The sequence below is a fragment of the Protomyctophum parallelum genome (assembly GCF_964188405.1).
Source record: "Protomyctophum parallelum genome assembly, chromosome: 9".
Classification (NCBI taxonomy): domain Eukaryota; kingdom Metazoa; phylum Chordata; class Actinopteri; order Myctophiformes; family Myctophidae; genus Protomyctophum; species Protomyctophum parallelum.
This window is the reverse complement of record NC_139706.1, coordinates 33,870,158-33,942,246: the sequence shown is the minus strand read 5'-3', so window position 1 is coordinate 33,942,246 and position 72,089 is coordinate 33,870,158. Positions and strand designations below refer to the sequence as shown.

Here is a 72,089-nt window from a genome sequence, read left to right as displayed (position 1 = left end):
CCACCACTCTTGATACTTACTTTCAGGACCATCCCATACTGCTCAAAAAACGTCTTGAGCTCGGCCTCCTGCACGTCGTAAGGGATGTTTCCGACAAACAGTCGGTTGGCGTCCGGGTATCTGGCTCCCTCCACATGTGGCTCTCTTGTCTTCATTGGCTCCACGTTGAGGTACACGTCATCGCGAAGCTGTATTGGCTTCTTGCTGAGGATGTTCTGTACAGACGCTGAGTCATTAAAAGCCACAAAGCAAAAGTTAGGGACCTTGCCACCACTCTTCATTCTAAGCTTCAGGACTGTTCCATACTGCTCAAAGAACTCCTTGAGCTTGGCATCATCTACATCATGAGGAATGTTTCCCACAAACAGTTGGTGGGTGTCGGGGTACCAGACCCGTCGCGCTTGTGCCTCCTCCTTCTTGGGTTCCCGCAATGGCCTGGGGCCCCTAAGTACAGGTGGAGGGCCTTCAAATCTCTGTGCTAATGACCTCACTGCCCCGCTGGGCGGGAGATGCCTGGCAAGTAACACCGGGCTGTTTACCTTTGGAGCAAAGGGGACGCGAACAGCAGAGGCAGTGGAGGCGGACTCTGTGTTGGAAGCGGGCTCCTGGGGTTCTAGATGGTTGTCTGCTTTCATTTCCATGGCAGCAGGCTCTACTGCCTTGGGCGCCTCCGCCTCAGGTTCAAGGCTCGTTGCGGCCTTTTTGGAGCGAGAGCGGGTCATTTCCTCCACGTTGAGGCGCCAGTCACCTCGAATCTGTATGGGCCTTTTCCTGAGGGTGTTCCACACAGATGACGGGTCATTAAACGCCACAAAGCCAAAGTTAAGGACCTTCCCACCATTCTTGATACTGATCTTCATGACTGTCCCATACTGCTCAAAGACCTCCTTGAGCTCGGACTTGAGCACATCATGAGGGATGTTTCCCACAAACAGCTGGTGGGTGTCGGGATACCTGACTCCCCATGCCTGTGCCTCCTTCTTTCCTTCTCGCACTGGTCTAGGGCCTCTAAGTACAGGACGGAGGCTTCCAGGTCTCTGTGCTGCCGTTGGCTTCAGAGCCCCGCTGAGGGGGAGGTTCTTACTGGCGATTGTTGCCCATGGCACTGGGCCGTTTGCCTTTGGAGCAGAGAGGACCTGATTCTCCTCTTTGGGCTCGTCAGCTGGCTGGGGCTCCAGTAGGGTGTTTTCGTTCATCTCCACGAGAGCAGACTCAACCTCCTCCTCGGCCTCCTTAGCTTCTGACCTCAACACTGAGGGCCTGCTCTTTGCTTCATCCTCTTCCTCCTCACCTGGAAAGTCTTTCTCTAAACAGGTTGTCTGGCCATAGACATGAGCAACCCTCTCTTCATTCTGTTCTACCTCTGCCTCAGACCCTTCAGGGGATTCTGTGTCATAATCCTGGTAACGGGACAAATCGTTGTGAACATAGCACTTGAGCGCTACAGTATCCTTGGGTGCGAGCATGAATGACTGCTCAAACTTCCTCATTAGCTGTTCATTGTTAGAGACCTCAACCATCACCTGCACGACTTCACTTCTCTCTTCCCCTCTCCTATCTCTCTCCTTTCTCTCTCCTCTCCTGTCATCTCTCTCCTCTCCTCTCCTCTCTCTCTTCCAGGTCCAAAAGAAAAGAAAAAATGTAATTATTGCAACTAATCCACCAATAACAGGCGGGGTCGTGTTGTCCATCTCTATTTTCTCTCTCCTTTCTTTATTCTCTTTTGCCTCTCTTATCCCTTGTCTCTCAGTCTCTGTACTTGTGTCTATCCTCTTTCAAATGTTCTCTTCTCTCGTCTCTCTCCTCTCTGTGTTGTCTCTGTCTTCTCTATGTCTCTCTTTGTCACGTTCTTTCTCTTTCTCTCTTTCTCTTTCTCCCACTCTGTCTCAGCCTCTACACTTTCAGTCCTGCTCTGTCAGCTCCGAAAGCTGTATGGCTGCCTTTAAAAGAACCACATTCATCAACATGTGATGTCACCACCACCATACGTCACAAAGGGCAAGTCATGGCACATGTAACTTCCAAGTCCAAAAACGGTGGCTAAGATGGTAGCAGCATGGTAGATGCTTTTACGCACCTTTCTTAAAAACAGAAGTATCAGTTATTGTCTCCACCAGGCCGAAGGCATGGGGGTTAGAGTATGCTTTGCACTCTATCCGTCCGTATGTGTGTGTCCCACCGTCTGTGTACATAGTTAGGGAAATTTGTAAAATAAATACCACTAGCTTTATTCACAAAATGTGTTCATATTTGTTCCAACGAATCCAACCCAATTTGTTCCAACCCAACTCCCTTTGGAAACATTGTGACAGCTGCTGAAAGTTGGGGTACCATTAACAACTTGTATAAGGCAAAATATGTGACGTGTCAAACTAGGGTTTTTTGTCTCCACCTTCGGCCTGGGGAGAGAGTATGTTTTGCACTCTGTGTGTGTGTGTGTGTGTGTGTGTGTGTGTGTGTGTGTGTGTGTGTGTGTGTGTGTGTGTGTGTGTGTGTGTGTGTGCGTGCGTGCGTGCGTGCGTGCGTGGTGCGTGCGTGCGTGCGTCCGTCCGTCCGTCCGTTACCAGCTAATCTCCGGCACCGTTAACCTGTTGATGCCAAATTTTGCATACACACTCCCTGGATGCCAACGATGAAACTCTGCACTCGCCTGCATCAGGCCAGCAGAGAAGGCCTTGCTGGCCCTGATGGCACACCACTGCCCTAAACATAATAGTGAACAGCGACAAAGTGTAGTTTTCACATTCACAGAATTTACCCTAATGGCATCATACCCCAATGACTCCCAGTGACATCATACCAGTTGTACCAGTCTTTTATGAGAAATTGTCTAGCTGCCATAACTCAATGAGCTCTTTGTGGTCGGAGTAGAGGGGATCTAGCCTTTTACTATTTTGAAAAACATTTTAAAATAGTTCAAATAGACCAGAGGGTCCAGATCTTATGCCTTATGCCAAAACTATTTAGACATTTTTAGGGTAAAAAGGCCCCTATTGTTTTTCTCTTTTTTTGCAATTCTGTGCTGTCCCTGTAAAAGATGGACGGAGTCCTCTTTAAGCAATATGAACGTTTATTAGAAGACAAGGTTGATGATACAAGATAGTGGTTATACGTCTCTGTCTGTCTCAGTATAACTATGAATGAACGGACATCCTCTCTGCTTCGCGCCTGTCCTATATATACCGTAGTACTGCGCAGTGCTGCGCAGGTACAATTGTGCAGTCACAATGTTACCGTATATGACAGTCCCTTTCCACGAAATTCAGCAATATGGTAGAGGGTCATGGGAAACGGTCAAGAACTGAAGCTGACAGTCATTCGTCAAAGGACCTCTGACCTTTAGATCTCCCAATTATATGATTGTATGAATTATTATACGATCCACTCTATCCACTCCTGGGAATTTCGTAATCTGGTTAACCACTCCCCCTTGAAATTGCATTTATATTAATTTGTGCGTTAGAGTATTGACCCTGCTGATACATTGTTGGCTGCGGGAGTACAGCGTTGACAGACAACCCCTTCAGCCAATCAGCATAACAAAACATATCTTGTCATCTCCAGTCTCCAACCAGTGAATGACTTTCATAGCTTGGACCCCCATCTTATTGCTGCATGCAGCTATATTTTTAAGCGGTGCTAGCCCCTCCTATGTCCAGCTTTGAGGGTTTGTGTAAACACAAACATTGTCCTAACAGAAACATTGAATGCCATTGACAATGAATGGCCAGTTTTGAGTGTTTGTCCTAACAGAAACATTGAATGCCCACATTGACAATGAATGGCCAGTTTTGAGTGTTTGTCCTAACAGAAACATTAAATGCCCGCATTGACAATGAATGGCCAGTTTTGAGTGTTTGTGTAAACACAAACATTGAAGACAAAAGTGAGGACGCAAATTTTGATGATAAGATCGGCCCTCAATTAAAACAGGTGTGATTTTAATTTGCAATTTATATGCTGACATTTCATTGAAACACAGTGTACAGCAGTGTAATGCTGCAAGATAGATGCCGTGTCATTGTTCCAACGGTGCATTATTTCGACGGCACATTACTAACCCTGTCCCTATGCCTAACCGCATGCGAAGCCACGTAGACAAAGTAATATAATGGGTTGTAGGAGTTACAGGCAGTCCCTGCACGATATGTCATGAAGAGTGCTGCTTTCTGCGTCCTTATGCGTACATCTCCGTGATGACATTGCAAAGAAACCCTACTTCATTGACATGAGTCCCCCAGCGCTCTATACTATATTGTTGTTGTCGTGCAGAAACCTCTGATCTCCATATTTTAACTCTTTGTGCTTTTTCGTAAATGAATGCCCTACTTGATCATTGATTGGCATTGATCGAGTGGCACATTCAATGATTTGCTATATATGTCTTTAATCCTGAAAGGTAACAGTTTTGGACATGGGGTGTCCACCCGACCGCAACGATATACAGTACATGTAGGTCATCTCCTTTTACAGCAACTCTCAACATGTGCTGAAGGTAGCCGACCTACAAGCTCACCTGCAGCATATATGTTGTGAAGAATTGTGAGCTTTTTAAAGTGTTGTGAGCTTGTAGATTTAGAGAAGATTGGCGCATTCGCATCCTATGGGTACCAAATAAGAACGAATGGATAAGAACGTGGATATAGGAGAAAAAAAAATCTGAGGAAATTTGTTCGTACTACATGGCTTGGCAATGCAGCATTGCAGAGTAAAAAAACTAACAAAAACAAGTGGTTCAATATGAAGCACTTGTGAGCATATTGCAACCTTCCATACTTGGATGCATACAATGGGCATACTTGCAATTGACTGTTCAACTATTCTCCTGACTAGCCTATCCAGTGTCCTGCCAGCATCTTAAAACGAAAAGATGTTATCCAGATGGTAACTATAGATTGTATTCAGTCTCTTGAGGCTGAGTGCTGCATCAAAACAAAACAAGTTTTCTGAATGAAGCCCATTGTCTGATGTTAACAGCAGTAGATGTGGGTGGGGGGGGGGGGAATCCTGGCATGATGGAACTGGGTGGAACTGAACTGAGCTGGGCTTGGATGGGCCAGTCCACCCTTAAACCAAGCAAGATACAATTCTTCATCAATTCCATATGGAGGTCACATACGGGGGTAAGAGGCTTGGCAGTGGTGAAGATTCAAGGCGTTTTATTTGTCACTGATTTATACAGGTACAAGCAGCGTTGTTGTTAGTTGTTATTGTTGGGACTTGTCCCGCAGATGTGTTGGTGGTTAACGTGAAAGGGGTACATGTCAAATGTCAGGCTGGTGGTGATTAACTCAGAACTGGCCCATTCTTGACGGCAAAGCTGCACTGGGAGCACAACAGCCGAAGAGACATCGTCAAAGTAAGATACTTCAATGATGAACTGAAAGGTCACTGGAGGTCACTGGTCACTGGAAAGGTCACTGGGTGCCTATCATTCCACGGCATAGAAATCACTACCTTTCTAAGACTTTTCTGTGACATGACACCATCCACCAAGGCAGAGCAGTGAGGCCGCTCTTACAGCTTAGCAGTACCTGCTGTTGTCTCCCTTGGGATGAGTCAGTGAACTGCGGGATTTGCAAACAAGCTTGTAACTACTGTATATACTAGGGTTTTAGTGACTTGATTGAGCGGTTTCCAGTGCACACCACGTGAGCACTCGGTGAAACTCTTCTTTCCTTCACTCAGGTTGTAGGAAATTCTATTCTAGCTCTACTATGCTCCACCACAACCTCACCTTCTCCCTCTCTCCCTTCTTCATTCCCCATCATTTGTAGGAAATTCTCTTCTAGCTCTAATATGCTCTGCCACAACCTCACCTTCTCCCTCTCTCCCTTCTTCATTCCCCATCAGTTTATCATAGTCCCGCTCACACTGACGCAGCAGATCTAGGATTTCCTTTTCCTTAAACCATTTCAGAGGATTATGCATTGTCTTCTGAAGTGAGGGACCTTGCCCGAGGAAGGTCTGAAAGGTCTCAGACTGCAGTCTCTCATACTTCTCCAAAAGAAACTTGTCCTCTGGAGGGTAAATTCGTTTGTAGTTACCCAGATGTAGTTTTTCATGCTCCTCCCTGGAGATCTGCTTGTGAACCTGTGCCAAATGCTCATTTAGTTCTTTTCTCCTTTGTTCCAACATATGCTTCTGTTTCTCCAAGCCTGAGTAATTGGCAGAGAACTTCTTCATGTAACCCTGTCCATAGAGCCTTGTCTGAGCCTCCACCTTCTGCTGAACCAGATTACGCTTCCTGTCACTAGCCTTAATGTTGAGCAGTTTAAGGGCATTGAGAAGCATCCCCTTCTTCACGTCATAATCTACCTTCCATTTAGTCCCAAAGCTCGGAGTTCGATTAATCTCTAGCAACCAGGGTTTGAGGTTACGATCCAGGATGATATCAAAACCCAGCACCTCAAAGCAGACATTGTCACTCCCTGGTGGCTGACCAGGGCGACACATGCGGTAGGCGTGCAATACATGGGGCTCTGCCACAATCAGAGTCTTAACTACCAGTTCAGAGATGTCGACCCAGAACTTGGCCACGTCATAATTCTTGGCACGGAGAAACTCGGTGAACCAGCCAATGGATCTCTTGTAGCCTTTGTCTGCTGCATCGCCATGCTTGAATTTCTCATTGTGTCTGTTGACCGAGTAGTTTGTTAGGTGCATGTAAAGCTGGCTCAGGTTGCCGTCATGGGGTGCATGATACTTTTCAGTGCACATTCGCACCAAGCCGTCATTGTAGAGAAAGATGCGTAGTGGATCACAGGAAGTAACCAGGACGTACATGCGTAGGTCAAACTTGTAGCCCTCCAAAAGGAAGGGCTTTTCCAAGTATTCCTGGACAATTAAGTGCTTATGAGCAGGTATGTTAGCACAGTTACGGCTCAAATAGATCCCGCGACCCTCTGCTTCGTTGACAGGTTTGACAATTATTGTCTTCTTCTTGCCTTTCCTGCGCAAATCCATGATGTAGTTCTGGAAGTGATTGTACTCAGAGGGGAAGATCCACACCCTGGGGGTGAAGTTGTACTCATCAGGTTGACACTTGAGCATTTTGGCCATGTTTCTTGCCAGTAAGTCTTTCTGGCAGATCTCTCCCATGCCAGGATAGTGGTTAATTCTCTGGTAATCCTTGAGCTGAGCGATTGTATTCTTCTGCACCACTGTGTCTTTCCAGATGAGGTTGACCACCCTGTCCTTGTCCCAGATCTTGAGAAAATCCATTTCAGAGATAACTTTATGAACAATCTCGAACTTGGTGCCGCCCACATAAGCTGTGACAGTACACTTCTTCTTGGGGCTTCTCTGGTAGAACCCTGTAGATATCACATTCACGAGGGATGGGCCACCACATATGCCTCCTCCCTCTATGCTCTCCTCCCCTTCCATCTCCTCCTGTTCTTCAGGTGATGAGCAGGATATTTCACTTTCAGTGCTACTCCCACTGCTGAATTCATGGAGTTCCTCTGGTCTTTGTGTCCTGACTGTCAGTAAGGCAGCTTGCTCGGTTTGGAAAGTCTGAAAGGCAGCAGACAGCAGCCCATCATACTTCTTGAAAAGCTTCTTGTCATCTGGAGGGTAAACACATCGGTAGTTCCCCAGATTTTGCTGTTCATGGTTGTGGATGGCCGCCAGTTGCTCTGTCAATCTTTCTTTACTCTGTGTCAGCATGTGATTCTGTTTGGACCTCTCTGAGGAAGTGGCTGACAGCTTCTTCATGGGGTCATGCACATAGAGCCGTTTCTGAGCCTCCATCCTCTGCTGAACCATGTAACACTTCCTATCGCTGGCCTTAAGGTTAAGTAGTTTGAGGGTGCTGAGAAGCACCCCTTTCTTGATGTCATGATCTATCTTCTGATGAGTCCTAAAGCTTGGAGTTCGATTGATCTCCACTAGCCATGGTTTGAGCATATTATCCAGCAAGATATCAAAGCCCAGCACCTCGAAGCAGACGCTGCCACTCCCTGGTGGCTGACCAGGGCGACACCTGCGGTAGGCGTGCAATAGATGGGGTTCTGCCACAATCAAACTCTTCACTACGAGATCAGATATGTTTCCCCAGAATGTAGCCACATTGTAGTTGTTGGCACGGAGGAACTCAGCGAACCAGGCAATAGATCTCTTGCTGCCTTTGTCTACTGTCTCGCCATTCATGAAGTTCTCGTTATGCCTGTTGACTGAGTAGTTGGTTAGGTGCATGTAAAGCTGGCTCAGGTTGGCTTCGTTGGGTGGATGATACTTTTCAGTGCACATTCGCACCAAGCCATCATTGTAGAGGTAGATGCGTAGCGGATCACAGGAGGTAACCAGGACATAGAGGCGGAGGTCAAACTTGTAACCCTCTATCAGGAAGGGTTTCTCCAAATACTCCTGGACAATGGTGTGCTCTTGAGCAGGTAGCTTATACAATTTACGGACCAGATAGATTCCGCGGCCCTCTGCTCCGTAGGAAGGTTTGATGATGAACGTCTTCTGCTTGCCTTTCCTGTGTTGCTGTTTGACGTAGTTTTGAAACTGAGTGTACTCAGTGGTTAGATTCCACGTCTTAGGAAGGAAGTTGTACTCCTGAGGTTGGCACTTGACCATTTTGGCCATGTTTCTTGCCAGCAAGTCTTTCCGGCAGATCTCTGTCATGCCGGGGTAGTGGTTAATTCTCTGGTAGTTTCTGAGCTCTGTGATTTTCTCGTGCGGCACCAGTGAGTCAGTCCAAATGAGGTTGGCCTCATCCGCGCCCCAGGTTTTGCGGAAAGCCATTTCATTGATGACTGTATGAACAATCTCAAATTTGGCCCCAGCCACATTGGCGGTGATGAGATTTTTGTTTTTGCGGGAAACTTTCCTCTTCCCACTGCTCTGGTAGAAACTTGCAGGTGGCCCATTCTCGGATTCTCCTTGATCCTCTCCATAATCATTGGGATGAGAGGGTATGTCAGAGGCCAGCGGAGGTGGCCCATTCTCAGATTCATTGGGATGAGAGGGTATTTCAGAGGCCAGCGGAGGTGGCCCATTCTCAGATTCTCCTTGATCCTCTCCATAATCATTGGGATAAGAGGGTATTTCAGAGGCCAGCGGAAGATTGAAGTCGCAAGCCTCGCTCTCCCCCAGACTCAGCCGGTGAGTTGTCTGGTCCTCAGTGACTTGTTCAGGCATTAGCTGGCAGAGAGCATTCTAATGAATCGTACTTTATTCTGTGACTCTTGCACACATGCCTGTGCAAGTCAGCTGTATGGCTGTCACTTGCCATTGAAAAACTAGATATTTCGACACTGTTACATCACTGTTACATCACAATAGGCATGTTGTGACCATGTGCAACCAACATCAAACAAGCTGTACCAGAAGATTTGTAGGGCATTCCGGCAATATCTGAAGCTGATTTATTACAGTTTCTTGGACCCATGTACAGGTACCGTAAAAAACTAAGTATTTGCAACAAAACAAAGATATATGCTATTTAAAACTGAAAACTGAATAAAAAGAGCCTAAATATAACCAAAATAATGGTGTACTCTATTATACACAGTATATACCTCTCCCAATTACAGGGTGGGAGACCCGAAATACATGCATGTTATTACAGTATATTCAGTTAATTTCCCCAAAATATAAAGGTTCAGTTTGAGTGAACAAAATAATGGTCGGTTGTTTATGTAAATATAACTTTATTTAGAAAAGTACAACGTATTGACATTTACTACATAAACACCTATATGTCCACTGTCCATATGTCACCAACAATAGATTGCAAAAGCCTCTAATAGACAGATACATAGTTTGAGTAAATAGCTGCACTGAGATGTACTCCATAGCCTATACACATGGTTAAACACACTCTGAGCCAAGTGCACTTGGCATTAAACACTGCAAAGATCACTGCAAATGAACACTCATCATGAACACCACACAGTAAAAGGGTCAGGTCAGTAATCAATTAAGTGCAAATCTGCAGTATAACCATTAACCAAGTATATCTCTGTCTTTGGCGGTACGTAGCCTAATTAACCCTGTAGTTAAGACAGCAAATGAGGACCCATTTTAAAGCCACTGGGGCTATGTATGTTTGATCGGTCATAACACCGTCTGTGTAATACAAACATCATGAGGACTCATTCATTGCATTCATATATGTGCACACGTGTTCTCAGTCTCAGTGATTACATACATATGGGCTCCTAGGCACTGAACCGCCTAGATTCTATAGGCGTAGTCGGGTCTGAAAGACCCTCTTCTAGGCCCTAGAAGAGGGTCTTTCAGACCCAACTATGACTAGGCCATTTTCTAGACCCTTCTAGACCCTCTTGCATAAACTTTGACCCTCTTCTCTGTTTTCACATATTGTGTAGGCTTGTAGCGCTGGACGATGGAACCAGAAAATGCCCGCCACTGCTATGCCCTATTAAGATTAATTTTAAGGGTGCAACATTTCATGGAATTTATTGAGTTAACTGATTATAAAAAAAGATCACACTTGTGGAAAGTGAGGGGTGCTCTTATCATCATACATCACATTCCGTGCTCAGCCAATCAATCAACTGAGCACATTCGTGCTACAGACAGACATAGAAACAAAGCTGTTTTGAGGGGCTGGCGCCCTTCAAAAAATTATCAATAATTTAATAAAATTGTTTGAATTAATAATAGGGCATATTATTAGAACACAGCTTTGTGGGTTTGAACTTTGAACCCTGCCTGGTGTCGATGTCAGCAAGGACATATGTGGTCGCAACGGATTCAAAGTTCAAACGCTAAATGAAATGGGTTCAGATCTGAGCAAAGTCTCCTTGAGGTGGTGTGTCTGAAGCCTGTTCTGGACAGGAGTTTTGAGACAGATGAGGATTAGCTGAACATTTTCCAAATCATTTGGAAGTTATGAAAATAGAAGATTTGTAGTTGCAGCCCAAATAAATGGATTGTATGGAATGTCATGGGGTGGTGGTGCACTACGGTGTTGAAATCAGCCCTCAGCTATTCCTGGAAGAAAGCTACACACTACAACACACTACAATACAATACAATTTCAAACAAGGGGGCACCCTTTTACCAATTATTACAAACTTGAAGTACCTAGTACTTATGCATGAGTTAATTTTTAAATATAACTCTTTTGAAAATAGCAGATCTACAAGCTCATAATGCGTTGCATCGTGATGAATTGTGAGCAGTGAGCTTGTAGATCAGCTATTTTCAAATGGCTGAAATGAAGTGGTTAATGTATGTTTTGTAATAATACAAATCTGTAACTAAAGTTTGCAGTAAAAGTACAATATTTGGATCCAAGATGTAATGGAGTAGAAATAAAAGTATTGAACATTGAGAAAAACCTCCAGTAAAAGTGCCTAAAAATGTACAGTACTTGAGTCAAATGTATTTAGTTACTTTCCGCCACTGCTCAAGCTCCACTGCGGCAAGGTCACAGCAAGAGGAGAGGAGATGGCCCTTATAAGGTGGGACAGTTTGTTCACTCACGTGAGCCATCTATCTATAAGAGCGTGTGTGTGTGACTTTCACAAGCTGTCACTGGACCGATCGGTGCCAAAGCTCTTCTGCATGCTGCCAGTAAGACTGAAGGAATGCCTCCACATACTAGATTTATTTTCATCACACATCCTTTTAATTATTGAACTCAAGATTTTAATAGATTTCACTGCAGGTCATTATTGTATATATACATCCCACTGAGCATTCTTTGGTCTAATAGACGTCTAAAGGGCCATCTAACAATGCTAGGCTAAAAATGAAAAAAATGTAGACGTTTGTATCGCATTTTTAGACGCACGTCTAATAGCCATCTTTTGCTCAGTGGGATTGACATTGTTCCTGATGAAGTCAGGAACAATGGAAATAGGGAACACATGCCCACCCGGGCAATACACATTATACCTGCTGTCAACGTACCTGGTACGTACGTACGTGGTGGCTCAGGGGTAGAGTGCCTGGATGGTAACTGTAAGGTTGCCAGTTCGAACCCGAGCTCCCCCAGAGTTACTGTCGAAGTGTCCTTGAGCAAGACACTGAACCCCTAATTGCTCCCGATGTGCTAGTTGGTGCATTGCATGGTTTCCGCTGCCATCGGTGTATGAATGTGTGTGTGAATGGGTGAATGTAATGCACAATCTCTGTAAAGCGCATTGGATAAAGGCGCTATATAAATGCACCATTTACCTGTTGTACCCATCTGTCTGTGTCCCTTTCACATGTTCATACACAGAGAGGCCTCTCTGTCTGTGACTTTATTATGGATGGAGGCATCGATCTGTCTGTCCCTATCTCTTTCATGCCCATATATGGAGATATCTGATGTCATCAGTATATGGCCATATATGGGCACATCTTTGGATCGGCTGGATCTCCATGCCTATGGGCATATTGACATAAGACATTAGACCTGCTGGTCTTTTTGTTTGTTTCTTTAAAGGACTACTCAGGAAACAATCCAAATGGGGAAGCATGCCTGACCCGGTTATGCAATACCCGTTGTCTGAGTAGCCATTGTACATGCCTGCCTGTGTCCCTTTAGTGCCCATGGAGATCTCTGTATCTGTCAGTGTGCCTGTGTCCCTTTTATTACAATATATGGATATCTCTATGTATGCCCATGACCCTAGTATGCCCATAATGGAGATCCCTGATGCCACCAGTATGGCCATATCGGTTGGACAACCCTATCCGAATGGGATTCATGCATGTGATTCTCTATTGTTTTATTTTGTTCTTGTTCGCTAGCCATAGAGTTATATAAACTAGAGGACGGACTGCTGATGGAAATAATTTGATCAGTTATAAATTATATTTCTCCTCTTGTCATATTTGTTATTCTTATGTCTGGTTAGACTCTGATCTAGCCTCAGGGTGTGGTATGGACCCTTCTCATCCAATGAACAAACTACGAACAACAACAAACTGATGGTCCTATTTCTCTGTAATACTGAGCTATTAAGATCATTTCTTTGGGGTCATAATAACTAGTATAATTTTTTTTGGTTGTCATTATAGTTTCAAGCGTTTTGATCCAGACTTTCGGTCACGGATACAATCGGCCGAAATGAGTTGTCTTCGACGGGTGGCTGGCATCTCCCTTATAGATAAGGTGAGTCACATCTGGTTAGGTTGCCTCTTGGGCGTCTCCCGAGAGGGAGGCCCTTGATGAACATCCCACTGGGAGGAGACCCCGGGGCAGACCAAGACGCAGTTGGAGGAAACACATCGACTCACTGGCCTTGGAACATCTTGGGATCCCCCAGGTGGAGGTCACTAATGTTGCTCTGGAGGAGACGAAAGTCTGGAGCTCTCTGCCCCCGTGACCCGACTGCAGATAAGTGGTTGAAGATGGATGGATGGATGGATGATCCAGACTTACATTATTTAGTTATTGATCAAAAGTATTCCCACCAGGAAGAATGCTCTACTTGCACATTGTCTTGATTTGTCACAATTTGGTGACTGTGACATCATGTGTGTGGCCAAGGCTATGGACTTTTTATGCCGACTTTTCTTCCGTGCATTAAAGTCAATGGCAAATGACATAAGTGGGTGACTTCATTATCATACATCAGTGGTTCTCCAACAGTGATCCCGGGACCACCAGTGGTCCTTGAGGGGGTTCCAGGTGGTCCCTAGCTAAATGATGGAGAGTTGGTAACCAAATGGACCCCGAGTTAGATTATAGTTAAACATCTGCATACTAAAGTCTACACAATTAGGGAATGTAGAAGAATTGATATTTTGATCAACGTTTGCCCGTTATCTCTCCTATGGTATACCACATCAGTACAGCATGGTATTGTGGACAAAATATTATCCAACGATAACATATTCAAACATCTCATCAGTAAAAAAAATTATAAGATAAAGATTATTCATTTGAATCACCCCAAAAAGGTTATTTCTCTGCTCTTTATATATCCTTTCATTCTTCTTTCTCTTCATTTCTATTTTGTAGCAGTGCCAAGTGCCAACCGCTCCAACATGTAACTTTGTGTCTGTTCCTTATTATTACGCCCCCTGCGACGTCATTGGTCATACATCACCATCAGACATCGTCGTCATATGTCACCATCAAGGCACCGCTCACTTAACACTGGGTGTGATTTTTTATATTATCTTTTTGAGGGGTGCTAGCCCCTCCTGTATACAGCTTTTGTCCCCACACATCTCAAGATTTGCCATTGACAATGAACGGAGAAAATAGGTCAAAATTCCGCTAAATATGACGTGAAGTAAACATCAAAACATTAAATGCCATTGACATTATAGGGAAAATGTACATCATATGTAGACGAGCAAATCTACCAATCACAGGCAACAAGCATTCTGATTGGCCTATATGAGTTGATGCATGATGATGTAGAATGATAAGAGCGCCCCTCACTTCACACGGTGTGATTTTTATTTAATAATATATCCTTTCTCCTCTTTTTTCTGCATATATGTGCTTGTTTAACAACACTGACACAGCCCTCCCTTTATTTGATATTTTAAAGGCTTACATTGCGCCGTCACTGTTGAGGATTTCTAATTGCCTATAGTCATCAAGCAGGACAGGTACGCACATATCTGCCATGCTGTTGCCATGGGCCTGTGCAGTGTACATCTGCATGGAAGAGGGGCCGTGGGACAAAGCGTTGATCTGCTGCTGATCCGGCATGGGCTGCATGTAGCCAAACTGAGGGTACATAAAAATCTGCTGCTGGTCGTAGATGTTCTGCGGCTGCAGCATCTGGTAGTGCTGTTGGACGAGCTGCCCCTGTGTCTGGGTCAGGGCGTTGTGGATAGGCTGCCCCTGTGTCTGGTACTGCTGCTGCTGCTGCAGCAGCTGCAGCTGAGCCTGATTAATGGTGGGAGTGTCAGCTGGTAATATCAGCTGCATCCCTTGCATGGTGGTGGAGGTTTTGAGCACCATGGACTTGACACTGCTGCTGTTGGCGGTGGGAAGTAGACTGGATCTGTTATTAAAACTCAGGTTGAAACTATGCTTATTGTGTTGCTCCAGGAAGCTCTCTGACTCCGACATCTCCTTCCTGAAGACTGCGGTGCTCATGCGGTCCTCCGTGGATGGCTCATGCTGCGGTGGCAGGTCTGTGGAGCGGAGACACGTGTCGATGAGGGCTTTGCCCTCCTCGCCATTGACCACGGACTCGAGCTTGGGGGTGGCCCATGAGTAACGTTTTCCCGTCTCACTGACCAGCAGCACGACAACCTGGGTTCCTGTCAGGGTGGCGATCTGTTGGGCCTTCTTTATCAAACCATTTTTCCGCTTGCTGAAGACTGTACGTCGCCTTTGGTTGTCGTCAATGTATGCATTTTCTAACTTTACACGCCCGCGTGACCTCTTCTTGGGCTTTCTTGCCTGTGGGACTGCAGTCTCCTCCCCTCTTCCACGCATCTTCCTGGGCTGCTTCTTTGCCCGTTGGACTGCTGCTCCCTCCTCCCCTCCTCTCTCACGGTTCGCCGTCCCTCGCCTCCTGCTGGTATTCTTAGTTGAACCCATGGGGTTATCATTCTCTGCCATTGACTTGGATCCATTTCCTGGGCCACTATTTATGGACACGACTCCCTGCATAACAACTGCCGTGCTGTTTAAGTCAGTGTCGCTCCAAACAACTCCAGGAATGTTGCGACCTGTACTGTCCCTGTCTAAAACCGTCCCGTTTGCTGCTGATTGTGGCAACACAGTCTGACTCAACATCCTTTTATGGAACTGGGTCCTCGCGTGGTTCACTCTCACTGTTACTTGCACTTCCGAAACATTCAAATAAGTGTGACTGTGAAGTTGCCTTTTAAAGAGATAAACTCCGCGACGTCACCTTTTGTCACAATAAGGTCACAATTCGTGAACATCACCGTGACGTGTCTGCGCAACCTAGCAACAAACGCGCGATGCCAACGCGAACATAAACGAAACAAACAACTGAAACAAGCAGCATGGGGTTGGTTTCCCAGGAGGCATAAGGTTTACAATGAATTACAACAACGTATAATTATTAGCCGATCTACAAACTCACATCAACTAACTGCTTTTAGCCTTTTACACAAGTAGTCTATATGCCTACATTTCCGGACTTTTACTTGTAACACAGTATTTATAGTACTTAAGTTAGAAATCAGCATTAAACGTGTGAGTACTTTTTCCACCACTGACCACTAGATGTCACTGTAACCATCCACCAACCTCTCCACTCTCCAGAGAGAGAGAGAGAGAGAGAGAGAGAGAGAGAGAGCAGCATCCATTCTCCAGCAGCAGCATCCACCGTCGTTATTCTCTCGTATCTGGACCACGCTTCATTTACCAAGAGGAGAGACGTTAACAACAACCAACCAGAGGCTTGTTTTCAGGTAAAAAAAACATTCCTTTCTTAAACACCATGTCGGTATAAATGTCATTGTTTGGGAATTGTGTTGTTGTTGTCGCTGCGTCTCGTTAAGATGGAGATGCTGAGATTGCAGAGGCGCTGTTGTGTAAAAGAAAGGGAGATAGGCTATAATCACATCGTAGCCTATGGTTTTTTTCCCTCCTGGATCAGGCCTACATAATAATTATAATATTATAACGTGCGTGAGAATTAATGCAGTCATCGTTGGCTGTGATCATGCGGTCTTAATTTTGTCATTTCTACCAAAGAGCGTCTTTTTCATCATTGTTTGTCAACGGGGCGTTTTTTTCATTTATAAGTACGCACTTGGCACAAGTCACGAACGGATCACAGTTTGAGCCGCACAAAAATATAAAATAATACGTGAATTTTAAATTAATAAACGTGATAACATGACGTGCTATTGATTTCGCATTTCTTTGTATTTGAAACTGGATTGTTTTTGTAAGATGGAGGCTGTCTGCTGCTGCCCTAGTCATGGGCTGAGGAGGAGGCCTCCCACCTGCCTATAGGCTCAGTAGCTACTGTATACATTATTGAATGTAGACCAGGGGTCTCCAATGTCTCTCCAACGTTTTATCCCTTAAGGACCCCCTATAGCTCAGTGGTTCTCAACCTGTGTGGGTCGGGTGTGTGAGCATAGATATTATTGTGAGCTTGTAGATCTGCTATTTTCAAAATGGTTATCTTACCAAGTCTAATTTAATGCCCCAGGTCAAATATGGTTATTTTGGGGAGGTCACCGACTGAAATGGTTGAGAACCATAGCATGGGGGAAGAATTGTGCCAAAACGTATACCACTGCCCTAGCTGAGAAATAGATGAAGCAGGGACTACATGTATAAAATTGTGTTGCTGTTTCATAGATTTCATATCCTCAAAGACTTGTTTGACAGCATAATCAGTGTATGTTGGATTCATGATAATGTTTATGTTCAAGACATTTAACCCATTTAGATCTGAGGACGATTCTTTTATTTTCCTATATCAGTGGTTCTATTTCATGTCAAGGACCCCAAAAATGATATAGGCCTAATTGGCCGCTGGCCCCATCTGAAGCAAAGATTTGAGTTAAAAACATTTGTACTGAAAGAATATCTATTCAAAGATTTGTGCCGCGCTATTTTTGAATGAGGTCAGAATGGGGTGCTATAGGGTTTAAATGGCTTTCCTATATCAAATAAGATTTGGCAGCCCCCCTGTAACTCTGAGGACCTCCTAGGGGTCCCAGACCCCCTGTTGAAGACCCCCAAATGCATTAAACCAGTGATTCTCTTAGTGGGATCTGGGGACCCCCAGGGGTCATCCAGGGGGTCCCCTGCAGCAAACTTTGTTAATAGACGGTATGCATAAAGTGAATGGCAAATCGATTATAGTATAACCACTTTATCCTGCATACATTGGCTATTTGAAAGTAGCAGATCTACAAGCTCACAACACCTCACGATGTGACACATTGTGAGCTTGCTAGAGCTGCTATTGTCAAACGAATTACTTTTGAAAAATGTATTTCTTTATACACTCTATATATATATATATATATATATATTATACACTATTTTCTTCTACACTTAGTGTTGGTGTGTAGAAGAGTGATGAGGGAGCAGAAATGCAAACAATACTTTAGAGTAAGAGATTTCCTTGAGGTTGACTCGTCGATCATTCTGATTAAGTTAGTTTAGGTTTGTTTTTCACTAACCTTTGAAGAAGGACCCAGCCGTTATCGTTGTTCCATTTCACAAAAATCCACTTTAAAATGGTGTGATTGTTTGTAATGGTGTTGAAAAAATGCATTGCGCCTCAGTTTCCCAGAAGCCCTAGCAAGCCATGTGACAGATTTTTTCCGGTCACGTCATCAGAACACGTCACCTATCACTCTGTCCGATGGAAACCCTGAAGTCTTAAAACGTATTAAAAACGCAAATTAAAGAATGAAGACATAACTCGTGGAACTCGTGATTGTGATGGAAGCTGTTCTATATCAATTAACTCATGTAACTCGTGAATGGGAGGGAGAGTTTTTAAGTCAAATGCATGGCAACTAATGTTGTAGTACTTGAATCTGGTCTCGGTCTCAAGTCCACATTTTCATTTACTCTGTCTCGTCTCGGTCTCGCACATAATTTGACTCGGTCTCGGACCAAGGGACTCTGGACTCTCCATCCACCGAGTCCACTTGAGTCACGATTCACTACAGTGCAATGAAATAAATGTATTATACCCATATTATGAGGAGTTCATTAACATTATAAGAGAGCTGTCTGGCGCTTATAGCGAGCTATCTTGTTCAAGGGACAGGGGACAGGGGACAGGATTTAACAAAAAGAATTGTGCCCTTTGTGATAGGGAGCAATGATATAGTACTTCAACTCTTAACGAGATTACACTTAAGACGGAGGGCGGAGGTTGGAGGTGAGATTTATTGCGGATGAATTGATTACAGTATGGAGCTGGGATGAGTGAATGGACAGAGAAGTGACTGACAGTATGATAACAGAATGATAACGGAATGATGACAGTATGATGAGGAGGTGACAGTGGATGGGCTTTGGCGCAGGCCCCCTGGAGACGGGCCAGAGCCTCGGCTCGGATCCTGCCTGGCGGAGGCAGGGGGGCTCTTGAGCCTGCCCCCCAAAAGGAATTAAAGAGTGCACGCCTGGAGGAATGGTGCAAACTTCTGGAGGAAGGAGTAAATTAAGGTTTACCTGGAAGGGACTATACAAACGATGTTGGAGAGATTCCCTCGATGAGCCGGGGCCTTTAGCGAGAAGGGATCCGTGGGAGAGTGAGGAAGGCCCCGCGCCATTGGAGCCTCACGATGGCTGGTGCCGCCGACATGGGAGCCTTCGCGGAAGGGGCTCGTGGGAGAATGGTTAGTAGGTATGGTTGGTAGGCGAACAGCCCGATGGTTGGCCGGAAATCGTTTGCCCGCGGAGTCTGTTTGGGATGAGAGTAAGGTTGATTAGCATGGCATGAATGAAACGTGAAGGAATGATTATTTAGCAGGCGTCCTCTCGACAGAGGGCAGTGAGTGAGAATTTGATTCGCCTGGCGGGACAGGGAGACTCCCGACGGAGGAGGCCTGCGTGGCCGGAGGACGGGTCGACCGTCGTTTTGGAGGAAGTGAGTGGGCGTCCTGGAGAGGGAGAACATGTTTAGAAGTGGGCAGAGGAGGAGGTACCCGCCACCCGACACATCCACCAGTCAATGTAGGTAACGCGCTGGAAGACGTCATGGACTTCTGGGCATCAAGCACGGAGGCGGAGGAAGGTCTGACGTAGGAGGAGAAGGCGGAGGACGACCAGTGGCCCGAGGATTGCAGGGTCAGGACGGAGACGCCGCTGGCAGCAGCGGTGGTGGCGGCTCCGATTCTCAGGGAGTGGCTGGAGTATAGCGGTCAGGAGGGAGACCACATCTTAGGAGCAGCGAGCGGAGATGGGAGGCGAACTCTCTACGACGACCTCAGACGAGCCCTCCAACGACGACTCCGGTCATCTCGGTCCTTCGTACATCTGGCCAGCTCCTTTGTGCTTCCGCACCGGTATCTTTCTTTAGTGCGTCTGCCTAGGAAGGTGTGGGACGTCCTCTCGATCGACGCCCAGCGTTGGTTCCCGCGGTGCGGCCTTGGCCGGGAGTTCTCGATGGCGGCGGCAGTGACCAGCTAGTCTCATACTCCTCACTGCTATCTTCTCTGTTATACTTGGTAATGGCCCGTACGGATGCTCGTTGGTGATGTGCTCATCCTGGTTGATGTCAAGTACCACGGAGACATTCTGGTGCAGCACCCGTCCAGGGATTTCCGTGGGGCGGAAGTGTCCGGCATTCACGGCCGAGGAGGAGGACGGTCTCCGCAGTAGCAGGGAAGAAACTGGTCTTAACGTGGAGGGGGAGGAGCACGGAGGAGAGGTACCTGACCACGGGGTCGGGTGCCGGACTAGTAGACGCCATGGATCTCTGGGCATCGAGCGAAAACTGGGCGTCGTGTTGTTTGACGAACGCGGCAGACCCAAGGGGAATGGTTTGACGAACATAGGTTCTTGGGCTATGGCTGACGCAGTGGACGTGGAACCGAAATTATTGATAATGATAGACCGACTGCGGGAAACTATTCCGCTTGGAATTCCCCCCCAAAACTGAAGTGGGAGCGTAGCACGGTGGCCTGAGCTCTCCGAGCAACGGAGGCTATGAATAGGTTATGGCTTAATCCATTTAGGCCTAAGGCGGATTCTAAAAACGCCTCTGAATCCTGACCTAAGGTTTCTGAAAAACTTCAAATATTTATAAAGCAGCATCGAAATTTTACATTTTGAATACTGTACGTACTGTATGGGTTCCCGGCCTGAGGGGGTAAGATACCGATAGGGGTTCCCGCCCGGAAATGGGTTAAGTTGAGTGGTTGACGGGTGAGTAACAGAGAAAATCTTAATTAGGTACGGGCTCGGTGAGCACGGTCTCGCCATCGAGAAGGTCGACATAGGCGGACCTGAATCCTGAGAGAAGACAGACTATGCGCCCACTGCGCGTGAATGAAGTGGAAAGCGAGCTACGCTTTCTAACCATGTGTTGAACCGAGACATCAGAGACACGTACTTCCCACGGATTACAACTGGAGATTGAGAATGTGACGTGGCGAAAACTTCCATATCTGCTGGGCGAGGTACGACAATGTGCAAACGCGGCAGCAGATTTGAGATTTGCTGTGAAAGGAGAGGAATACCAGATGGAACACGACCGCCCTGAAGACAAGCCATTTGTATGTTTGCACTATACCTGCGTCGAGTTAGCGTGACTGTCGCGTTGAAAGCGGAAGCAGTCGGGGAGGGTGAGTGGAGTGATGCGTGCTGCGGTTTAGTCATGTCGTGACCATGAGAGATGACTGCCTGCGTGGCATTAACTGAAGCTGGGATGCGACGGACGAGTGAACGGCAAATCGAATCTCGCGTTTGACTTTCTTTTCCTTTTCTCTTTTTCCTCTTTTCCTCTTTCTTTCTTTTTCCTCTTTTTCTGTGAAACGTGACGAGTCCTAAGTGAGCGATTTAGGGAGACAGCGGGAAGCCGCTCCGCGCACTTGAGCCGATTCCTGAGTAAACGCAATGTGATGATCACACCCGTGAGAAATGAGGGGCGCTGGTGAAAAAGGGGCTAGCTCAAGTTAACTAGGTGGTGAAGGGACACTACGGAGCTACAAGCTCACGGCGTGAGGGTCTAACGTCGATCAGGGGGTTAGACATGGAATGAAAACCCGGAAATAAACCACAGCTAAATGTGACTTATTGAGCTGATAGTGGGAGCTCCGACCTGAGAAGCTCACGGCTTGTAGATCAGCTATTGGAACGTGTTCACACTGACACACGCACGCCTCTCTTTTTTCTCTCTTCTTCTCCTCTTTTTACTTTGTTTCTTTTCCTCCTTTTCTTTTCTTGTTTTCCTCTTCCTTCTTTCCTTCTCTTTTTTCTCTCTCTCTTTTCTCTTCTTTCTTTTTCTTTTTCCTACGATTACGATCAACATCTCATCACAATCCACATGATTGAAGCATGAATCTGAAGCACTAGTAGATTGCCGTGGCATAAATGAATGGGGCACTGAGTTGCCATGTTGGAGGAGACAAGCGCCAGGTCCGCGAAAACAAGCCACGAAAACTAACTTGAATCATTATGAAAACGATCCGACAGCGTCAGATAATTTACCGACATGTAACACTGAGGGTGCTTCGAATGAACCGTGGGTTTAAACAACGGCGTTTACCCGGCAAGTGATAAAATAAAACAAGCCTGAGACGCTTATAATGAGCGGACGTGGCAACATGCCTGACGCACCGGACATGCTCAGAGTAGTCTAGTAGTCTAGTGAAGTGGTGGCTCTAGTGTTGACTCCCGTGGCAACAAGGAACGCGGAAGTGCTCGTTCTATCTCAGGGGAGGGGATAGTTCCGCCAAGGAACAATGTGGAACTAGACGAAGCGTGTCGCCACTCTACACTGTGGACGGACTAAACGCTGTGTATGTTTTTAGACCTGCAGCCTTGATCTATGCTACGTTCACATGATGACCGGTAGCTTACTGCCGTGAGCGCAACGTTTAATGCATGATCGCCCGGACGCCACCTGAAGCAGTAGCGAGACTGGTGGCATGAGCATTAGCAGCAGTATACAGCATAAGCAGCCTTGTATACGGCAACGCGCGACATACAAAGCACTGAGCAGCAGCAAGCAAGCAGGGGAAAAAAGTGGCTATTGCGTGCGGAGGCGGCATCGGAACGGAATCGAAATTAGGCTGTTAGCAGTTACGTTTGTTTTGAAAGTTGAACCATTCAGGTGGATAAATAGCAGTGGCGAGCAATTAGAATGATACTGTATCTGATGGAGGCATGCAGGGCCTGGGACGCTGGCGAAACACCCGTCGGTGTGTCCTGGGATGAAAGCTGCGGCCGTGGAGAAATTTGTTGACTCTTGAACTTGGATGGAAATGACGGATGATGAAGGTGAGCTGCGAGCTCGATCGTGTCTGTGTGCTACCTGAACGGAAGCACAGATGAGTGACGGGGAATGAGAGGAGCGTTTATAAAGGGGCGCAGACAAGGTAACGTAGATCTGATTGGAGCAGACGAATGATGGCTCGTTACATCTCTAAGTTGAACTTTCGTCAACGACTAACATAACTTGCTCATAGGCTTCTGGTTTCAGAGCGTTCTGCTGTTTATGTAGCTATTTCTGTGTATATCTGCAGGTTTCTGGGTGGAAACAAATATTTGACGTCTGTACACTTACTGTAGCTACACTAGAGCGGTGCCCATTGGGCACTGACCTACATACTTGGAACGATGCAAGTTGGAAATGAATGCCCCTTCCAGTTATTATGTCTCTCAAATATGGAGACTATGCAGTAGGCAGATGTCAGAACACATTGTGATGTCAGAACAGGCCAGCTCCATAATCCATAATGAGATTTATTTTGTTGTAATAATCCTCCCTACTATAGAGTGTGCTGGCCATATAAGGAGTTCCTCCCTGTCCCCAGTTAACCCCTGGGGGTCAAAAAACCTTAGGTTTCGTTTTTGACTCTCTATCCTGATTGGACGAAAGGCTGGGTCCCACAGCCAAAAACGAAACCTAAGGTTTTTTGAGTGAAATCACTGAATATACCTTTAACCAGCACTGTGTATTTTGTCCATATGAACTTTCAACTTGGCATCCTTATTGTATGCATTTCATAGGCAAACATTTTCTTTATTAATTAAAAAAAAATAGTGAGCTTGTAGAGAGGTTGATTTCCCAACCCATCATTAGTGGTTATTGAAAAATAATGCATGATGCATAGGATAGGATTTTCAGTCAAAAGCCAGATTGAAGATTAAAGATTAAATATACGCCATAAAATGGAGAACTTGTTTTCTTTCTTTCTTTCTTTCTTTCTTTCTTTCTTTCTTTCTTTCTTTCTTTCTTTCTTTCTTTCTTTCTTTCTTTCTTTCTTTCTTTCTTTCTTTCTTTCTCTTCTTTCTCTGTGGATTTATTGTCACACTTGTGGCTGTGTGCCTTGTACATGTGTGCATGTATATACTGTACTATGTGCATACAGTATTGCATTTGTGATGCGTTGCAATCTTGTATCTGCTATTTACTGAGCACAACGGAGCGGCGGTGACTCAGGGGTAGAGTGGATGTATGGTTTCCGCCGCCATCTGTGTATGAATGTGTGAGTGAGTGAATGTAATGCACAACAGCGCCTTGGATAAAGGCGCTATATAAAAATGCACCATTTACCATTCACAACACTGGCATGCAACTATGTATATAACTGAGGCTATAACATAATTTCCCAGTACATCTAGATCAGTGATCTGAAGGAAACAAAATGTTTAATTTTCCTTTTGTATCCAGATTAGAGGCATAGAGGTAAGTTAGAGGCATTGTGCCATGGGGAATGCAATAATAATATTACTCAATGTTGATTTATTCAAATTAAATGAAGATTGATCTGACTTTTCAACTGTTACATTGTTTATCTATATTACAGAGTTACAGTAACTATGGATTATGGAAGGAAGTGAAGGGTGGTGAGATGGAGGGAGATATGGAGGAGGCTATGGTGAAGGGCATAAAATCGAGACAGGTGGATAGAGGATGGAGCGAGGGATAAGGGATGGATATTAGAGAGGCATGAAGGGTGGGTCTTGGCCTCTTGTCCACTTTGCTAATGTAGAATACAGATTCAATCCAATTAGAGGTGTCAACAGCTCCTGATAGACCGGCTGAGTTGTAGCATTTTTAGCCTTGTCATTATGAGTACAGACTAGCACTCAGGCAGTTAGCCTGCTGCCAGTCTTCATATCATCTGGACTGGCTGTCTCTCGATGTCTTCCTAACTATGTATCTGTCTTTCTCTCCTCAGTGACTCTTTCTTTGTCCGTGTTTCTCTGTGAACCTTTATGACTTTCACTCGCTCTCCTGTATCTATATTTGTCTCTATATTTGTCTCTCTATTCCTCAGTTCCTTCATGCAAACGGACACAGCCACATGCTGGCGTAGGAGCCAAACATAGCCCATACCTGGGGAGAGAGGGAGGAGGACAATTAACTTTGTTAACCTTTTAAACCTTTCAGTTTTTCGGAAAAAACTTCATATTTAGATTTTATTAAATGTTATTGAAATTATTTAATTATTAATTTGACTATAATATAAGCAACATCTAAAATGACTATCCTATATTGAAATTGGTTAATGGGAGGACCTGCCGGCGGGCCAGCGGACCATAGCATCACGTTCATGTGACCATGAGTCCATGACTCAGTCCTGCCCCCTTGCATGGGGAGTCCTGCCCCCTTGCATGGCCCGGAAGAGAATTTACCATCATTTCTTCCCATAGACGTTTCAGAAAGTATTTATTTAAAGAACTTTAACCTTTAAAGAAGAAAAACTCTTATGTGTGTCCCTGTGTCCGAGCACGAAAATAGTGCTTGGTTGGTTTTCACCACAAATTGTCACTGTTGCGCAGCCTAACACACATACACATATTAACTGTATATGTGATGATTTTGGGTGTGACAGTACAGTACAGTGACAGTACAGTACAGTATAGTAGAGGGACCCCCTGGGGTCATTTCTCGGCCGTTTCAAACGTAGGGCGGCTCACCGGAACCGGGCCTGCATCCTGGAGCTGGGCGCATTCCTGTGGGTCTGGAACTTCTTAGATTCTTTTTTTGGCTCAAAACAAGCTTGAATTGCGCCTCCTTTCTCTAAATGATTAATGGTTACAAAATGTATGTTTTGGGTGATTAAATAACAATCGTGGCGCCCTTTACATAGCGATAATTCACTTTCTGGGTCTGGGTTTCAGAGTAAAATGGCTTTCAAACTAAGAGTCTCACTTTCAAACTAAGAGTCTCGCAGACTGGGCGTCAGTCTTGGAGTACCATTTTTAGACAACAGAAGGGGGTGTCGGCTGTAAATGAGTTAAAATCATAATGTATGCATTGCATTGGGTAGGCAAGAAGGTTCCGCACCACCACAGGGAGTGCAATGCCCGGTGTCAAGTCTGTCTGCCCGGGCTCTGGACAGGGCCCCTGCCCAGGCTCTGGACATCTCCATATATGGAGCTGGCCTGTTGGGCATGCCTGACAAATTACCCCATATATGGGCACTAAAGGGACACACATAATAACTGGGTGGGGCATGCATTTCCAACTTGCATCGTTCCAAGTAGGCCAGTGCCCAACGGGCACCGCTCTAGTATCTATAAATGCACCACGTCTCTACGTGTGTCTGTAATCCACGTAACTCGAGAACCGTTCGTTCAAATTTGACACACGTGTTCCACACCACCACAGGGAATGCAGTGCCCGGCCTTGAGTCGGTGGGATAGACTGTTGTCCAGAACCAGCACAAAAGCCTCTGCCCGGGATCTGGAAGTAGGCCAGTGCCCAATGGGCACTGCTCTAGCAACTGTTAATGTTGTCGTCATTGTAGCACGCTGAGTGCTACTGTTAGTTCTTACAAACACATGAGATGAGCTTGTTTTGTAATTAAAACGTCTATGCTGTATTGACTACACACAAGCACATGAACAACAATAGCCTTGCTGTGTCTGCTGCTATGTGAAAAGTATATACAGTCACATTTTATGGAATCACACTGGTAATCACACTAATACATCATTGTAAGAAGAGGTTGAATTTGTCAGACCTGTATTGCTTCGTATTCTACTGTAGATGTAATATTGCTAATCCCCATTACAGTTTGCAACTAAACTACACAGCTTTTAGCATGACTCAATTTACTTCTTGAGATTAATAGAATGCATTAAACCTTTGGCAGACAGTATTGTTTGGGTTTTTTTTAGCCGAGGTGTTGACTATGGTATCCACAGCACAATAAGCATCATCAATTTAGAGTAGGTGGCTGTGTGAACAGGGAAGAAGATCGCTTTTGACCTTCCATACTATCTACCATATCTAATTGGGTTCATTATCAGCCTGCTACTTGTATCTCACTTGGAAAATATAATGTTGAATTTCAACACGTCGTTGTGGATGAATAATGAAGATGACATTGATTTATTGGTCTGCCAGAGAGAATTTGATGTGTGCTTGCCAGTGTTGATTCCGTCAACTAAAACTAAGACGAAAATTGTCGCCAACTACCTTTTTTCACTGACGAAAACTAAATAAAACAAATAAAATATGTTGTTTGATGTTGTTTGACTAAAATGTTCGGAAGGCACTAGTGGACAAGACACTTGGTTGCATGCTGAATCTAGCAGATCTATAAGCTCACAATGCGTCGTGCTGCAACATGTGAGCTTGTAGATCGGCTATTTTCAGCAAGTGTAAAAATTGTAGCGTAAAAGTCATTACGGCATCAAGGCCCAGCAAAATACATTTTAGTCGACTAAAACTAGACTAACACTAAAACATTCCAGGTGACTAAAATGTGACTGAAACTAAATGAAAACTATTGAAGACTAAAATCAAAATGTGCCGCCATAAACAACACTGGCACTGTGTTTACAGAAATGAAGATGGTAACAAAATGGCAGAAAACCGTCTGAATGTTGTATTTGTGTCTCCCTCTCTCCTCCTCAGGCCCAGCAACAACAACAACAACAACAACATCATGACTAAAGGGGAGAAGCTGGAGGAGACAGAGGCCCAGCAGAAGGAGAGGCACGACCGGGAGGAGCAGGAGGAGGGCAGGGTGGAGAAGGAGGAGGAGGAGGTGCTGACGGAGGAGGAAGAGGAGGAGGAAGAGGAGGACGAGGAGGAGTACGAGCTGGAGGATGTCGAGAGGGAGGAGGAGGAGGAGGGGAGAGCCGAGGATGGAGGCGGTGGGGAGGAGCAGGAGGAGAGAGGAGAGGAGGATGTGGAGGCCGTGGATGAGGCGGCGCCCGGAGTTCCGAAGCCGGAGGAGGGAGAGGCGGAGCCAGAGCCGGTGTCGGTGTCAGAGTACCAGAGCCCAGTCCACGAGCCACGCCGGAGACCCATGGTGCACCTGTCCGCACAGGCCCCTCTGCCCCAAGACTATTGTAGGTGGTGCCACCTTAACTACATGCCATATACCAGTGGTTCTCAAAGTGGGTGCCGTGACGCGAGTCCAGGGTTGCCGCAGAATACTTTGATAATATTTGAAATGTCTCAATATCACTTCAGTTCAAGGGTAAGTGATATTTTTTGGGTAAAACAAAACATTTTTTGTTAAAAGGTTAAATCACTATATTCTGATAGTAATCATTCCTATAGACAAAAGTGTTTGTTCAGAAACAGTCTCGCTGTCTCTCCAGCTCTTTAATAAATAGAAAATACATGTTCAGGTAAGTGACAACATTTAAGCCAATCAGGAGAGAGTAGCCATTCATGAGCTTAATTTTATAGTGTTACAGTTCCAATTGGATAAAATTGCTATCACAGTTTCAGATTCTGAAAATGTATTTTCTGTTTAATAAAAAGCTGGAGAGACATGGAGACTGTACAATACAATACTATATAGCAAGAGTACTATCACAATATAGAGCTTTTTAACTTATTTTAACCAAAGAAAATCACTAACACTACCCTCTATACTTAGTAAGACTAAGGCCTCTTTTAGACGGCGTCGATCTCCATATAACACGTCAAAGTCCCGTTGCGTTCTCATTTTTTCTTACCCTTTACACGAGAACGCACACGTTATGATATGATGTGCTATTATGCTATACTGTCGCTAGGTGGCGATAACGGGCTGCCAAATAGACAGGTCACCCACGTACAAGAAGAAGAAGCCCTTCACGCAAGCGGCGCAACACTGCTCTGGGCGCGCCACGGGATGGTATATATTTTATAATACATTAGGCTACATAAACGCTGCTGCCGCGGCTGCCTTCTATCACAAGGCTTTTTATTTACAGCATGGTTTTACATTCAACATCGCTGATGAGCATCACTTTGTAGGCGAGGAGGGAGGCTTGTTCAGGAACTCCATTATATCATAATGATATGGCTCTGCATCAATGTAATAAACATATGCGCTGTGAGCCAACGTGAGCCATGATGTCATAAGTTTTGCGGATTCACCGTTTTGCCTGTTTATATGGAGACCATAGGAACCGGCGTTCTCAAAGATTTCCACTCTGGGAGGTGGTTTCACTTCGTTGCGTTTTCACCTCCTGAGAACACGGTTCTCGTCTAAATGACAGCAGCAAACGATACTTTATTTTGACGTTTTATATGAACACCATCCTCGTGTAAATAGCACCTAAGAGGTCAACACTGTTGTTGGGATCCATGACTGTACGCCAGTGTTTTTAAATCAGCCCCTGTCCTGGCTTGTCTGCTGCTGATCCTAAACCAGCATAATCATCACACGTAATCATCACACAAGGGCGCCTGTGGCTCAGGAGGTAGAGCAGGTCGTCCAATGATCCCTGGGTCGGCGGTTTGAATCCCGGCTTCTCCTGTCCACATGTCGAAGTGTCCTTGGGCAAGACATTGAACCCTACAATGCCTCCAATGAGTTGGTTGGTGTTGGCTTGCCACCATTGGTGTGTGAATGTGGGAATTGAGGACGCTGGCGTCGACTGTATGAATGTATGAATGAATGAACCATTGTAAAGCAATTTGAGCACTTGGAAAAGCAATATAAAAATGCAATTCATTATTAACACAGCCATTCATTTCGCTGCTACACTAACCTGATCCTAGGTCAGCCTAAACTATCACTATCAGTTAAACCGCACTTCAGTTCATTGCGTTTTCCCTCTGCAGCGCAGCAGAGAGCCCAGCGGACACAGAGAGAGAGAGAGAGACACACAGTCACACACACACACACACAATCACACATTGATTGATTGAATATTTGATTAACAATAGCAAAAAAAACTGAAAGTACACACGTCGGTCTCGGGTCCTCTCAGGTATTCGGAAGAGCTCTAGTACAGTACCACTGATGTCTGGGACCAGGTCCAGACAAGATGAAAAACTCATTTTAAGACATATACACAAGCACACACGCCTACAGATCACTTAGCTCAATGGGATGTCATTGTCAATACATTCTTCCCTCCTCTGTTGTGAATGGCTTTTGATTCCATGTGACAGTCAGTGTGGTCGATACAACATTTCATAGCCGGCTATTGATTGTGTTAGGCAGGGTTGCTGCTATTCAGACCGGGCTCATTGGTATTCAGTCGACAAACAGCAGAGTTGGCCTTTATACACTTTGTGTCCATGCGTGCGTGTGTGCCTGTGTGTGTGCGTGTGAGAACAATAAGAGACAGTAGGAAAGTTGAGAGGGAGACAGAAGTAGCCTGGTTAATAAACCAGACCGAATCAGCCGTTGGCAAAATAAAAGACAGAAGTAGCAGCTTTATTATAGTGCGTTTTCAGAAAAGATTTGAAACAAGGCACAGAGAGAAAAGGCGTAGTGTATAGTTTTAGTTTATGACATATTAACGCCTAATTCTGAATTTGCCTGAATGTTCTAGCTGTAGTATTATTTGCCTTGAACCAATTACTTATATACAGTAAGCATTACTGATGATTATATATCAAAAACCTCATTGGATAAGTACTGTAGGCAATCATAGCTGCTGTGCATTTCGCGCGGCTGTATTCAAACGGCGGCGCTTGACACCACAGCTATAGTTGCCTTTCTGCCGAATTCACCAGAATCATCACAATATCAATATTGAGGTATTTCGTCAAAGATGTGACAATATATTATTCTAAATCATACAAAGGCACTTTTTTCTTCTTCTTCAATGTAATGGAAATCTTCCCTGTGCATTTCCAGTAAGATCCAGATTTTGTAGAATGTGGTCTCAGGTCTTATGGGCTAATTCCCTTGTCCTTCCGTCCTGTCCCTCCCTGTCCTCTCTTATGTTTCTCCTGTCCTCTGCTCATCCGCCTTCTGTCCTGTCTTCTCTCGTCTGATTTGCTCCGCTCACTAACCGCCTCCTCTCTTCTCCTTTTTCTATTTTGTTCTTCAAACCGCCAAGGACCGCAGCTTTATTTCTCACCAGACCATAAATAGAAGTCCACAGACACCCAAACCTTCGTCGTGTTCTTGTGTTGTGTTGGATGTTCTTGTCTGTCCTTCTATGTTCCGTTACGCTGATGCACTCAAATTACTGCCAATCAGTCGGTGGTTTGAGATGATAATACAATCTATAATGTAAAAGTCATCTCTCTCTCTCTCTCTCTCTCTCTCTCTCTCTCTCTCTCTCTCTCTCTCTCTCTCTCTCTCTCTCTCTCTCTCTCTCTCTCTCTCTCTCTCTCCTCTCAACTTTTCCCTCCAGCCTTTACGTTCTTTGATCCTAATGACCCAGCCTGCTTGGAGATCCTGATGGATCCAAAGACCACCATCCCAGAGCTGTTTGCCATCGTCAGACAGTGGGTTCCTCAGGTCCAGCACAAGATAGACATCATTGGCAATGAGGTTAGGCATGCGCGCACGTACACAAACATGCACACACTTTACAATAAAGCAGAATTGCATTAAAAATCCTACTGAAGGGTCAGCCAAAAAAACCATTTCTGGCACAGGACACTGTTGTACGAGTATAAATCAGGCTTGAGGCTCAGTCCTTATTTATGAGCTAAGTAAGGGATAATGTCTGGCTAGCTGGCCATTGTTGGGAGATAATTCACAGACAGCGTGATTCGTGGGGGTGGTAATCACCCTGAAGGGTAGCCAGACATTATCCCATACACAATAGGGCTATATAAGTAACATGGGTTTTATTTAGGCTATTTAGCATAACAAATATTCCGCTCAAGAAAGTAGTTCCTTTTAAAGGTTGTACCGGGGCGGGGCCTCTTTTACGGTGCTGATGTGGAAGTGCGGATTGATATGAGCCGACTGCTCTGAGGCAGGCTTTGATCAAAGCTGCCATTGATTAGCCATCAGTCTGTTATAGAGCAGAGTGGTCATTATCCAGAAATAACACCCCAATGAATTCAGCGAATGACCAATCAGAATCAAGCATTCAACCAAGCTGTGTAATAAAGTGGGATAACTGCAGTATTTGCCTCATTTTTGTAAGAAACAAAAGGATGGCCTGAAACATGACACCATGTGCTATAGAAACTCAACACAGACAGAAAGATAGATATTGAGTCCATCTCTCCACCCCATTTAGGCCTAAGGCCGATTCTAAAAACGCCTTCTAAAGCCTGACCTAAGTTTTCTGAAAAACTTCAAATATTTAAATAGCAGCAGCAATTTTTTGTAATTTTTGAATACTGTACATACTGTACAGAACCCAAATATATGGGTTCCCGATCTGAGTGGGTAAAACACCAAAAGGGGTTCCCGCCCAGAATGGGTTAATGCTACTATAGGACAGCTGGATAGAGCTACTGCTCAAAAGCATAGCTAGAGGTTGTGTGAGTATGTCCGTTCGTGCTTATGTGGGGCTATGAGTGAACATTTAAGATTAACTGTAGCCTGTATTATTTTAAAAAGAGGTTTATGTTGGCTCTCTAGTTACGCTCTATTTGTGCTATTTCTGTTCAGTGTTCAGCGCTGTTGGGCTTCTGTAATGGCTGGTCACCAGTGCATGCACGCATGTGCGTGCGTGCGTGCGTGCGTGCGTGCGTGCGTGCGTGTGTGTGTGTGTGTTTTACTGGCACAACGCCAGTGCTTGTTTAACTCTGAGGCAGTAAAACCGGACCTCTTAGGGTCCACTTTTACACTCTCATAGTTGCAGTGACACAGAGGAGTATGCAGTTCACTGTGACCCAGTTTCGCAATAAAGAAAAGCCAGTTAACTGTAAACTACGTCTATGAAAAGCCAGTTAATTGTATGCTAAGTCTATGAAAAGCCACTGTGAGATTGCCACTTTCACCACATGTCCTTCTGACTTGAATTAAGCACATCAGCATGTTTGGATGACTTGACTCACTTTGAATAGCTCCTATTTGAGGTACGGCCGCTGTCAATGGTGCAATATTCTAACTCTAATTGAATGATGATATAGTGTTGATTTTGACAGCACATTTTTATTTAGTTTAGACTTTTGAACATATTTTTATTTACTGCAGTTTTAGTCACATTTTAGTCAACTGAAATGTTTTAGTGTTAATCTAGTTTTAGTCGGCTAAATCATGGGTTCCCAAAGTGGGGTCCGGGGACCCCTGGGCCCTTGGGGTACTTGAGGGAGTTCCAGGGGGTACCTAGCTAAATTAGAGATAGTTAGGAACCAAATGGACCCTTATGGGTCTGTAACTCAGAGTTAAATTAACAAAATGTACAATATAAATTGGGGTTCAGATTCAGTTTTATTGTGTTCCAAATTTATTGTATTTTATTTTTGAGTGGTGCAACCACACCTACAACCAGCAATGTCTGTGTGTATGTGTGTATCTGAGCATGAGTATATGACTTATTAGTACCAGTAGGGGGTGCCAGAAACAGAGAGAGGGATAGTGCTGCTAATGAGAGAGAGAGAGAGAGAGAGAGAGAGATAGATTTTCTATTTAATAGAGAGCTGGATAGACAGTCATGATAGTGAAATATAGAGCTATTTAACACTTATTTTAACCCAAAAATATCACTTACCAAGTGGTTCTGTTGTTTGGGTGGTAAATGAGCACGCTATCAGAGTAGAGAGAGAGAGAGAGAGAGAGAGAGCTGCAGAGCTCATCTCCAGTGATGGACAGGAAGTGTCAGTGAAGCTCCCTGTCCTCTTAATACACTGCCAGTTCCTGAATGTTAATTTAACGTGGCAGTGGACAAAACGGACCTTAAATCCATACAACACCGCACCACTGTGTGTGTGTGTGTGTGTGTGTGTGTGTGTGTGTGTGTGTGTGTGTGTGTGTGTGTGTGTGTGTGTGTGTGTGTGTGTGTGTGTGTGTGTGTGTGTGTGTGTGTGTGTGTGTGTGTGTGTGTGTGTGTGTGTGTGTGTGCAAAACATCCATCGCCACTGGATGAGAGGGACACGAACAGAAATAGAGGGAGAGAAAGAAAGTGAGGGAGAGAATGACGCCAGATGATGAGTGTGTGCTGCTGTAGTATGACTCAGCAGGAGCCCATAGCCTCAGTTTACAGACGGAAATGATTCACAAACTGTACAACAACTAATGGGGTCATAACTGAGGTCCATATAACCTGCATAATTAGAAATACTTCTACCTCATTATTATGGTGCAGCTTTGTTGAAAGCTTGACTTTGCTGTTTGCAATTACCTATACATTCCTGCCCAAATGGAAGCTTGTACGCTAAATCGCTAATACAATAATTGTTTAATTAGTATTTTTGGTGATTGACTTAGTAGTCCACGTTTAAGAAGCGGGATAACATGCACCAGAATAAAGAAATGACTAGTAATGGCTGTCTCACTGTATGTTATCCTTTAATTATTTAGTAATGGCTGTCTCACTGTATGTTATCCTTTAATTATTTAGTAATGGCTGTCTCACTGTATGTTATCCTTTAATTATTTCTTTCCCAAGTCCGTATATATACGTACGTCGACGCTAGGTGGCGTCATATCCCAAGTCTGTATATGTACCCCAACGTGGACTCTGTCTATATAATGCCTATGGAAGCCTTTAACATTGGTCCGGTTCCCATAGCAACGCCCCACTGTTCCAACTATGGTATTGCATACATATTCTCAGTGCACAGCAGTGGAAGGGAGGATTTTCAAACAGTCATAACTCTTCTAAAATCGCTGTCATTGGTGGATTTTCTGCCATCCACATTTCGGATTTAATTTGTGCCTTTGTACCGCGATGATGGCGCCATGTTAAAGCTTCTGACGAGAGGAAAGGAGCGTGTGTGTGTGTGTGTTTCCAATGCTGTTCCAACTCTGTAGCGTGTGTGTGTGTGGGGAGGGGCGGGGCGGGCAAACACAGTCTATTTAAAGTGAACGTACTGTATGCGATGGCCCCTGGAACTGGTGTTTATGCTAACAGCTAGCCGCAATTATAGAGTTAAAGATGGAGTGCTGTGATTTTTCCAGTTTTTAATGTGTTTATGAGGGAAATAATCACGGCACTCGTTTCTCCATCAATCCATCTTTCTCTCCAAGTGAAAATGTCTCCCTGTTCTCTCATCCCTCTCTCCCAGATCCTGAAGCGGGGTTGCCATGTCAACGACAGGGATGGATTGACAGACATGACCCTGCTCCACTACTCTTGTAAGGCTGGAGCTCATGGAGTTGGTAAGTTAGATCAAATATAGACAGACCATTTCACCGCACCCCCATAAGAGCAACGTGCAACCTTTGACAAAGCAGCTGCGATAAGTGCAACCCATGTGGTGAGGCCTCTGCTGGAGTTTGTACTTGACAGCCAAAGCAAAAATGGCACTTTCTGTCAGATTTAAACCTGAAATTTCATTTACAGTTATGCACATTAGAAAGAACAGTCGATTTGAACCAAATGATGAATGCAATGGATGACAGGCACTATATTGACTGTTGTATATTCGGTTATGCTTACTTTGTTTGTGATACATGTTTTTGCACGTGTGTGTGTGTGTGTGTGTGTGTGTGTGTGTGTGTGTGTGTGTGTGTGTGTGTGTGTGTGTGTGTGTGTGTGTCGTAGGCGATCCAGCAGCAGCTCTGCGTCTTTCTGCTCAGCTGATCTCCCTGGGAGCTGACGTCAGTCTTAGGAGTCGCTGGACCAACATGAACGCTCTGCACTATGCCGCGTACTTTGACGTCCCTGAGCTCATCAGAGTTCTGCTCAAAGCAGCCAAACCTAGAGGTACACTGCAGGCACGCACACACACACACATGCAGTCGTGCACGCAGATACACTAACATATACTGTAAACAACCCTCGTCATTATATGCAGTTATTTCCCTGGCCTTAACCACTTCAAGGGGGGCGAAACCCTTGTCTGATTTTGTCGTTTATTTTGGTTTAGGTCAAACTAAACGTTTGCAGCATGAGACTGCAAACACTGTGATGTGGCTCTGTCAATCACATTTACAATTGGGGTGTCAGTGCTGTCTCTGCTTGCACATTGGTACACCTATGCCTCACTGAAATCTAACACACCCATTATGAAAATGTTTTGCTTCAGTTGCGTTGCTTATTAGCCTGCAATGTTTTTGGTAAATTATTGGTAAAGTGACCGCCCGGGAGTCAGAAAGTCCCTGGTTCTCCCCCACGGCCCCAATATATGTGTCGAAGTGATCCTGAATATGACACTTAAACCCTAGTATCTGCTCCCAGAGCTCGGTATTAAAAGTGGCCACTGCTTCTAATAGTTAGCGTGGGTGAATGCAGAGGAGACATTGTATATATACTCTGAGTCCACATACCATCTGTAGGGATGTTTGGGATGCATGCACGCATGCACACACACACACACACACACACACACACACACACACACACACACACACACACACACACACACACACACACACACACACAGGGAACCCTAGTATTGATCCAATGGCATTTTATTTAACCTTCTCCATTGACGTCTCATGTGGTCTTCTCTCCTCACCTGTGTGTCTATTGATTGGCAAAGGATATGGCAAAGGTAAATTTATGCACAAATATGAATAATTCCAAGTCCAACACAAGGTCACCGGTTAAATACCTGCAACAGCAACGTGTTGTGTTGAAGTGCCCTTGAGTAAAGTCCTTGAGCAAAGTACGTTTTGACCGTTTTTAATGCTGGAGAACACACTGATGAGCACTCTCATTTCCACTGTAGAAGCATTATAGAAACCATGAAATGAATAAAAGACAGAATAAAGACAAAGAAAGAAAGAAAGAAAGAAAGAAAGAAAGAGACAGAAAAATACCTTTCAATTGAATGATGTGATGTACTGTACATTTTAAATCAGACTTGCTTTGTACTTTATGCAGGGCACAGAAACACAGCCTGTTTTGGGCCAGTTGTCCTGGATAAAGCCTAATTTATACTTTGCCGCATGATGCGTGCCACGCGTCGAAGATAGCCGACCTACAAGCTCACAGCGGCTTGTTGGTCTGCTATTTTCCATGCCGCCGTGCGACAAAGTACCTGGATTTTAGAGTGTACATGAACCATTGCATTGTGCTAGCCTAGTTACGGGCTCCCTGAGACTTTAGCCACTTAAACCCCAACACAGTCCCATGGTAGTTGTGGTGGTGGTAGAGCAGCTTTAATGGGGTGTCTTAAAAAATAACGTGTGCGCCCAATGCCCATTAATGGTGCTGTGGTCGGCACATTCACATTGTCACCGCCGGCATAGTAGTCCTCCAGGACATGGTTCACATTCAGCCTTCCTCCCATCTCTCTCTCTCTCTCTATGGGCCTGATTCTTCAACGCGCTTCCGCTTATATATTGACGTGACGCTAGCGGAAAGGCATTTACGTGGATTTCCCACATTCATTTGGAATTCATGAAAATGGCCGTGAACTTGACACTGACTTTGGTTGGTCGGAAATTCCGCTAAATCCTACGGGACCTCTTTAGGTGGCGGAGAAATTTGCGGAAGCATACACTTGCGTATAGATTTATTCAGAAGGCTTTAGTCTTCATGCTGAATCAATAAATTGTTCCCAAATCTCAGATAAAATATGTAGGCATGTGTCCCCAACATATATTGGTCGATCAGCACATAAAAAAACGATATATATATATATATATATATATAAAAGCCGAGTGCACTTGTATGCCTAAATGCATGCATTCTAGGCAAGTTAGCCTAGAGTCCCATACAGAAACTGCCCCGCAAGGCGCAAGCACGACACATTTTTATTTATTTATTAGGATATTTATATCATGCGCGATTGGGGCTGCTCACTCGGCAGCCTTCTACTCGAAGTGCAACGGTTGTGAGCTTGTAGATCGGATCGCGCTGCATGTTAAAAAACAAATTCACAGTTATAATAAGAACATAGGCTTATCTGCATTCTGCACTGTACGAATCCAACATAGTTTAGTGTAGACAGTAATGCCTGCAGTAGGCGGCGGCAGGCCTAATGAAATTGTTTTGTTACGGAGATCCTTGAGTCAGTTGACTGTCGGTGTGTGTGTGTGTGTGTGTGTGTGTGTGTGTGTGTGTGTGTGTGTGTGTGTGTGTGTGTGTGTGTGTGTGTGTGTGTGTGTGTGTGTGTGTGTGTGTGTGTGTGTGTGTGTGTGTGTGGCGGAGGGCAGACAGCAGCGTGCTGCCGATCCGATTCACATTGGAAAATGAATAGGGCTAATTAGCCCTATATAAAAAATAGAAGACCAATATTAGCCTAATGAATGCAGCGTGTTTGAAAGTCGGCCAGTCATATCAGTTTTAAACCAGCTCACCTCCACTCGTGAACATGACGGACACACAGACAGAATTTATAATAATGTATATTGATATTGATCACATGGATGCCACACACAGAATAGTTTAACTCACTGGATAAACTCACTGGATTATAATTTCTTCAGACAAGAGGATCCCAGGCCTACGAGGTAGGCCTATAATATATTTACTTATGAATGTATGGGCTACTACTCTTTATCGCGCAACAGTGTCGAGGGCCCATGCAGCCCCCCTCCCTCTCTCGTCTCTCTCTCTCTCTCTCTCGCTCTCTCTGAAAAGACGACTTTTGCATTGACATATCCGATATTTTAAATATCGGATATGTTTTACCTCTGCAAAGGTGTGAGTGAGCACCCGCCTTGGTCCCGAACTTAATTAAATAAATTATAATTATATTGCTTCAGCGGAGCACGCACCGTTGTAAGCTTGGATATAGCAGTGACCGCGGCTGTGATCTCAGACAAACTGCTGTCTGCTGAGTCATGCTTGAAGCCTTTTATGGTCGATATGGGGCGTGGATCTCTGCAGATGAGGTTGTCGGGTGCTTTTCCGATCACTTTGCACCCGCTGCATTCAGTATGACATACACCTGTGATACGCCAGCGCACCTGTGTTACACACCACTCTCTGAATAACACGTCATCTCAACGTAGCTTGATCGGACGGATAAATACGATATCTGTTTCCGCCACCATTACACTCTGGCGCATTTCGTTTTTGAAGAATCAGGACCTATATCTCTCTCTCTCTCTCTCTCTCTCTCTCTCTCTCTCTCTCTCTCTATGTCTGTCTCTCCAACACTAATAATTAATCATATTTTGTTCCTCACTCCTTTGCAGTATTTGTTACAGTATGAAATGTGTCCCCTGCATTTAACTCATTCTAGCAGTGTAAATGGTGCATTTATATAGCGCTTCCAAGGCGCTTTACATAGAAAGCAATTTTTTTGCATAATAATAATTGTGGAAATAGCAGATCTACGAGCTCAAAACGCATCGCTATGCAACACATTTTGATCTTGTAGATTATTTGCCCTGTGCACCTTTTGTTTATGAAGCCTAAAAGCTAAACAGAAAGGTATTTTTTTTATTCATAATGTTCCATTAAAGGGACACTTGACGTTTAGAAGATTTAGAACACTTTCATGTGTGTAATTGTGGTTTTAGATATTTTAGATTTTAGCAGTGAGCCCAGTGTCTCTGATGTCATGGACACTGGGTCTTGCTCAGGGACACTTCGACATGAACAGGGGTTTCCCAGGCAGCCTCTATTCATTCATCTATGGCCACCTATTCTACCGTCTCAGAAAACAGAAGAAAATAAAATGTTCAAGCAATATACTGTATATACACAACATAAGACCGAAATGCCGTTTGTCACAAATAAACATTTTTTGAGCATTCATAAGTGAGTTGCGAGCCCCTGCTTTGTATTTCATGATTTCAGCAGTTTGGATCCTCAGCACCAAGAAATGGATGATTTCTTTGAATGGTAACTAAATGACTCACTGCATGCTCTGTGGTCTCCTCAGTGCTGAACTCGACGTGCAGTGACTTCCACCACGGGACAGCCCTGCATATCGCTGCCTCCAACCTCTGCCTGGGCTCCGTCAAGTGTCTCCTGGAGCACGGAGCCAACCCCACCGTCAGAGTGAGAATATAAGCATTGTTTATATGCTATGTATACATAATATGTCACGTTTTGTTCGGTCGCAGACTAGACATGAACAGAGAGAGTCCTCCTCCTGTTGAGAACCATGGCTCTATGGCACTGCCATCTTGGCTGTGTGGGTAACATTAGTTCTCTATCGTATCAGAGACTATCTCTCCACCCAACATATTTCATATGTATGGGGAATGTCCCCACCTCACTTGTGACGTGGATACCTCTTTAAGACACACCAGTGCACTGGCACGCACGGGTATATAAGGCCCAGGTGGTGCGTGATTACACTGCTTTTTTGATCTCCACCGAGCAGTCCAAGACGTGGTCTCCTCAACGGAAGTGCAGAGCAAGTTATCAACAATAACTGCATTTTTTAGACTTTTTGAAAAGCAACTACTCACGAGTTCTGGCAGCCGGATTAATCCACTGCTGGAGGCAGGTTAGAGAGCTGGCGTGGATCGCTCCTCTCTGGATTGCTGTCACACAGCTCGTTTGTAGGTATAGCAAACAAAAACAGGGTAACACCAGCCAAAACACCGTTACAGGCGTATTGCTGACATAGTGTTAGTTTACGCGTCCTGTGGTGTAGCCTGTCTGTCGACCTGTGGGCAGGGACACAGACAGGACCATTGGCTCTGTAATCCTGTAAAGCAGCGGAATAATCGCACTATACGTTTGTATCACTGGCTTGGTGTCAGTTAACGCATCCGTGATGCATATTCCGTGGGCTGGAGTGGACCTGCGGTTGGCGCAGCGAAACATCAGCCCCGCTATAGGATCATTGGCTCTGTAATCCTGTAAAGCAGTGGAATAATCGCACTATACGTTTGTATCACTGGCTTGGTGTCAGTTAACGCATCCGTGATGCATATTCCGTGGGCTGGAGTGGACCTGCGTTGGCGCAGCGAAACATCAGCCCCGCTATAGGCTTATCATTTAACACAGCACACTATACACTAGTGTATAGTATACAGGCGTATTGTCGCTGGGGCGGCTTCCGCGTCTTTGGTGCTGTGTTCTTTTGCTTCGCCTCGTGAGAGACAGAGCTCCCTGGGGTGTATTGCGGCTAAAGCCGTTCACACACCCTGGTGTAGACTGCGTGGTAGAACCCGTACGGACGGGGAAAGCCACGGAGCAAGCTTATCCTCCGAACCGTGGGTCCTGTCAGTCATAGACAGGACGAGCTAATTCCACAACAAACAAAGTTTGGTCTCCAGTGCACGGTGATATATCGTAGGGTAAATTGTTGCCTGGAAAGTCGAGGGAGACTCTCATAAATCCCTGTTCTAGTGCCAAACAGTGGAAATTGGTATACGTATATACACTATATAATGCAAAACGTTTGGAGCAGAGTGTTTGTCTCCAACTCAAACACTCTGTGTCTCAGTGCAGCTAGGAAATTCAGGTGCAACCTCCTCCAGAGAGAGAGAGAGAGAGACTATAGAACTCAGCTGGCTGTTGTTTAGTTATTTTTCTATTTGGAAAGATCCCCATTAGCTGATGCCATGGCAGTCAGCTAGTCTTTGGGGTCCACATGAAACATGTTACCGAGAAAAAAAACAAAAACAACACATGAATATCAATATGTGACTGAGAGACAGCAGTGTAAATTGCACATAGGGTAAATTGTGCCCTCACTTCTCAAGCACATTACTATACTCCCCGTTTTTTGAGCATGTTTAAGCAATTAAATTTGTATATATTTAATATAACATATTAAAATAATAGTGTATATAGGTATTGAATTAAATGGAAACAGCAGGGGTTTCTCTGGGGCTGCGTGGGGCACATATGCCCACAGAGGATGGCCATGACCAGTGGGTGACCTGTGGGTTCCCTGGTCATGCTGATAGCAGCTCATGAAGATCCTGACTCCTGTATGTTTTTCTTCCTCTTGCCAGTTGAGGCTAGGAGGAATGAAGGAATCCGACGGCCATATAACACACTATACAGGGGTATTGCTGGCGGGGCGCCAGTTTACGCTCCTGTGGTGTAGCCTGTCTGTCGATCTGAGTGCAGTGACACAGACAGGACCAGTGGCCCGGTAATCCTTAAAGGCAGTGGAATACAACGCACTATACGGGTGTATTATTGGCATGGCGTCAATTCACGCATCCATGCTGCATATTCTGCGGGCTGGATGGGACCTGCGAGTGCGCAGTGAATATAGTTGTGTATATCCGTACGTCTCTAAATGTTTTGATGAATTGAAGATGGTGGGCCCTATTGTAAACAAGTGTAATGCTTTATGGTATCACCCACTCTCTGTTAACAGTATTTGTATTGAGTTGTACTCGAAATGTACTGTAATTCTGCAAGCTGTTAGTAAATCAGTAAATCAATCAATCAAAACAACAGCCCGGCCAGGCTATAGCATTAAAACGCACTATACAGGCGTATTGTCGCTGGGGCGACTTCCGCATCTGTAGTGCCGTGTTTTTGCCTCGCCTCGTGAGAGAGAGCTCACTTGAGTGTATTGCGGCTAAAGCCGTTCACGCACTCCGGTGTAGACTGCGTGGTAGAACCCGTATGGACGGGGGAAGCCACGGAGCAAGCTTATCCTCCGAACCGTGGGTCCTGTCATAGACAGGATGAGCGTATGGCTGCCGTGGCAGTCAGCTTTCCGCGTTCAGGTGTAGTAGCGCACTATACGGCGTATTGCTGTGTCGGTTGACGTGACCGTGGTGTAGCTCCGTCTGTGGAACTTGGTTCAGTTACGCAGACAGGACGTGCTGAGTCTGCCAGGAGCAAGCCCTGAAATCACAGCCATTTGCACACTACTGTATATACGGCGTATTGCTGACCGTGTCAGCTCACGCGTCCGTGATGTAGTTTCGCCAATGTTGGCAACTCGAGTGTGCCGCGGCTGTCGGGCGGAATACTCTGTACGGTGTATCACGGCAAGGCCGTTCACGCACCTATAGGTGTAAACTTGCATGGTATAATCCGGTTACCGGTTCGAAACCACAAAGTAAGCTCCTTCTCATCCCGAGAATGCACTATGGCTATCTAGGCACAGCTAGTCGACACAGGGTTATTCTGTCACTGCTTCAGCACCGGCTTATATGTGGCACTTATGTGACCATTAGGGCCCGGACCTTATTGAGGAGCTGCAGCGACTGGCTTTCAGGCTCCCCAGGCAGTGGCAGCAGGCATGCTATTGATGCCCTTTGGTGAGGTGCCGTCTGTGGCAGCCCCAGGCCAAGCTGCGATAGGAGGACAAGCTCCCCCATGCTGCCTATTGAGCCACCGGCCATGTTTGGCCAAAAGGCCAGTGCTTTGCTACAGCATCCTAAGGAGGCTGTGGAGGTGCACAGGAGGTGCAGGAATGCTCCGGCAAGGCCATGAGTAGCCTGCCTCGGTCACCCCTCAGGCTGTGCAACCCCAGTCAGGTTTGGCAGTTCCAGGGACCTACGGGTCCGGTTACAGGCCAACCGGCAGGGTATGGCTAAAATGTGCTCGGCGGGCTAAGCCCATACCTCAGTCCTGACAGTTAAGGCCCCAGACCCCACCCGCTGTCTCTCGGGACAGCGGTTGTCCTGGAAGACAATTCAGGTGGACCCCTGGGTGGGTTCCACTATGTCTTCGGGAGGGTGGGGTGCTGCTTACAGCACTCCCGGCAAGGAAGGGCTGAGGGTCTTACAGGCCATCCTCCAAGGCGACTGGCTTGCCATGCTCGACCGGGGATGCTTATTCTCAGATCCCGGGTCTGACGCACTGACCGGCTTGTCTTAGATGACAGAACCTTCGAGTCCCGTGTCCTCCCATTCGGCATATGTCTAGCCCCCCGATTGGACATAGTCCTTGGCGGGAGGGCCTTTGCATCCTAAATTGGATAACTGAATGGTGTGTGCTCGCTCAGAGGTGCAGTGCCACAACAACGTGGCCAGGCACCTGCAGCACTTTGGGCACCTAGGCCGGCACCTCAACAAGAGGCCTTGCAGGCGTCAACTCTCACAGTCCGCAGCGCTCCTCGGCATGTGTTAGAGGGCAAAGCAGGGACTCTGTCCCTTGCTCTAGTGAGTCGGGCCACCCTCAGGTTGTGCCTCCGCCCCTTAGGGCTGAGGGCAATCATGGTGCACTTTGTGCCTCCGGCTCTTCTGAACATGCAGCCAGTGCATTATCTGTCATTCACAGTCATGCACTACGTGGGCGTATCGTTGACAGCGTCAGTTTACACGTTCCACGTTGTTCCAGCGAATTCACACTGCTGTTCACACAGCAGAATGTGACGAGACTGTCAGGGGTGAGCAGAACCACCATAAGGTTGTATTACGGCATGGCCGTTTAAACACCTGGGTGTAATTCTGTGTGTTGGAGACCGGTTGAGCTCCCTCCTCATCCAGAGGTAATCGTGTGGCTAGGCCAGGGATCTGGCAACATGGCGGGCCGCTGTCCCACACAAGGGCGACACAATAGTCACCCAGTTGGTCCTCATACCGTTCATCCCTCACACAATAGGCCAGCAGTCCCTCCTCGGGGAGTGGTATTGTCTGCCTTACGGCATGAGCCAATTAAGCCCGTGGAGACTTGGGCTGCAATGGCTTCTCACAGGACAGCATTCTTGCTGTTAGCACTGCAGTGTCAGCCACAAGAATGTCTCTGTCAGTGAGGGGTGCTGCCGCTTCCTACATGGCAATGCTTAGGTGTTGTCGCCATCAATCCCTGCATTTTGCCTACGGCCTGATCAGAGTGTGAGCCAGTCAGTCTATTGATTTTCACCCTTCCCACCCTCCTATAAGCAGGGTGGTGGAGCAGGGTAAATGGGCCTAACTGTCTTAGGCAGATAGTCTCCAAGACTGGACTTCACTCATTGGCTTGTGAAACAATCCAGCAGGCATATAGGTGGGCAGGCAGGCCAGCCCCAACGGGAACATGTGCACATTCCACACAAGGCCTCGCTGCCGCATGGGTTTACGGCGAGATGCCCTCCAATCTGAGTTTTGTGGGACAGCCTCTTGATCGATGCTGTCAGCATTTATCAGGTTCTACCATTATGTGGTATCAGTGTGGCATCCAGCACCCTTCTCACTGGGTGTGTGCTTAGCTCCGCAGCATAAACGCGATGGGAACTATGCACAAAAACGAAGGCCATCCACTTTTTACTTGTAAAACCGTGATGTGACATAAGGATCATTCCGGTTCAGAGAACAGGGCTTCAACAGTCAGCTGACCGAGTGTTCGGCAGGCTGACTTGAGCGGGAGCGCAGGCCCTGCAGACTGCAGTAACCTCGTTACAAAGAAAGGAAGAGCATTTCCTGAAGGGTGCCCTGAGGCCCAGAGGAGCTCAGGTTAGGGACCCAATCAGGCCCATCTGGGGTTAGCTCCGGAGGCTCTACGACCTTTAGTCAGTGAGCGTGACATGCTCAAGACAGCAGTCTTGTCGGTGTCACATCTGCAAGGAGAAATGGGGGAGTTGCGAGCTCTGTCAATCCATAATGAGCTGCAGGCCTATGCCGGATGATGGTATAGTCTTGCCCCAAACCGGCCTTTCTCCCCAATGTTTTAAAAAGGGCACGTCTCAATCAGGTGATTGAGCTCTGTCCTACCATCGTCATACAGACAGTAGACATACAGAGACGGAGTCGGTCCTCACTCTGCCCTATTGGAGCATTAGATTCGTATGCCAGGGCCACACAAGGCCCACAGAGTAACGAACCAGCTCTTTGAGTGCTTCAAGTGAGAGTGCATGGATCACAGAGGTTATCCAGCACGCAAACAGGTAGGAGTACCAGTGCCGCCTGGAGGGCAGGCACACTCCACCTGGGGACGCTGTGGAAAGGTGCGTCTCTGACAGACCTGCACAGCGGCGACATAGTCTACTCCGTCTAATGTACATTCACCCGGTTATACCGGCTGAACATGCAGCATTCGCTCCCTTCGGGGAGTTGGTCTCGCATGCTACTCAGCGGTGGGTGTCATTGTCACCTTCACCAGTCAAGCCAGCCTTGCGTCTAGTGGGCTGGCTTGGGCGGCCCTTCACCCCGGTGGTCTCTGGCCTTAGCGTCTTGCAGGGCCGGGCTCTGGGTGGCGCCTAGCGCCTGAGCATTTGGCGGCGGATGGCGTCTGGCTGTCCGGCCGTTCCAGGGGTTGTAAATACATTACATTGAACATACATGATGAATCATTCCAAATTCAGTATGTGCTGGGTCGAAGCCCACTGGTGTTGTCTTTGGGGTTCTGGGACTGCTTCGCTTCCTCACGAGGTGTCTTACAGAGTTCCCCATACATATGAAATATGTTGGGTGGAGAGATAGTCTCTGATACGATAGAGAACGTGTGGTTACGTGGTAACCTATGTTCTCTGAGTGAAGAGACTATCTCTCCACCTCGATGTCGCTCAGAAGCGGTGTCGATCAAGTAAACCAGTGTAATCACGCACCACCTGGGCCTTATATACCCGTGCGTGCCAGTGCACTGGTGTGTCTTAAAGAGGTATCCACGTCACAAGTGAGGTGGGGACATTCCCCATACATATGAAATATGTTGGGTGGAGAGATAGTCTCTTCACTCAGAGAACATAGGTTACCACGTAACCACACGTTCTGTGAGCTGATCTCCTGCCTATTTCCATGTTGAAATGGTTGATTCATACCATAAGAAACAGGAAAAGAACAATGGTATATTATTATGTTTACTCATCAAAAGGATTTGGTTATGCTTTTGAATGACATACTGTATGAGTGATAACATATTCGATACAGTCGATAGTACATGCCATCAATTGATGCTTCATATCCATATGAGTCAAATAGCCCGTGCTCGTTTGTTTCTTTTTGGAGCACAGTTCTTATATGATGCGATATTAAACATTCAGAACTACAGAAATGGGGGCGGTGGAAACCTGTGACCCAAGTCGTATGTGTTGTATGTGTTGTGTCGTATATGTTACATCAGACTTTGGTGCTCAATTGAATCCTCAATCTCTGTTCCTTCATTCTTCTTCCTCCTCCTCCAGAATGAAAAGGGCCAGGGGCCGGCCGACGTGGTCCCCGACCCCATGGACATGAGTCTGGATAAGGCTGAGGCGGCCATGGTGGCCAAGGAGCTGAAACAGGTGCTGCTGGACGCTGTGCCACTGAGCTGCAACCTGCCTAGAGCCACCCTGCCCAACTACGACAACATCCCTGGCAACCTGATGCTGAGCTCGCTGGGACTGAAGCTGGGGGACCGCGTGGTGCTGGACGACATGAAGGTATAGCTCAACGATAGCGTGTTTTGTTTCAAACTCAGATGTACATCAATATACGTAGTATGACCCAAAGTTTTGATTGTTGGTTGAAGAGCCTGACCAAAACATTGTGCGGATAATGTATTGGCTGATGAAAGGCCCTTCAAATAAGCATTGGCTTAACTCTAGTGTTTAATTAACTCTGATGTCCCTATTCTGTGCATGTTGTTAAATGTGAACATTTTCAGAAAAATTGCAAGGGCCCATATTCTTAATTTGTACTCATGTACTGCATGCCAAAAATTGGACAATCTGCAAGCTGACAATGTGCTGTGGGTCGGGCTTTAAGTGGGTATCATATTTGGCATTGGCATTGGCATCATTTGGCACTGAACGTTCTGTTCTCACTGTGTAGCTCCATAAAGACGAGAGCAGTGAAGACAGCTCCTCTCCAACCCCTCCTGCACAGGTTGGTATGGACTGTATACCCAGCTGTTGTGTCAAGTGTCAATATTAACTTCAGCTGCACTGTCTATCTAAAGCTTTCTCATTTAGTTTAGTTTTAGTTTTTCTCTCCCGTAAAATACCCTACAGTATACTGTGCTACTGTTTGCTAACTTGACATTGCTCTCTCTAACTCATTTTATTTGTATTTTTTACCATCTCTCTCTTTCTTTATTGTTTCTTTTCACTTTCCTCTGTCTCTCTCTCTCTCTCTCTCTCTCTCTCTCTCTGTCTCTCTCTCAGACGGGCACTCTGAGATTCTGTGGTACCACAGAGTTTGCCAGTGGTCAGTGGGTGGGAGTGGAGCTTGACGAACCAGAAGGAAAGAATGACGGCAGTGTTGGGGGTGTCCGATACTTCATCTGTCCTCCCAAGCTAGGTAACACCACCTTGTTCCCTCCATGCACTACGTCCTACAAGGGAAACATGGTTTTAGTCTGTTTGTTCTGTAGTTTGTTCCCTCCATGCACTACGTCCTACAAGGGAAACATGGTTTTAGTCTGTTTGTTCTGTAGTTTGTTCTTTCCGTGCACTACGTCCTACAAGGGAAACATGGTTTTAGTCTGTTTGTTCTGTAGTTTGTTCTTTCCGTGCACTACGTCCTACAAGGGAAACATGGTTTTAGTCTGTTTGTTCTGTAGTTTGTTCTTTCCGTGCACTACGTCCTACAAGGGAAACATGGTTTTAGTCTGTTTGTTCTGTAGTTTGTTCTTTCCGTGCACTACGTCCTACAAGGGAAACATGGTTTTAGTCTGTTTGTTCTGTAGTTTGTTCTTTCCGTGCACTACGTCATACAAGGGAAACATGGTTTTAGTCGACGAAAGTAACACTGGTGCTCCGTGTATCTCTCCCAGGTCTCTTCGCCCCGGTCTCTAAAATCAACAAGGTGATGGACCTGCTCCCCTCCTCTGTCACCTCCACCCCCCGCACCCCCCGCATGGACCTGGCGTCACGCATCTCCTCTAAGGCCAAGAAAGAGAAGAAGGAGAAAGAGAAAGGTAGGTAGTTAGGGTTAGGAGATGTTGGCAGTGTTGTAGAAGTTAAGAAATGTGTGAAGAAATTAAGTCCCCTCACATCTCAAATACAAATGTCACCCTGCACATAATTCTTCAAACTCCTAACTCTGACTGGGGAGGGAGTCTGGGAGATCGGTGGGTTATTGAGTCTAATGACCGTGCATCCTGATCCAAGAAGAAAATGTTATGTATAGCCTGTGGACAATCAAAATCAGTTGGAAATATTACATTTTGATGTGGTGTCAAAATTAAACATAATGTTGATATGGCACACTGACTGACTATGTTCTGACTCTCTAACTTTACTAATTAGAATTGTTATCCTTCCCTGTCACATTATACTGTATATCTATGTGTGGTACATGGCATAAGGTTGTATATATATATATGTGACCAGTGCCAACAAAACATGCCTCATGTCGCCTTTTCCATTTTTCAGATTTTTACAGATTATTAAAGTACAGAATGTAAGCTTTCATATGATGTATCATTCAATGAAATTGGACAATAATTGAAGGAGATATAACCATTTTAAAATGACTGGGGCCTTTCACCCAAAGCTGAGAAAAGCCCTTTTCAATATTCACAACATTTTATCACCTTAGAGCTGGACAGAAGTGGGTGTGACAATGGGAGGGACAAGAGACAATAGGACGTTTTAGCTGTCAACAGTGCAACACTAGAAACACTGACATGTTTAAGCCAGTAGAACAAACAATGCAATTTGTAAGGTGCCCCAATAAACCCTTTTGAAAGTACTAAGTATTAAATACTAAGTATAAGTGTAGTATCTTGAATACTGAATACTCCACACAAGGTTACTGTGTCAATATGCGGGTTGTTTATTTAACACTGGGCAATACAGACATGTCTCATACACACCGCGCCAAGCTTAGATATAACTTCCTCCCCAAGAGGTGGTCGCTTCCTACTGACTGCTGGTATGCTTGTGCCACCTCTTGGCCAGGCCATGTAACAACAGTCTCTGCCATGCTCACAACATAACATCCCTTTCTCCTTAAATTGTCACTACTAAAGTCAACCAAAAACAAACAAATATAAAGTCTAAGCCAGTACTCAGCCTAGATAGAGTAAGACACAAAAACCAATAATAATAATAATAAGTTCTGTTCCTCCAGGTTTGATAGTGTGGGTAGACTACCACACTACCTAAAGGAGACATGGGCGCATTCTTGCCCATAAGCAATATCTCCTTTACCTGGCAAAGTCCTTCAAATGATCGGGTGGCCTCCTCTCTCTGTGAGAGCGCCTCAGCTCTCCTCCAGGCGCTCCATTCTCGCCTGCAGTCTCACCGGCCGGTGTCGCTGCCGACCCTTCCCCGTTCCTTGCCGCGCCGCCGATATCCTGGGGGGAATCCTCGTTCCCGCCCCCTGTCTCCACCGTGTAGCCGTCTTCCTCTGCCCCGGCTGCCGTTGCTGCTGCTGCTGGGTGATCGATCTCCTGTCTGCTGAACAGTTGATCCACGTGCCTCCGGACCACTCCGCTGTTGCCCAACAACACTTTGTACGACACTGGTCCTGTGATCTCCTGTACCAATCCTGGAATCCATTTAGGTCCATACCCAAAGTTCCTAGTATATACTGTGTCTCCAATCTTGAAGTCACGAGCTGATGCATGCCTGTCATGATATGCCTTCTGACTAAGCTGCTTTGATTCCACTTTCTGCTTTAGGTCTGGGTGTATTAAATCCAGCGTGCATCTCAGTTTTCTGCCCATCATCATCTCTGCCGGAGACAACCCCGTCGTAGACTGGGGGGTAATGCGATAACTGAACATAGCCCTGTGGAGTCTTGTCTCCAACGTGTCACCTGAACTCTTTCTCATGAGGTCCTTCAAGATCTGCACCGCTCTCTCCGCTAGTCCATTCGATGACGGGTGGTAGGGAGCTGCTGTAACATGTGTGATTCCGTTCTTTGCCATAAACTGCTTACTTGCCTCACTGACAAAATATTGAGCATTATCCGAACAAATCATTTCCGGAAGGCCGTGAGTACTAAAACTGCTCCTCAGGCAATTTATGGTAGCTGCCGATGTGGCTGAACTCACCGGGTACACCTCCATCCACTTCGAGTGTGCATCTATTATTACAAGAAACATTTTTCCCATGAACGGTCCTGCATAATCCATGTGCAGCCTCCTCCAGGGTTTGTCCGGCCACTCCCAGGGGTGGAGAGGTGCACTCGCCGGAGCCTTTCTGTGTTCCTGACACGTGGTGCATGACTTGACCTTTCGCTCTATGTCCATGTCCATATTTGGCCACCACAGATAGCTTCTGGCCAAACTTTTCATCCGACTCATGCCTGGATGTGATTGATGCAGTTGCTCTAACATTGCTGTCCTGCCTTTCTGCGGAATGACAACCCGGGCCCCCCACAGTACACACCCATCCTGAACACTAAGCTCTTGTTGTCTCTGTCTATAGGGACTAAACTCAGCCCCCATGTCACCAGGCCAACCCTTCAGCAAGTACTCACGTACCCTTGCCAAAATGGGGTCTCTGCTCGTCCAGCCCTTGACCTGTGCACCAGTCATTAGGGGAAATTGTTCTTGTGTCAGCATCAACACTTGGTCCTCCGCGAGAGCTGCCTCTGGACATTCAGGTAACGGTAGGCGGCTGAGAGCATCAGCATTCCCATTATCCTTTCCCGCTCTGTATCTGATCTCGTATTCATACGCTCTCAGCGTCACTGCCCATCTCATAACCCTCGGCGAAGCCATCTGGGGCACCGCCTTCATCTCATTGAATAGACTTATCAATGGTTTGTGATCAGTGCAAATTTGAAATTTCCTTCCATACAGGTATTTATGAAAGCGTTTTACTCCAAATATCACAGCCAGCCCCTCTTTGTCCAACTGTGAATAATTCTTCTCTGCTGGATTCAGGGTGCGCGACACAAACCCAATGGGCTTTTCAGATCCATCCATCATGCGGTGAGCCAGTACCGCCCCTACACCATACGGCGAGGCATCACAGGCTAGTATTAACTCCTTGGTCTCATCATAATGCACCAATACCCTGCTGGACTGTAACAGTTCTTTTGACTGCTCGAACACGGCTTCTTGTTCTGGTCCCCATGACCACGGTACCTCCTTTCTGAGCAGCTTGTGTAAAGGTGCTAACAACGTAGACAGATTGGGCAGGAACTTATTGTAGAAATTTAAGAGCCCTAGATATCCTTTCAGCTCCGTCACTGATGATGGTGTGGGTGCTTGCTGCACCGCTTTCACCTTCGCTGGCACTGGGTGAATGCCTGTGGTGTCCACTCGATGTCCTAGAAACGTTACTTCTCTCTCCAAGAACTGGCATTTGCTTCTCTTTAATCGTAGCCCCGCTTCCTTCAGACGCTGTAGCACCGAGTCTAGTATCCTCAGGTGCTCTCGGTCATTCTTTCCGGTTAGAATTATGTCATCCAAGTAAATTGAGACTTGAGGAATGCCCCTCAACACGCTCTCCATGGTCCTCTGAAAAATAGCTGGACTAGAACTCACCCCAAATGGTAATCTGGTGTACACAAAGAGCCCTTTGTGTGTATTTATTGTGACATATTTCCGAGATTCCTCATCTAACACTATCTGTTGATATGCATGACTCATATCCAACTTAGTGTATTTCTCTCCTTCTCCTAGGGTTGCAAACATGTCTTCCATCTTTGGAATGGGGTACTGTTGAAGTGATGAAACCTTATTTACAGTCAACTTATAGTCCCCACACAATCGAATTGTGGCATCTGGCTTCAACACCGGCACCACGGGTGCCGCCCACTCTGAGAAGGTCACTGGTTCTATTATTTTATCCTTCTGCAACCTATCTATTTCTGCCTCCACTTTTTGTCTCATTGCAAAAGGCACTGATCTGGGTTTGTAGAATCGGGGCTGGGCCTCACTGTCTACGTGTATCTTTGCCTTAAATCCCTGCAGCTTCCCCAGCTCCTCTTTGAATACTGTCTCATGTCTCATCAGTACGTCTTGTATTCTCACATTCTGTTCTGTTACTGCATTGACCCTTTGCCAATCCACCCCCAGTGCTTTTATCCACCCTCGCCCAACCAGGCTAGGCCCTGCTCCGTCGACTACTACCACTGGTAATGACTTTGTCCTGTCCTTGTACTCGACTTTCACATAAGCTGCTCCTACCACTGGTACTGGATGTCCACTGTACGTTTTCAAGTTGATTCTACACTGCTTCAACTTGGGTGGCCTGGCCTGCTTTCCCAAATTCTGAAATTCACCTGTTGACATTATTGTATAGCCACAGCCTGTGTCTACTTCATAAGTCACTGTTGCTCCATTCACCCTCAATTCCTGTCTCAGGGGTTCTTCTCGTGGAATGATTATCTCCTGCTCAATATTGTACACAGTTACTACATCCTCTGTACTATGTATGCTGTATACAGTGAAAACATCATCTTCCTCATTACTATCCTCCCTTTCCTCCTGAATAAAATGTGCCCTTTTCTCATATTTCCCTCTCTCTTCCTTTTTTTTCCACATGTTATGACTTTGAGCACTCACATTTTCACCTGCCTTTGACCTACAGGCTCTCCGAATGTGTCCAATTTTTCCACAATTATGACACTTTTCCTCCGCAAATCTACAGTCATTCGCCAAGTGGGAAGTTCCCCCACACCTGAAACACTTTCCATATTTGGCAGGCGGCTTCGGCCGGACATCCGCCACCTTGTTCACTGTTCCCTCCACAGCGCGACTCCATTTTGCACTTTCCCGCGCGCTGTTTAACTCCTTAATGTCCTTATTAGCTGCCTCCATTGCCTGCGCCTTCTTCAAAGCAGTGTCAAACCCGCATATTGACACAGTAACCTTATATGTAGTATCTTGAATACTGAATACTCCACACAAGGTTACTGTGTCAATATGCGGGTTGTTTATTTAACACTGGGCAATACAGACATGTCTCATACACACCGCGCCAAGCTTAGATATAACTTCCTCCCCAAGAGGTGGTCGCTTCCTACTGACTGCTGGTATGCTTGTGCCACCTCTTGGCCAGGCCATGTAACAACAGTCTCTGCCATGCTCACAACATAACATCAAGTATTCAAGTATTAAATATTAAGTTAAGTGTTCAATTTAACTTATACACTACCTGGTTGTAAATAGCTGCAGTACACCATTTTATGCAGGTCTACTTTAAGCAATCAAAGTCAGACAATTGACCCAGTATTTTAAATAAATAAAATCGACGCATCAGGCTATGATGTTGTGCGCTTGTAGATTTGCTATTTTAATAAACAGATCTGTCCACATGCAGTCACAATGCCTGGTTTCATTTATAGTAATTCCTGTGCATTCGATGGGTGGATTCATACTACATCGGGTGTCTATTTAGTGTGCAAGGCTTACATCCGGTCTAAAGCCCACCCACTGTATGCCCTGATTTATATACACAATACATACACGATCCGTATCCTCCCCTCACCGGATGTTGAATTAACAGTACTAACGGCCGTATTTGAAAAGACGTAGCTCTTTGCTGGGTGCGCGAGGAAAAAAAATATTTTCCGACATTTCCTTTTCAATTGATACCGTTTCTTAGAGACGGCCTACACAAACGTTCTATATACCAAATGAAAGCCTGCATTTCATAGTTTACATAGTATATAACCTTTTTTTAAATGAGCAAGAAATGAGCGAGTTGTGATTAAAAGAAAAGACGTGTGATCTCTTTGCTCTTTAACACACGACACAAACGGCTAACTAGGCTAGCTAGCTTCTAGCCTGTTGTTTGTTGGTGAAAGACTCCAAGCTGGGAAGTGTATTTCAGCGAGTAGCTATACGTGGTTTTGTTTATTTTCTGTAAAGTCTAACCCAAATGCCCAGAATACTTCTGTGTTTACAAACACAAGCACGCTAATGGGCGGTGATCAGAGCGTGAAACCTGAGGACAAAGAGATTACAGGACCAATCGTAACCAACATGCAAATCTCGGAACTGCGCTCTTCTGCCTCCAGAAACTTGTTAAAAAACAAGCCCACTTTGACGTATAAATGTATACATTTCATTTGCCCAAATGAACAATCTGTTTGAATGAAAACCTTCTTCAACATTCAAACTGTATTAATATGAAAAAAAAAGAAAATCACATAAAAAAAAAAAACGAGTTTATTTATTGATTTAAGGCATGTTCATTCTGGCGACATGAGGCATATTCTGCTGGCACTGGTCACATATATATATATATATGAAACATTCTGAAACAATAGGCGTAGTGTGGGGAGAAATTAAATAATGACATATATTAATAGTAATAGCCACATCGTGACTATTCTTGGTGTGTGCAACTACCAGCACACAACTAAGTATGAATCCAACTTTATTAACATAATTAACAATAACAACAATAGAAATGACTGTGATAGGCCTTCGTATTATACTAAATATACAGTATCGTTGTGGGGACGTGAGTGATCGGTTTCTGGATGCGTTTGTTTGAAAGCCACTGCGTAAACAGAGACACACAGGCACAACAGCAGAGGGAGCTCCACTTATCTTATCACAGCTTTGGCACAAACACGAGTCAAATTCATTCTACTGATATGACACCAAAATGTAGAATGCCCTTACAACTTCAAAAAGTGTGACTCCTAACCTCCTCCATGACCGGCATAAAATAGCACCTGTCTGGAATTTGTAACGGGTCCCTCTAAGTAAATACTAATCTAACCTCTAAACTCTAAGCATTCAATCCATCAAAGACATGTGTCTGCATGTTGACGATGCGTTTGCTTCCTTCTCATGGATTAAAGTTCTCAGTCGCCACAACTGATTTCAATCATTTGGATCCTGGAGATTTCTTCTAAGCAAAGTAGTATGCTCTCAATGCGACGCATTGAGAGCTTGTAGAATATGCTACCTTTGCTTATTTCAAGATTAGAGCATTTCAAGTGGTCAAACTAGCATTATGTGCTGAAGCATCTTCCATAAAACCCTATATAAAAGCAAACGTTAAAGCCTCAGACTGATTGGCAGTATGTAATTACTGGCAGGAATAATATGACTAAAACATTATACTTTACATATTGTGTTAACGGCGCTAGTACTGTGGGGGCAAACTGTTTCAGTCATGAGATTTTATTTTTGCTTTAATCCATGTGTTCTACCCCTCAGCCCAGAAGAAGAAGAAGACATCGGTGGCCAGTCTGGACCCGGATGGGGTGGGGGTGGAGGTGGGAGACCAGGTTCTGGTGGCAGGACAGAAGAACGGCATCGTACGCTTCTATGGCAAGACAGACTTTGCCCCAGGTGTGTTGTGCTGTGGGACGATTATGGCAGTTTTTCACAGGGATTAGAATCTTTAGAGATACACTGGATTTGACATATGACTGCTGATTGTGTGCGTGTGCGTGTGTGTGTGTGTGTGTGTGTGTGTGTGTGTGTGTGTGTGCGCGCACGCATACTCGAATTCCGAGTAGAATGTGAGAAATAGACAAATCGAGAAAATGTTCACTGGTCCTCACGAGAAATGGTTGTAGATCTGCTATTTTCAACATGAAAAGAATACGTGTGTGTGTGTGTGTGTGTGTGTGTGTGTGTGTGTGTGTGTGTGTGTGTGTGTGTGTGTGTGTGTGTGTGTGTGTGTGTGTGTGTGTGTGTGTGTGTGTGTGTGTGTGTGTGTGTGTGTGTGTGTGTGTGTGTGTGTGTGTGTGTGTGTGTGTGTGTGTGTGTGTGTGTGCGTGCGTGCGTGCGTGCGTGCGTGCGTGCGTGCGTGCGTGCGTGCGTGCGTGCGTGCGTGTCCAGGTTTGTGGTTTGGTGTTGAACTGGACCAGCCGACAGGGAAACACGATGGCTCGGTGTTCGGCGTTCGCTACTTCAACTGTCTGCCTAAGTATGGCGTGTTTGCCCCACCCTCCCGTGTCCAAAGGTGAGGAGATATCTTCAAGACATCTCAAGGTTCAAGTTTGGCTTTATTGTCCCTTGCGGGAAATTGGTTTGCAGCCAGGTAATAGTAAAATACACGACAATCAAACGACATTCAAAACACTAATTACAAAAGACTAAATCCTAAGAACAGGTCATCTCAAAAGCTACGTTCACATTTCAGGCCTTCACCACGTTCAACCTGCTGTCCCTATTGTGGGCACAGGTGAAGATTGTCTAGTCTAGGGGTTCAGTTCCACTGCAGTGTATACAGCTTGGCGGAGTGTCTATATGAACACGATTGGTCGTGTTCGGGGGACACATTTATATGTTGTCACTGTTGTTGTATCCTACTGACTCACCTGCCAGTGAGGAGCCCCCACCGGGAGGACGTAAGGCCTTCGTCCTACTCCTCCCGCCCAATACTCCTTACTGACAGGTGCCCTTGAGCATTGAACCCCTACCATGAAATGTTCTATGAGCAGGGCCTGGCTGTAAACAAGTTCTTGAGCTTAGTCCAGTTACCCTGGGTAAACATGGTAACTTTGCTTTGCTTTGCTGCCCCAGCCCGTAGGAGTAGGCTACATGCAATGACCAGTATGACCAGTGTTACCTGTGTTGGTACAGAACAGTATCATGATGTGTTGGTACAGTATTGCTAGTGTAAAGTGACATGGTTTGTTATTGCTCTCTCAGAATTGGAGGTCCTGTAGATGGTTCACAGAACGACAACAACATGGTGAAGAAAGTGCACCAGGTCTCCAGTAAGTACAGCCCACTGTGCGTGTGTGTGTGTGTGTGTGTGTGTGTGTGTGTGTGTGTGTGTGTGCGTGTGTGTGTGTGTGTGTGTGCGTGTGCGTGTGCGCGTGTGTAGTAAAAATAATAATAGTAAAAGTAATTTGGAAGCTTTTTAAGTGCCACCCATTTTATGTTTTCCATTTGCACTTGAAACAATGAAATCTTCTCTACTCTTCTGTGTCCTGACCTGTTCTGTGGGGTGCAGTACGTAGTTCAGACAAGTCATTGGTCCGACAAATGACAACCCACCTCATCTCCTCACCTAACCATAACCACAAGCACGGGAGCAGACGCTAGTCCGACATGTCGGACTGCCCTGTCTGAAAAGCGTCCACCTCCCGTTCTGTGTCCTGACCTGTCCTGTGTGTGTGTGTGTGTGTGTGTGTGTGTGTGTGTGTGTGTGTGTGTGTGTGTGTGTGTGCCTGCGTGCGTGCGCCTCCTGCAGTGGCCCAGCCCAAGCGTAACTTCAATACCATGCGTTCTCCTAAAGACATTACATCTGAGAGCTCCATATCCAGGTACACTACATTACATCAGATGCACATGAAGCATAGTCGTGTATCTCCAACCTGAATCACAATGATGTATGTACATGTGTTTTGAGAAGAGAGAGGCAGGCAGGTAGACAGACATACAGACTAGTTGCTGAATGAATGCAGACACTAGTAGACAGTAGTGCACTAATGCAGTTTTACAGCAAAATATTTCACAATGTGCTCTATAAAATCACAATGAAGAGAGCTGAGCAATGAAGAAAGAGTACAGCCACTAATAGTGCACCAATGCAGTTGTCAGTTTTACAGCTAATATATGTTGGGGGCCCCCCAAAATGAAAACAAAATACCCCCAACTTGGGGGTATTTTGTTTTCATTTTGGGGTACCCAGCCAGCCTCCAAAAGAGAGGTTAGACAGACAGACAGACAGACAGAGACGAGTTGCTGTGCATGGCAAGCTATAGGGCTTTCCACAGCTACCCCACAACACAGCAGGCACTGATCTTTCTTGTTCTATTCCAGGTTGCTGTTCTGTTGTTGGTTTCCATGGATGCTGCGTGCTGAGATGCAGTCCTAACTCCTTGTCCACCAGACCAGTCTCTCTGCTCATCGGTCATTATTTTGCTTGTTTTTTTCAGTCTCAGACTTATCGCTGTTGTCCAAAGTCAAATGTTACCATGGTGGACCACATACCTCCTTCCCTTTTCTCCTTATCTTCCTCTCTGTCACTCCAGTCCATTCATAGCTCCATTCTATAGCAAGATCTAGTGCCTTGTATCTCAACAGCAAATGTCCTGCGATCTCTGTAAAACATACAGAGAATGTAATTGTAATTATGAATCCAGTACTCCATTGAAAGCAGTTCTTCAGATAATTTTAACCTATAATTTGGCCCGCGTTTGTTTTAGGGAGTTCCCAATCGCTCACTTTTGCCAAACTGTCGTAGCTTGTTTCCTTATAAAACCCAGTTGAATTCAGTCTGTCAGGTTGTCTACAATAAGGCTAATGCTCACGCTGCTACAAGTTCTATTCTGCTGCTACCAGCCTTGGGTTGAATAGTCAAAATAGGGAAAATAAATGGTTTGTTCAATTCTGTTTATGCCAGATGGGTGGGATTGGTTTTAGGGCTGACAGCAAAGTATTTTAAAAATGGATGGTGTCCTGCGTTGAAAATAGCAGATTTACATCTGCTCTTTTTAGTGTGCAATACAGTCATGCTGCCTATCTGGAAAAGTGAACATTGGTTCTCTGACAAAGACAGAAAGGCACAGGCTTGAAATTAATGCAATACGTTGAACACATCAGACATCAAAAGGTGATTACAGCCCTTTTGTCATGGAGCATAAAGTTAGTAACCTCAGATGTCAAAAAGAAAAACAGGGTCAAACGTACGTATTTTTCAGGTTTCTGTCACCATTTTGTATAGCTTTTTTTACTTCAAATTGACCTAATTTTTCCATTGCGTTTTTGGTCTCCAGTGATATGTTTCCTTTGTTTTGGACAACTGTCAAATATAATCGTATTTTACCGTAGAGTCAGTCTCAGTTTGATTTGATTTTATACTCTCCGTGGCTTGAATTTAAAGACAGTGGATTGATTCTAAAATGAAGCATCAATAGCGAAGCAGATGTGAAAGCATAGGAAATACACAGATCTAATCACCACCCATATCCCTTGATCAGATTCTGTATCCCAAACAGTAGTGCAGAAAATGACATTCGTGACTAAACACTCAATGGATCATGTCTGTAATTATTAAACAGTATATGACCAATTCAAACCATATGATGTGGTATGTTTACAAATATATTATGATTATAAAATCTTCACAAGTACTCTTGGAATATTTAACATCATGCTAATCAAACTGACAAACAGCCCTGGAAAGGAAACATTTCTGTGCAACGTAAATTTCTGTCCAATTCCTAGCAAATATTGTTTTGTAGTTCAGTATGATCACTTAAAGTACTACCACTAACCACATCTTCAGTCATTCTCAGCTTTAAAAGTACACTATATGTATATAATACGGTATATATATATATATATACGGTATATATATATATATATATATGATATAGGCCTATACACAATCAAATGGAAGTTGAATATACTATATAAAAATGCATATGTGAATGATAATCAAAGTCATACAGCTCTATGTGTCTAGACCAAACAGTACCCTCCTCTCAATCTAAATATTTAATTTTCCTTTATTTGTGTAAGAAAACAACTTTTTATAAAATATAAAATCTCCAGGATAGATTTAGATAGAACACCTGCTATTTAAAATACTTATTTTCCTTTACCTTCCCTCTATCCTGCCCTTCCTCGTCTTGTCTCCTCTCTTATGTTCTCCTCTCCTCTCTACGCAAATAAGACTTTTTTTTTTTTTTTTTTGAACGTGAGCATCCCCACACAAAACATAATTACTACTTAACCTAACGTTACATGTGCTTAATCTTAAAAGTCTCTCTGATTGCTTGCATTCATTGAAAACATCAATATGTACACCTGCAGTGTACATGTTCTGTGTTTGGCAGTGGTCCATGTCATGTGTTCCTTCTACCGCACACTGTAAACACGCTAGCACAGAGAGGACAGCATCCTATGCATCGCTATCATTATAGAACTATACAGTAGTAGTACTATCAGCTGCACCAGGGTGCGAAAGTGACACCATCTACTGGCGAAATGCTGGTAAATCTTATACTGGTTTGGCTGGAACGTTTAGAGTACAACACCAGTCACACTGAGGTAATTCAGTTTTTTGTTAAAAGCATTGGCTGATGATGTAGTAAATACAGCTGTTAAAGTATTGGAATCCAAGGAGTAAGGGGGGAAATTGGATTCTGTACCATTGGAAAGTACGTGTTTACACTTGTATGAATCATCCTGTAGGTCCAAACTGGCTGACACAACTGGTTGCTCCTGCACTCTCTCCTTTAAAACGTAATACTGTTGTGGCAACCGTTTGTTTGTGTGTTACTGCAGCGTGGATTCAGCTTTGAGATTACCATAAAACATACTGTAGAACCTAAAACTCCTCTGAGCGCACTGCCTGTAGCTGGCCGTGCAGTTTAGCTCAACCACTAGTATTTGAAGGTGTTAACAGTGAACACAACACAATACTACAGGGGAGAGGCTCTGGAATGGCGGCTCAACCACAACACTGTAGTATGTGAAGGTGTTAACAGTGAACACAACACAATACTACAGGGGAGAGGCTCTGGAATGGCGCCACTTGCCGCTGGGCTTTCTATAGGTGTCGTAGGCCTAATTCAACCAGATACCTGTGATGACGAGGTCCACACTTCCACCCATAATACTACTGCCACATCACAGCTGCAGGGCATACTGTATACCTGCAGAATTTCACCTCATGCTTGGTGAACGCTTGTAGATCGGCTATATTTGGAGGAAGAATATGGACAGTGAAAGTGGACAGGACAGTGAAAGTAGACACACATGGACGGACAGTGAAAGTAGACAGTGGACACACATGGACGGACGGTGAAAGTGAAAGGAAAAGATTGCCACCCTGACATCAGATCGTGGTTAGCAGGTTTTGCTAATGCTTTCCTCAGATAGAGCAGTGGTAGGCCTACTTTGGTTTTGAGGAAATATTCTGCTATTGAATGTATGCCACGTAAAACTGCCTCTGTTTGAAACCCAGCCCAGGACTGGAGTTGAAAGGTTTGGATGTCGCCCGCTGTCAGTACTGAAAGAATTTTTCTTCAGACCCTTTTAATTTCCTGAACAACCATAACCATATAAGTCTTAACATATACCTATACCTACACATAATGGTGGAGGACTTGTTATTCAGTGTGTCCACATGTTGGTAGCTATAGCTTCATATAGCCTCCCATGTGTGACTCATGTTTCCATACTAAAGAGGCTAATGAAAGAAAGCGCCAACACGTTGCCTGTGTCACTGAATGTCTGTTGTCTTTTAACGGCACACTCTCTGGTGTACGTATGTCTTTTGTACAGTGAATGTACAGTAACATTAATATGTCTCAGTGAATCCGTTGACTTTTTAAAGGTGGTCTTCCTACCAGCGTGGCAGGATCTCTGGAATGCTCAGTGAAGTGTCATTGTGTCACACGTCATCTTACTATAGGAGCAAAACTCCATTTACTCCATTCCTCAGCCTTTGTTCAACTTAAAGCATTTATTTGTACATGTCTGTGCAGCCTTTTAACGTTACGTCTAAATGTGCTCTTTAACATCAACAATCATGGAATCATTCTCATGCAAACTAACCTGACACTAATCCAACACGCTAGTTGTTTTTAACATACTCTTTTAGGTCTTAAAATATATAGCCTATATTTTGATAATTTCACAAAGTGTACTTTTTGTTTTACGGTTTTTATTTTGTAGCCTGTAGCCTGTATGTGTTAATAACTTATTCTGTGCTCGGTTGTGCAGTCCACGTGCGTGATACACTCCTGTTTTAAAGTGTGTGAACCCTGATGGACGCTATAGGGTGGGGTTGTGTGGGGTGGGATGGGTGAGAATATGTATTGGACTTTACACTGCAGTCCTCATCAAAGTGAATAATAATTGCATGCTCTCTCTTTCATTCTATCTTTCTCTGTCTCTTAGTATTTTGGGGTTGATTATTTTTATTTTTTCCAACAACAGTGTATCTTCTCATCAGCATGAAAATGATTATAACAATAACAACGATGACCACTCTATGAATATAATAAAGAATTTGATGTTGTTTTCTACTTGCACTGCCCCATTGTCTCCTTTGCTGTGTGTGTGTGTGTGTGTGTGTGTGTGTGTGTGTGTGTGTGTGTGTGTGTGTGTGTGTGTGTGTGTGTGTGTGTGTGTGTGTGTGTGTGTGTGTGTGTGTGTGTACGTGCCTATATTGCTCACCACGACCGTATTGTGTGTGTGTGTGCCTGCTGCAGTGACCCATCCCAAGACTTTAAACATTCTCCTAAAGACCAATCTGAGAGTATATGATTTTTATATTTCTCAACGCTCAGTCGGTTCAGTTGATTGCCAATTAAAACATAAACCTATAAAGAGACAACCCATCGAGTCAGTTCATGTGCATTTATTTCAGTTGGGACAATTAACAACAACAATTTTTGTTGGAGAGGTAATTATGGCGGTGCACATGCATGCATGCATGCATGCAGTCCGTTGCGCCAATTAAGTGCTTCACATAACTTTGACATTATTGTCAATCAGCTGGCGTCCTACCCGAGTCCACCAGAGTCTAGTTGGTATAATATAGCCTACTATACAGATTGGTAACAATTATTACATAAACTTAAGTCTCTGATTGTTGCTTTAAGCAGTTGTGCTAATAGTCAATAAATAAAATAGCCCTACTAGTAAATTCAAACAAACAATTACAGACTTGAAACACGTATCACATTGTCGTTGCTTGTTGTAGCATTAGTGTGCTGTTGTAATTAAAGCAGTGCAGCAAGTCCATTTGGGGATGTTTTGAGCCGTGGTGATCCAGGTAGCCGCCAGGTCAGCCTGGACAGCGGTCTGCCGTTCAGACAGAGGCAATCAGCCGGTTGAATTGGCGTTATACTACCATATACATATGCCATACATAATGATACATTATGGCCTCATAGGGCTCTGCTATGTGATAATATACTGGTAGGCGCAGGAGGCGCTTATATCAGCCATGTCATTGATTTCAGTGGAGGCCGGTGGCCTTAATTGGACGCAGCAGAGCTGGGGCGAGAATACGGAGAGGTGTCCACTCTGCTGCAGTGCTTCTTCTTCCTACGAGCCCTGCGGTTCTTAAACCAAACCTGGAAGGAAATAAAGGAGACTGTTATATTGTATACTTGTGTGGGGGCAGCAATGAATGGTGAATCTGTGCAAAGGCCGACGACGCGCGCCATGCGTAAAGCAAGGAACAGTTTGGCTTTTGGTTTTACGCACTCAATTTATATAATCATAATCACTTACCCGAACAGTTTCTTCGGTCAGGCCGGCGTCCCTTGCCAGTTCAGCCCGGTTCTCCACTCCGGGGTAGTCGGTGACCTCAAACATCTTGTCCAGGTGTTTAGTCTGACTTTCGGTGAACACTGTCCTCATCCGGCTCGTTGGACGAGGCTGCGGCCTCTCCGACGCATGCTGCTGCTGGTAACTACAGTTATCCAGGTAAGACAACGGCTGTCGCCCTGCCAATACAAAACAACATGCATATAAATTAGTCATTGTCGAAACAGTAAGTTATAGCTTACATACAAAATAAATAAAATCAATGTGCAGAACGAAAAACATTAAAACCATGACATTGCGTAAAGGCCTATAATTTCTTACCTGTGTTCATCGGGAAGCCTGCAGGTCTGCTGTGCAGAGTGTGCACAGAATTCGGATAAAGGCTGAATCCTGCGTGATGCAGACCGTACGCCCCATAGGTCGGGTAGCTGTCGTATCCAAACCCAAAGTCCATCCCATGATATGGCCCACTGGCTGCACGGGGCATTGGTGCTGCTGGAGGCCTGGGCACCGACACGCGTCCAACATTATAGGAGTCCAAACAGCCCTGGACGCTGGAAAGTCCATGGAAGTATCCGCCAGGTATATATCCAAGTCCAACGTGGATAGGTGCATGAGGAGGAGACGGTCCAAACCCAGAGCCAAGAATGCGATCGATGCTGAAGTTAGAGAACTTGGTGTTGGTGGTCGCTTCCATTGTAGTTCTCAAAAAGTGCCAAAGGAAAAAGTTGTCAGTGTGGAAAAAGTTCAGCGAGCACAAGTCTTCCTATAACCAACCCCTCACCTTTCCAAAGAAGACTGAAGAGTGAACTCTGGACCTGTCCATGTCCAGTCTTATACCCCCTGATCCAGTCCAGACATCATCAGCCCATCATCGTCACATCAAACAAGGTGCTCGGCGGGTCGTTAGTGCTCCTTGTGTTCAATGGAAGTCCACTTTGTTGTGTCTTGTCCAGTGAATCGCTCCTGAGTCCTGTCCACTTCAGACAGACATGAAGGGCGACCTGAGCCTTTGGTTCAAAGAACCAGTGACTTTGATCTGATCCAGAATCAAACACGAAACCAGTGATCATCATCTGACTGTCGAATTGTATATGTGTCCACTGATCAAGTTCAGTCGAACTCGAAACGACTTTAATTGATGTTATTTGTTAATGTAAGCTTATAGCTTAGCCTACTGTGTGTCTGATCTTATAGCTGCTTTGAATATTAGATTAGGCATATAGACTAGAAAGCTATATAGGCTACTGCTGTTACAAAGCAAAAAATGTCCCAATGCGATTAAGTTAACTTAATACTTAATATAGCTACTCAATTAAAGGGAGTATAGCTATATTATTTTCCCATCTATTTTGTAGGCTACGTAGCCTATCGTGTTTGCATTATTTTGTTGATGATATTAGCCAGGTCCTAGACCTATTGTGTTAGCCTATATATTTAATGTCGTATGTGTTGATGAATTGAATAGGCTACATATACATATCCCGGACCTTTTTGTGTTATCCTTTTAGTGTGGATCCCACGATCAATTATGTATAGGCCTATAGGCATTGCAGTGGAGTGTATGTATATAGCATAAATGTATATAGGCTTGCACATTTCCTGATCAACTGGTTAATGTGCCACTGTCATGTGAATGTTATAGATTTGCAAACATATATTCTGCAGCAAAAAAGCTCATAGCTACTTTTTCTATTGATTTTTTTTCCTAATTTGTTTGCCTTAATGTCTTAATTAGGTGGCACCGACCTAATTATTATGTGTAGACTATATTCTCCTAAGAACCGTTGAGTAGCCAATATGCATTATGCTTCATTGATCTGCCATTACCCATCAGATCAGAGAGTTTATTAGGCGACCAAAGCGATTGATCTTCTATTGATCTTCCATTGATCTTCTATTGATCTTCTCCAAGTCTGAAGGACCACTTCACCACTTTTCAACCTATCTTCATATAATAGGTCCTCACTAATTATCATGGTAAAATGGCACATTTCTTTCCTACTCAATATGTGTCTCATATAAGGCTGTGGGCAGTTCAGAAACCGGCTTTTTTTTTAAATTATCGTGGGAACAATGGCTTCCATTTGCAACTTGCAACTTTTCAGGAATAGAAAGCCTGCAGTGTCTATTAGCTTGGATTCCCCATCATGACGGGTTTCTGAACTGCCCACAGCCCTCCTATGAGACACAGACTGAAAGTAGAAAACAATTGTGGCATTTTATCATGATTATTAGTGTTGATTCAAAAGTGGTGAAGTGGTCCTTTAAGCAACAACAGGCTAATAATATAGGCTAATACGACGACAAGATGGAAAAACGAATGAAAATGAACCTAATGTACAAAGAACTCGATCTACCTCTGTATAGGCTACTATTTATCAATCCGTTAATAAAGTGTTACATTTCAATCAATCAGACAATTAATCAAAATATGCAATGAAAGAGACACAGCTCAGATATAGACTATAGCAGCAGTTTCTTCTTTACCTTTAAATGTACATTTAACTAGGCTACTTAATTCATTTATCACCATTTGCACCAAAATTCCCCGGCGAGGGCTTGTTTCTGATGTGTATTAATTTCATTCAAGACATAAATTATTAAGACATAGGCTACAATAGCCCAGACCTACAAGAAATCATCAATACTTAATTTAAACTTTGGGAGGCTACTTGATATTTAGTAGGCTGTATTATTGAATTGAATTAGTGTATAGTGTGTAGTAGCTATAGTGTAGGGTAGTAGGCCTATTATATAACGTTCTATTTAGGCCTACTGTTTTTATTTTCTCATAGAAACCACTAATTGCTTGACTGATGTGTTAATTTGGTACAATATGTGTAATGTATGCATGTGTTTTTGTCACAGTCACAGACTTTTGTCATTCATTGTACAGTCTAGGTTTCTATGTATTGTTCCCTGGTCTAGTTTTCATGGTTCTATGTTTGTTTGCTCCAGCTGTGTCTCATTTTGGAATCAACCCTCATCAGTCTTGTTCCCCAGTCAGTCCGTGTTGAGTCATTGCATCCTGCAATCCTGTTTCAGTCTGTTTTAAGTTGTTCATGTTCACCTGTCTTCTGAATTAAAACATCAATTCATGGTTTTGAACACTACCTGCCTGGCTGTCCTGCGTTTGGGTCCTTACCTCACCTACACATGGCAGTTTTAGGCTAATGCCATTGCCATCATGAATGCTGTCGGATGGATTCACCACCTATAGCCCTACAGAGTAGGCCTACAGTGAACCCACCCCAATGCCATTCGTCCCAACCTGTGCTGTCCCGTAATTAAGGTAACTTATAGGTTAGTGAATAGTGATAGAGAATATTAATTGTCGCTCAGTCTCATCGCACCATGACTGTGAGCCCAACTTTATTCTGATATGTTTGGTGCATCCAGCAGATGGCGCCGTAGGCCCATAGCCCAGGCTACTCTACAGTGCACCCAACCTGTTGACCTATTTGACCTGTTGATGTATTTTATTTATTTATTTTATGCGTGCATTTTATTTATTTTTTACATTTTACAAGTACCAGAACCTAGGCAGGATGGCTATGAAACCCAACATAGTGCTGCATGTGCTTTGTGTAAGGCTATAAACACGGAATCGCTCCCAGCTGAATAATGGTATATCATGGGGAGGAAGTCTGCTGTTGAAGTTAAAGTAACTTGTACATTTACTCAAGTATAGGCTACTGCACTTAAAGCTGCACAATGTAACTCTCCTTATCTAAAGGGTCCAAAACCGGATTTGAACCTATAGTTTCTTGCGCAAGTCCTGACATTTTTACCATTGAGCTAATCGCCTGCCTGCTTGCTCAGGGGAGAAATTGAATCTTGACCATCAGGTCGAAATTTGTGTCGGATGTGTCCATGTCGAAATTTGTGTCAGATGTGACCATGTGAGACATGAACTTTCGATCTAAATGTCTCAATAGAAGGGCAGGGAGACAATATACAACAACCCCAAATCGTATAAGTTATGTATAGGTATAGGTATATTAGGTATAGCTTGATGCCAATAGTAGTCAAATCTTAAATACCTGCCTTCTACTCATAACAGAATATTTCTTAATTTGTGGTATCGCTATACTTTTACTTAAGTGAAACCTCTGTGTACTTCTTCCACCACTGTTGAAGTCCAACATCAGACACTCAGACTTCTTAAGAGGAGAGGCCTATCAATAGCAGATCAATGGCTTGCCTCGCGGGTAAACCCCTCTGATCTTCTCCTTGAACAACACACACCACCGGACTGGAAATCCTAGAATATCTCCATTGAGTCGTTTGGTTCCCAGACTGCAGATTAAACCACTGCACTGTGGTTGGACTCTGAGGTCCCCCTCCACTGCACTGTGGTTGGAGTCTGAGGTCCCCTGCCACTGCACAGAGCCTGGTGTCTGAGGTCCCCCTCCACTGCACTGTGGTTGGACTCTGAGGTCCCCTGCCACTGCACAGAGCCTGGTGTCTGAGGTCCCCCTCCACTGCACTGTGGTTGGACTCTGAGGTCCCCTGCCACTGCACAGAGCCTGGTGTCTGAGGTCCCCTGCCACTGCACTGTGGTTGGAGTGAGGGCGAGAAGTGACCTCACCGAGGCCGCGTGCACGCAACCGCCTCGTTGACGGCAGACTGCTGGGCGAGTGCTGCATGGCACTTTGGCATGGGGGTTTAAAAAGCAGGTGGCTTGCGCACATCCAGTTCCTGGCTGGTGCTGGACTAAGGTAAATACAGTAAAGAGAAGAAAGTTGTCCGCACACAGGCAAAATCTATAAAGATAATAGTAACTAGTAACTAGTTTTCAAATAAATATATGGAGTAAAAGTACAATGTTTGCCTGTGAAATGTAGTGGAGTAGAAGTAAATCTATTGGAAATTGGAAATACTCAAGTAAAGTACAAATACCTCAAAATTGTACTTACAGACGGCTCAAAACTGAACTGAACTGAACTCAGCCCGTCTCTGTCTTTGTTGCTGTCGGGTAGAAACCTTGTATATCCGAAACCGTCGCTCTTCAGGAAATGGGGAAAAATAACCCGTGATACGATGGATCCAATGTAGTCATTATCCACTTCTTCTTAAATGTCTTTTCTCTTTTGGGTTCATAAAGGAATTAATTTCTTCCAGCTTGGTTTTGTTGGGCGTTTTTTTTTCTCTGCTTCGTTCCAAGATGTTCTTTTTATTATTGAATCACAAGCTCTTGCTAATACTTTTCATCGGTTAAACATGTATAATAGCCGCATACAAATGCAGATGCAGATGAGCAGATGAGCCTATATAAGTTGAAATGTGGAGCTACAAGGTTTCTGCCTGACAGCAACGATCTTATCCACTTATCTGGCCACGCTCTAGCTAAGACCCGGCCTCTCTCTCTTAAACACTCCCACTTGGACACTTTCCAGTCGGGATCATTCATTCCAATGTAAATATCATGGATTTTACACATTAAATACTGGTTCATTTTTGGAACCAGACCTTCAAAATCTCTTCCAAATACAACAACAAGGCCTGCCATATGCACTGGAAAAATGTGTGGAAATATGTGTGTGGCATTTCTTTTTTAAAACAATGTTTTATCATATAGGAAAACTATTGGTGGAGAGGTTTGTCTCTAACCCATGTTATGCTTAGCTGTGATTGGACCATAGCAGTTTGGGGAGGGGCTTGGGATAGGTCAATAAGCCCAGTGGGAGTTTATTTGCCAGGCCTCTTAGACAGGTCTCAAATATTGTATCCATCCTGATTCCTGTTTGGGACTTCACATTCTATGAGGCCTTTTTGACTGCATTACAATACAGTCTATTCTGTTCTGTTCTGTTTTGTTTGTTTGTTTGTTTTTTCTTTAGTTTTTTCTTCCAATACTGTCTCAACTTTGTATTTTGGTTTGGCTTCTGTAAGATGTAGAGTAGACACATCACACATCTAATGGAGGACAAGCATCAGTAGGACTACAGATGCAAGTCAAGAATAGTTCAGAATCTCTACCAGCTAATCAGCAAATGCTAGCAATTCAATAAATTGTACTCTTTCATTTTTATTGTCACATCACAGGTAAAAACTACAATTTTTGTGCATGGTTCCCATAGTGTCTTTTTTTTACAAGATAAAAGAAAGGAAAGGCAGGACAAAAAAGAAAGTTTGAGCTTTACCACAAAATAAAGGGGTTCCCCTCGCATCAGATATCGAAGCCTTTGCTATGTTATTTTTTTAGCTTTACCACAAAATGTACAACTAAAACTACTTTTTACAAGGTAAAAAAAAACATATTTACACATCGTACCTGAGATAGATAATAATACAATTATAAAGGTGTGTGAGCATATAGCAGCCGATGTGTACTGCACTAATTAGTCAAGGTATACAATTTAACAAGGCTAGAATACAATTTACAATTTAGGCATTTAGCAGACGCTCTTAATCCAGAGCGATTTACATTTGGCAAGAACAAAAAAAGCATGGGAATACATCACATAATAAAATGCATTTATCATGAAACATGCATAAGCTAAGAACGTAACTAGAACATATCTATATAATGACACTATACATAAATTATATATAATATACTATGCTATACATAATTATGTACTATGAAGTACTATGACTACATATAATGCAATTATTGTGCTGTCTATACATGACATGCTATAAGTCTGTTTCAAATGCTATCTAAGTCTAAAAAGTGCTATCTAAGGGGGTAGGGTAAGTGCTATGGGTCATGATGGAGTCTGAAAAGGTGGGTTTTCAGACAGCGGAGAGGGAAACAGCCTGGGCAGCATGTAGTGCTTCTGTGACTGCCAGCAGGGCAGTTTCTGTGGAGTGGGCCTTTTTTAATCCGGACTGGTTGGGATCCAGCAGGTTCTGTGAGACATGGAGAGAGAGAGCTGGTTGGAGACAACACGTTCAATGCTTTTAGACAGAAATGACTTGAGGGCAGATGGGACGCTGAGTAGAATGGGTTACTGAGGTAGAATAAAGAGATGAACACACAAAAGACAAAAGTCTCGGCTACATTGAAAATGAGGGCCTGCCCCTCAACTGTACTCAGAAGTACTCAACTGTACTCAGAAATTCCATAACTTACAAAACATCTACAATCTCACAACACAAGCATTGTAGATCTGCTATTCTTCACTATTTTGGATCCCGGGCCATGGGTCTCGAGCTAAAAGGTTTGAGAACCACTGTTCTAGGGTTTAAGTGGTTAACTGGGTTGTCAGAAATGCCATGCAGCCTATGGGCGGAGTGGCGTTGACCCTCGCCCGAAGCTTAATGTGCCTCTTAATGGAATTAAAATCGCTCCATTATCCGATCTTAGCAATGAATGTTCGTGGACAAATAGGCCTGAACTAGCAGGTTAATCTTGGCTGTGTTTAACCTCTCCCCTCTCCTTTGCTATGTTACATGTGCTGGATGCAATGACATGCACATCGGTAGAATAAACACCGTACCTCTCTGTCTCTCTGTGTGTGTGTCTCTCTCTCTCTCTCTCTCTCTCTCTCTCTCTGTCTATTCAATGGGATTCAAAGGGGCCTTATTGGCATGGGAAACATATGTTTACAGTTTACACATTGCCAAAGCAAGTGTGAACTAGTCTCTCTCTCTCTCTCTCTCTCTCTCTCTCTCCCTGCATGCCCTCCCACTTACCAGCAACAGTGTGTGTATTGACCACCAGAGGGAAGTAGAGACAGCGATACAGCAAGTCATTATCACAGTCTGCCTGAAGTAGTTAAGTAACATCATGGTGGACACTCCTCCCCACCACTGCCATAGATAGACCACTGCCACCAGAGGCTGTTGCTCTCTCTCCCTCTCTCTCTCTCTCTCTCTCTCTCTCTCTGTCCCCCAGTCTGTATCACCCTGCCTCTGCTGTCCCCCAGTCTGTATCACCCTGCCTCTGCTGTCCCCCAGTCTGTATCACCCTGCCTCTGCTGTCCCCCAGTCTGTATCACCCTGCCTCGTGTGTAATGATAGTCAACGGCAGCGCGTTCATGTGTTTGGGGCCAATCCATCCCAGAATGCAATCTGTTCCTACCCGGAAGGAGGAGTGAAATCGCCTCATGCGCTTTTGAGCAACTTAATGCAAGTGGATGGAAGGAGAACTCGGATGTCTTCTCTATATACTCTAAGGTATCGCCCTGTCTCTGCTGTCCCCCAGTCTGTATCGCCCTGCCTCTGCTGTCCCCCAGTCTGTATCACCCTGTCTCTGCTGTCCCCCAGTCTGTATCACCCTGCCTCTGCTGTCCCCCAGTCTGTATCACCCTGCCTCTGCTGTCCCCCAGTCTGTATCGCCCTGCCTCTGCTGTCCCCCAGTCTCAACAGAGTCTCAACGGATTCGATTTCAATTCCAAGACGGACGCACTGAGCCACAGCAAATAATATGACCTATAAGGAATGTGCTGCCAATTTGCCAAACAGTCTGAACATTAAATCGATTAGGGGAGTTTCC

General features: G+C 44.9%; 2 protein-coding genes across 2 annotated transcripts in view; one reads left to right on the top strand and one right to left on the bottom strand.

Moving 5' to 3' along the window:
• The window catches only part of LOC310864536 (uncharacterized protein), a gene marked incomplete at both ends in the record, with an annotated part of 9,325 nt that extends 175 nt beyond the window's left edge, over positions 1 to 9,150 (bottom strand). The window contains 3 exons of the mRNA XM_083773225.1: positions 1 to 1,400; positions 2,651 to 2,703; positions 5,820 to 9,150. The exon at positions 1 to 1,400 is cut by the window's left edge and continues 175 nt beyond it. Coding sequence (XP_083629351.1) covers positions 1 to 1,400; positions 2,651 to 2,703; positions 5,820 to 9,150 — 4,784 coding nt within the window. The remainder of the gene's footprint in view (positions 1,401 to 2,650; positions 2,704 to 5,819) is intronic.
• Positions 9,151 to 27,477: 18,327 nt separating this feature from the next.
• On the top strand, positions 27,478 to 59,662 carry clip3 (CAP-GLY domain containing linker protein 3; the record flags this gene model as incomplete). The annotated part of the gene is made up of 14 exons (XM_083772788.1): positions 27,478 to 27,886; positions 31,133 to 31,272; positions 34,914 to 35,007; positions 35,393 to 35,554; positions 39,633 to 39,751; positions 46,725 to 46,961; positions 47,353 to 47,406; positions 47,685 to 47,820; positions 48,296 to 48,439; positions 55,604 to 55,738; positions 56,234 to 56,357; positions 57,050 to 57,117; positions 57,597 to 57,669; positions 58,169 to 59,662. 14 exons carry the CDS (start codon positions 27,478 to 27,480, stop codon positions 58,221 to 58,223), a joined length of 1,950 nt encoding a protein of 649 aa, XP_083628914.1. The 3' UTR covers positions 58,224 to 59,662.
• Between the last annotated feature and the right edge of the window lie 12,427 nt (positions 59,663 to 72,089).